Here is a 72,089-nt window from a genome sequence, read left to right on the forward strand (position 1 = left end):
ACTTCCATGTAAAACATTGAGGCCACTTTGCCAGCATCTCTGCTTTGCCAAAACTGGGCCATCAATAAAAAAAAAAAAAATTACAATGGCACTTTTATACTTTATTGGGGGAAGAGAGTATGTGATAAGACAGGTTTATGTTAAATTAAAAAAAAGTTCAATATTAAAATAAACCATAGATATTAGAATATCTATGATGAGAAATACAAACATAATTACCAAGTATTATAAACCGTATACTTCAGTGGATCCCAGTAATATAAATTAATTTATATATTAGTGGTAACTTCATGTGATAGCCAAATTTGTAGTACAATATTTTAAAATGACCCATTGATTTAATTCATTCTATAGACTTTGAAATAAAGTCACTTGTTAATTTTTAAGCAAAGTAGACATTTTCTTGTTCCTGTTATCAACATTGATGACTCAAAAAAAATATTTTAGTTGCTTGTCTTATGTATATTAGGCTGGCCTGGAAATACGTATACTGACTAGGAACTCCCTATACAGACTAGGAAGACCTTGGACTTCTAAATCTTCCTTGCCTCCAACCTCTGAGTGGGATTACAGTTAAACTCAGCCATGTGTGGTTTGGTGAGGTGCAGAGGATAGAATCCAGGGCTTTGGACAGGCTAGGCAAATATAATTCTAACTGAGCCACATCACACAAAAGATAAACTTTTTTTTTTTTAATTTTACTTTTTGAGATAGGGTCTTGCTAAGGCCCAGGCTAACCTGGAATTAACTATGTAGTCTCAGGATGGCCTCAAACTCAGTGATTCTCCTACCTCTGCCTCCAGAGTGCACCACCACACCTGGCTAGATATGCTTTTAAAAAATATTTGATTATTTTTATTTATCTATTTATTTGACAGAGAAAGAGAGAGGGGGGGTGGGAGAGAGAGAGAACGGGTGCATCAGGGCCTCCCTCCAGTCACTACAAACAAACTCCAGCATCTGACTAACGTGGGTCCTGGGGAATCAAACCTGGGTCCTTTGGCATTGCAGGAAAATGCCTTAACTGCTAAACCATCCCTCCAGCCCCAAATACAAAATTTGAATATTAACACTTCTGGGAAGGAACTAAGTAACATTTACCTGAAGCCTTAATCCAGACAATGACAAAAACTCATTTAAACTATGGTTATGATAAATTTTACCTCCATAAATGTAGTAAGTGAAAAGGCATATTGAAAGAATATGAAATGCCTTGATAAGACCTACATAGATCCATTGATAATAGTGTAAGTAACAGGAAAAATCTCAACATTTTATGTCAAAATGTATCTAAAACAAAAGTAATCTAGGGTAGAAGACTATTTCACCTGAAATTCTGTTTGGGGGTGGTTAGTTTCAATATGCAAATAAGGGCTAGAGAGATGGCTCAGAGCTTAAGGCACTTGCCTGTGAAGCTTCAGGACACATGTTTGACTTCAGATCCCACTTAAGCCAGACACACAATGTGATGCAAGCACACAAGGTCACGAGTATCTGGAGTTCTATTACAGCTGCTGGAGGCCCTGAAGCACCAGCTCTCTCTCTCTCTTTCTCTCTTGCTCTTTCTCTCTCTCTGTCTGTCTCACTCTTGCTCTTTCACATAAAAAAGAACAGTCTGGGGCTGGAGGCTAAGGCGCTCGCCTGCAAAGCCAAAGGATCCAGGTTCAAGTACCCAGAACCCTCTGTTAGCCAGTTGCACAAGGAGGTGCACAAGGAGCTCCCTCCTCTGGAGTTCATTTGCAATGTCTGAAGGCCCTGGTGCACCTATTCTCTCTCTGTGTCCCTCTTTCTCTGTCAAATAAAAAAATTAAAATAAAATATTTTTTTTAAAGGCCAGTCTTTTGGGTTTGCCTCAAGAATTAAAAAAGTGTGAATGATTGCCACCTGTTGCCATGCACAGCTGAAATCCTTTAATCATGCAGGAGCACGAGATAGGAGGATCCGCATGACTCTGAGGCCAGCCTGAGCTACAGTGATTTTCTGATCAGCCTAGGCTAGTGTGAGTCTCTATCTCAAAAAATATGTAAATAAATGATGTATACAAAGGGGTATGAGAACAGATGGATATGGAAATATCATATTAGCACCAATTTGCTGTCTCCATAGACATTTCTTTACCCCTCTGGAAAATTTGTAAGTGTAAGTTTCCCAAGTTTGTGTCTTTCTAAATGGAAACCTTTAACATGCCTTTCTATCTTGAAACTTTCTGAAAAGTTGAAAATTCTACTCTCTGACCTCATGAGTAAGAAGAGTATATGCATGATGTCATTACTATGTGACAATAAAAACAGAATGAGGAGAGTCTGAACAGAAGGCCCAGTCTTCATCTCTTCAGATCTTGATGTCATATTAAAGCATTTTAAACAAATTCAGATCTTGAAGTCATTTTAAGTCATATGATTAACATAAAAGAAGCAATCTGCCAACTCCAGTATTAAAAGAGAAAAAAAAAATAGACTGTAAATTTTACATGCATTGTTTATATCAATATTAGAAATTGGTTTATATTTCATTCATAGTAAATTCAAATGAGCTCACCTCCTTTTCTGAGCAGAGGAAGCTTACATGTCCTAACTCCACATGACCAGACTCCAGACACATTAAATAATCTTCAGAATTACTATGGCAATTGATGAGTTCCACTGTGTTCTTAAATCCTAAAATCCCAGGGTCTGTGAAGGAATTAGAACAGGGGAACTTAAGAGGGGAGAGATAGGGGAAAGGAGAAAAGGAAAGAGAATAAGATAAAATTAGTTGATAGAGTAAGTGCCTGGAAAGCATGTTTATAATTGCTAATTTTAATATAGCCAGATCAGATATGTCTTTGGTCTGAAAATATATTCATTTCCATCATGAAGAACTAGAGTATAGTTTTATCTAACAAGCGTTTGATATAGACATCTCCTACATACTGCTGAAGATATTTGCTCTGTAGTATTCAGGCAGATAATTTTAATTATGAGAAATTGATCGCTAAGTGAAAAGTAGTAATAATCCCTCTGGTATAACAAGATATAAATTGCACATATATGATATGATATGATACAAATATAATTAATCTCCAAGGAATGTGTCAGCCTTTAACAAAACTACTCTAATTCAAGAAATATATTTAAGCCCAAACCTGTTGCTTTCCAGAATTTGTGGTCCAGTATAGGATGGCCATCTAGGAGACAGTTATTAATGCCTATATTATAAAGGAAATATTAAAGTCATAATTGGTTATAATTGGGACAATGTCTAAATATGTTGCATAAAAATGTACTGTCTAGTTTCCGGTTTTTACTTAAAAATTGGGTTGGGAGCTGGGCATGCTGGCTCATGTCTTTAATCCCAGCACATGGGAGGCAGAGATAGGAGGATCGCTCTGACTTCGAGGCCACCCTGAGACAACATAGTGAATTCCAGGTCAGCCTGAGCTAGAGTGAGACCCTACCTCGACAAACCAAAAAATAAACAAATAAATAAATTGGGGAAATGAGCAGACCAAGTACCAGTGAAAAACCCTGTCTCAAGAGAAACAGAATAAACAAGAAAGGAAAACACATGAAGTTGGCTTCTTGCTGCTGCAAACACATGCACACATATGCAAGCATATGCAAAAACAGGTGCGCATGCACACGGACAAACCTTTGATTACGTAATCTGAGACTTTCAAAATATTTTTAAAAATAATTGTATAGATATTTTACTATGCCCAAAAACTCAGGAAGTGAATTTTTCAAATAAATGCATGTAATTTCACTTGATAATAAAGGGATACCTAGGTTTTCCCTTACCAGCAATTAAAAAGGATAAAATCATGCAGTGAACTTTCAGAGTGTCAATGATGACAAGACTCATGGATATATTGACACATGAGTAATGTTACTAATTTAAATGAATAAAAAAGAACGTCATCTGAATGGATATAATTGATATTTCATGATTTTTGGGGATATTTCACAAAACTTTGTAATTTTCATTGGCATGGGATAATTGCTTCTATAACAGTGATTCCTGTTGAGAAAAAAAGATCAATTTCAATATGTATATTTTAAGTTTCAAGGTAATATACTCATAAGATTGATAAGGATGGGCAGAAGAGGTGGCTTAGTGGTTAAGTTGCTTGCCTGCAAAGCCAAAAGATCTAGGTTCAATTTTCCAGGATCTACATACGCCAGATACACAAGGGAGTGTCTGAAGTTTGCTTGCAGTGGCTGGAGGCCCTGACTCATCCATTCTTTCTCTCACTGCTTCTTTCCTTCTCCCACCCTCAAATAAATAAATAAATAAAATATTTTTAAAATATTGATGCGGATATGGTTGCAGAGAATAAGTACTATTTAAATGTGAATCAAGGGACAAAAGAAATGCCATAAAATTGAATGAGCCATGTATTTTCACTTTATGTTGTCATAGATAGCTATAGTACACATTGAACCTTGTAAGACTTCTATTTCAATTTACAATCATGATGAATTATTTATTTATTTATCTTTATCATGAATGGAAATTGATGTGTTTGTGTTTAGTTCAATAGTGTAAGAGACATATAAGCAAAAATGGCATGATGCAAGCATGAACTCTATTCTACCAAAGAGTCTTTGAAACTGAATGAATGACAACTATGAATTTAATATGAATAGTTACTGAAAGTAGAGGAATGACAGCACAGACTGTCATTTGGACTCCCAATGCACGTGCACCCACAAGAGTAAACATACATTCACAGTAAAAAATTAGTAGTTGAAACATCTTCCTTGGAGCACCTCATAAAATTTGTCATATGCATAACATGAAATAGTAGCTCAAAATGTTTATTGCATTCTTATAACCACACAATCTCTACAAGATGTTGAAGAATGACACTTTATCCCATTGTAATGGAGGAGAGGATATGCATAAAACTTCATACCTAAATTAACTTCTGAATTATTTCTTGGTTTATATTTAAATGCTGCTCATCCTTTAAAATAGGTTAAAATAACATGAAAGTATAAAATATGACCAATTCCCATGTCCCCAAATGAATTTCAAGTAGCTCTCACTAACATTTTTATGTTATTTAACACCACCACCTGATGGGAGGTCTTAATCTTTATCCAACAACTACTAATTTAACTCAATTTAGTGGGTTATATTGGTCAGTTTTTATTTTTTTAATACATTTTTATTTACTTATTTGAGAGTGACACAGAGAGAGAGTGACTTAGAGAGAAAGAGCGAGAGAGAGAGAGAGAATGGGCACACCAGGGCCTCCAGCCACTGCAAACATACTCCAGATGTGTGTGCCCACTTGTGCATCTGGCTAACATGGGTCCTGGGAAATTGAGCTGAACTGGGGTCCTTAGGCTTCACAGGCAAGTGCTTAACCACCAAGCCATCTCTCCAGCCCTATTGGTCGGTTTTTAATACTTCATCCCTAAAAGTTTTAATAGGTGCTTGGCAAAATTACCTTGTACTATATCAATAGAGGAGGTCATCTATATATGTGTACATTGGCTCCACATAACCAAGTTATGAACTACATTATATCACACATTGTAGACAGAGACTCAAGTACAGATCAGAATTTCTTAGCTGGCATATTCAGGCCAAGCTGTATATCATTCTTTAGGTCTAAAACATATTATTCCATTGAAAAATGTTTTCTCATTTGGAAAATTCTGAAAGTTTAAAAAATGGATTCTTGGCCTAAACCTCATGCCAAAAACAAAGTCACTTTGCAATAACCCAATTAAATGTAGATTAATGCTTAGAATCACTACGGAAATACTTTTTGTTCATTAATTTTCTGACCATATTTTGAACATCTTTATTTCTCAGACTGTAAATCAAAGGATTGAGCTGAGGATCACCACAATGAAGGAGGCCACTTTGACTGTGTCAAGGAGGTCACTTTGACTGTGTGTCTAGAGTTCTTGGAGTTGGGCACACAGTACAGGAACAGCATGGTGCCGTGGAAGATGGTCATGGCGGTCAGGTGGGAGGCACAGGTGGAGAAGACTTTGTGGTGCCCATTCAAGGCAGTAGCAACGATGAACACATAAGACATGAGAATGAGAAGCAGTGGGCTTGCCATATTGAAAGTAACCATAGTAAAAAGAAACAACTGACTGAGATGAAAATCAGAGCGAGAGAAGGACGTCAGGGTCGACAACCCTCAGAAGTGGTTTATGGTGTTGAAACCCTGGCATTACAATTTGAAAGCAGAGCACGTGTCAAGGAATACCAGCATGGCATGGAGCTTCTGGGACATGACAATGGTGTAGAGCAGTGGGTTGCATACAGTCACAAAGCAGTGAGAGACCATCACAGCAAATAGCATGAATTCAGTCACTACAAATGTGCCAAAGAAAAAAGAACTGCACCATGCAGGCAGGAAATGAAATGCTTCTATCTTGCACAATTAGGTTCACCAGCATCTGGGGAGCAATGATGGAGTAGTAGCAAAAATCTGCAAAGGAGAGGTGGCTGAGGAAATTGTACATGTTGGTGTGCAGTTTGGGGTTAATCTTGATGACCACAATCATACGGAGCTTTCCTACCACACTGAAGGTGTAGACAGCCAGAAATACCAAGAAGAGGGAGAACCTGCAGTTCTGGATAATCAGAGAATCCCAGGAGGGTGGATGTGGCCTCAGAAGTTGTGTTTCTATCTATTAGAAACATTCCTTTAAGTGACATTGGGAAACGAATCTTGGAAATAAGATATGGAAAATGACTAGCACACAAAGCTTGCCGGATGCCCCTCGGTAGAATTTGATATGAAACAAAATAAATTCTGATAAGTGCCAAATATCATGGAAAGAATAATTAAAATTTTAGAAACGGGATTAATAGTAAATGTTACTTTCTCAAAAATGCACAATCCAACATCTTTTAAATTATTCATTCTTTTTAATTTGTGTATGTATATGTGTTTGTATATCTCTGTGTGTGTGGGAGAACACATGTGCCACAGCATATATGTGGGAGGTTAGAAGACAACCTAGGGGGACTAGTCCTCTCCTTCCACCTCATTTGAAACTGGGTCCTTCTTGCTGTTGGCCTCCGGGAAAGCCAGACTACCTGAGAGTCTCCTGACTACACCCCATTGTTGGAGGCACATTGGGATTACAGACACCTGCACAACTTTTCCTCCAGGTTTATGTGGGTGCTGATAATGTGGACTTTGCTCAGCAGGCTTGCAAAGAAACCGACTATGATGACAGAGCCATTTCCCAGCAGCCTATTTATGTTTTCAAATAAATTGAAAGTCACTCAATATTATATATTTATATCAGCATATTTGAAATGTTCAAATATAACTGAAATTCTTCAGTTCTTCAAAATATATAGAATTTGTTAAAAAAAAATCTTGTTTTATTGGTCTTAATCATTACAAATGGGGAATGGAACATCTGAAAGATCACCTTCAATGACAACTATCTCATGTGGCAATGATGTTTGCACATATTTGATATAACAAAGTAACAGTCTATAATTTCCAATTACAGTAATGACACAGTTATGACTATAGCAATTTAATCACTATTACCATATCAGATATTAAGCTCAAGAATAACTTTTATTTTTCATAAAATCATTTAAATAATTACCTGCATTTTTCTTTAGGTAAGCAAAGGGAAGCTTGAAGAAACAATAACTTGCCCAATGACAAACAATAGCATATGCTCAATAAACCCAGGTTTTTTGGCTACAAAATACTTATCTCTTTGGCAGGCTATGACTTATATTAAAGATAGAAATTCCAACATTTTGATTTATAATGATTACATTTTTACAGTTTAATTTTTAATTCTTTTGACTACCATTACAATAATATTTAGTGGCTGTATTTAAGATTATCTTTGTGTTATGAATTATGGAAAGTAGTCTAATGAAAGTGGCAAGAGACTCAAAGATTCCAGAATGTATGTGCAGTAAAGCATACAAAATGGAAGGTAAACAAGTCTCAGAAGTTAGTAGAATAAAACTCAAATCACTGATGGAGATACATGCTTTTATATGTGTCTTCTGGAAGTCATGAAGCATACTAGTGCAGTCTCTCTATTTTCTGTGAGGACAGCGGATGAGAACGCTCTGACATACTCGAAACATATTCAGGAGTATTGAATACTTAATCACCAATACGCTGTAGTGGTTTCTGTAACTGATGTTTTGGCAAGATTGTTCAACAAATTGTAGGACCTGGGTTAAATGTGATTTTCAGCTAATAGATTGTTTGTTGCACATACATGCAAATAAAGCAGAAACTATAGCCCTGTTAAAGTAAATACTCTCTTAATTTGGATCCCATAAAATTTGACATTCTTTAATTTTATTTTTTATTTCTACTAATCTTATCCAAAATTTGTAGGACAATTCAGAATTATGGCAAATGACATTATCAGTTGAACTGATATAGAGATTATTTATTTTGGCATTTTTTACTCAATTTATTCAAATATCTATCTATCCTTGAAACAGCTTCTAATTACAAGGAGATGACTATTCCTGAAAACTCACAGGGCCCTTCCTTTGCCTACATTCTGCACAAGATAAAAGAAGGTTTTTCCATAAGAAAACTGCAGAAAGAGTGCACTCCTGTTCTTTGAATATCCAAATTCAACATATTTCTAATGATTCAGAGTTGCCTCCAAGTTATTGTTTTCATAAAAAGCTTATAAAACTATGGAATTTCCTAGATGTCTTTTATGGTAAACACTAGTGATACTTTCTAAGACCTGCAAACTAAACTGTTGGTGGTAAAGGCAGCCCCTCCTGCCCCTGGAGAGCTTACTGGGGAGAGATGTAAGCACAGTTGTGTATACTGCCCTCCCCATGGTATCATGGTCTAGAGAAAATTGATTGCTGTGCTCTCCAGTGGCCTTTGAACAAGCAATTAAAATTAAATACTGTTTTCTGAGAAAAATTTGAGGGAAAGAACAGTAACATTAGAACTGTTTCTGTGAAAGTTAATGTAGGTGATTGTCATCTTGCTCTGCTACACAATTAACAACAGAGTTAGCAATATTTCTATTTCTATAGCTTCTTTTTTCTTTTTAAAAAATGACAGAAAAATTTTGAATTTTTCTCTATTTTCACAGGAGGCATATGTAGCTAGAACCAGTAGATTAAGATGACTAAGTTCCTCTAAAATATGTTGCCTGTGATTCAGACAATTATGTTGCTCAAGATTCATCACACATTTTACTGAGCTATCCTGACCCACCCTTAACACTCCACATCATTACAGAATTTAAGCTTTTCATTGACATTTCTATTGATTATATTCTAGTTTTATGTTCAAAAATTCAATTTTATTTATATATCTACAGGAGTACCACTAAAATTAACTCCATAAAATCAATTTTTATTTATAGGTTTGTTTATATATACATACCAGATCACTGGAGTGGTACACACACACATACACATACACACACACACACACACACACACACACACACACACACATTCTCATGGCTGAACAAAAAGGAAATTCAACCATCTGAATATATCACTTGTTCCACAAATAATACATTCAGTTAGTACAGACTAAATTAAAATAAATATGTGAATGCTTTGATGACCACATTATTCTTAGGTTGAAATTTGAGCAACTCATGTCACTTACAGGAGCATGTTCAAGTGACAAAACATGTCCCATAGAAACCTTGCTCTACTGCAGTTAGTCCCCCTCAATTTCATCCTTCATTAACCTATCATATATCACATATGTGCACAACTACATAGCTTCTCCTTAACCTATATCTCTTCCCATTTATATTATTTATATAAATTATATAATATATTATTATATTATTCATATATTAAAATATCACCAAGTTATATGAAAATTCCTTGAAGTACTTTCTGATTCCTCAAGATTGAGTTAGTTATTAAATGCTAGTAAAAACCTTATGAGTTCTTGTTTATTAAGTTATTGCTAAGGTCACAAAGTGATATGGTTATCTACATATAAATTTGCCTGACTTTTATCTCCAATATTAGTCATTCTCTCTGGTCATCTTCACTGTATTTAAAATATGTATCACATTTTTAAAATTTTATTTATTTATTTATTTGAGAGCGACAGACACAGAGAGAAAGACAGATAGAGGGAGAGAGAGAGAATGGGCGCGCCAGGGCTTCCAGCCTCTGCAAACGAACTCCAGACACGTGCGCCCCCTTGTGCATCTGGCTAACGTGGGACCTGGGGAACTGAGCCTCGAACCAGGGTCCTTAGGCTTCACAGGCAAGTGCTTAACCGCTAAGCCATCTCTCCAGCCTGGAATGTACAACTTTTGATTAACTTTCCTACTTGATCCCTTAGCAGGCAGATTCCTGTTACAAAGGAGTGTGTCACTGTGTGCTGATCCTGGGATCTTCAGTCCAGTTCTAGTAGATATGTTCAGAACAATTTGAGCTCTGGGCAGTTTGTGCTTGATGATGGTGTCTCTGTGCTTGGACATGTAAAAGGGAGCCAGCCTCTTCTACCATTGATGGTGTTCCCTGGACTATGTAGAGTCTGAAATAAACCCCTTCCTTCTATAAACTGTGTTTGATTGGATGTTAAACTTAGCAATAAGGAGCTGACTTCAACAACAAGTCTAATCTACTCAATTAGTTTAGTTTTTTTTTTTTTCTATATCATCAAAACAAAGGCTTTTGGTATAGGATAATAGAGTCATGAATCAGGAAGTACTATGTGAGCTATGAATATTCAGGATTAAAACATATAACAGCATGTTATATCAAGTGTTGTTCTTTTTCATGACAGAATGTTGGAGAAAAGCAGTGAGATTCAACACAATATCATATTTAAAATGTTGAGACACATTTTTATCAATTACCTCTTCACAATAATGGGATATATCTTAATGGTAAAGAACTCAATGAATCATAGTTCAATTAGTAATATTATTTCTTGCAAGAATGCAAACAGCAGTGAGAAGGTATCTTAGGAACATAAAAAGAAACTATTTTTTGTACTAGATTCAAAACTATAATCAGAGTACATAAACATCAATTAAAAATATGTTAAACATGTCAGTGAATATTTCATCCTCAGAAGACTGTAGATGTAGCATAAAGATAAATTAAAAAGATCAAGTCTAAGATGGAAATTCCACCACTGATAGTAATATTAATGATGTGTAAGCAGACACAATGCAAAGAGACAAAAATAAATTACATAAAGAAATCTATTCTAAGCTCCTTTGTGCATAGCATACAATTAATATGTCTTAGAGTCCTGGATGCAATTTGTGTCTCTGTTTTTCAATGGAGATGTTAGTTGAAACACCAAAAATAAACACTAATAGAAACAAGAAAACTATCAACTGATATGAATACCCACATATATTTTTGTACATCAATATCTATAATATTTGTTTCTTGTTCTGTGCATAAACTGCTTGACAAAGTGGTGCTATCCATTGTAAAATATCAGGAACTCAATCTTAATAAATCATGTACACCACAAATTATACTGGAAATGTATAATTATTTTGGTCACCTCTTAAACCTATAAAGGTTTACAATCATGTTAAAATGTTTGCTTAAACCATCAAATTATTCATAAATTATTAAACAATCACAAACTAAAGAATAGCAAGAAATTACATCACAAGTTTTGAAGACACTCAATCTTGATTTTATAAAGTGAAGACATAAAGATAAATGAACATAAGCGTCACCAGGGTTTATTCTCTCCACCTCATATATTCAGATCACTTTCTCATTCCTACAAATCTTCACTTTGGATCCCTGAATTTTGTGAAAAAATATATTCACTAGGATAGCATTTTATAGCCCAACAATTTCCTGAAAGCTTCCTTCACATCCTTATTCCTCAGACTGTAGATCAGGGGGTCAGCAGCATGGGAATTAAGACAGTGTAGAACACAGTAGTCACTCAAACTGGGCTGACAATAAATGAAAAGGATGGTTCCATGGGACACAGCCATGGTTGTCAAATGGGAAGAACAGGTAGAAAGAGCTTTGTGCCTTCCCTCTGCAGAGTGCATTTTCAGGATGGTAAAGATAAGAATGTAGGATGTGAGGATGATCACAGTAGTGAGAATCTCATTGAAACTGACCACAATGAACATAAACATCTCATTGGTGCTGACACCTGAGCAAGCAAGGCTTCAGAGAGGAGGTAGGTCACAGAGGAAGTGATTTATCACATTACTTTAGGATGGGATCTCATGGCCAAGCACAGGTGAACCAGAGAGCACACAGAAGCACAGAGGTAATAGTCAGAACTCAGCACCATACAGGTTTGGGGGACACAATAGCCATGTAGAGCCGTGGGTGACAGATGGCCGCAAAGCAGTCCTAAGCCATCACAGCCGAGAGAAATACCTGAGTGATCGCATAAGTACAAAGTAAATAAAGCTGCACCATGCATCCCAGGAAAGAAATAGTGCTTTCCTCACTTAAGATATTCATTAGGATTTTGGGACACAATTATTAAGAGTAACAGAAATCTACAAAGGATACGTGTCTGAGGAAGTAGTACCTGGGAGTGTGAAGTTGAGAGCTGACCTGAATCAGCACAGTCATGCCCTGGTTGGCCACAACCATGACTCCTTAGATGAGAAAAAAACACCAAAAAGAGAAAGACTGTCAGCTCAGGGTCTCCTCATAACCCAAGAAGAATGAACTCTGACAGAGTACTACAATTTTCCTCACCCATGGTCTCTACAAGTCAGTTCTTAGGAAAATAATGATACACTCTGTTACTTCTGGGAAGATAACAAAGGAGAAAACAAAAAGTTTGTGTTAACTAGGAAAATATCACATTAATGTCAAAAACATGTATATGGAGTAGAGGCAAAGCACTATTAGGAAATGTCCAAAATGTTAAGTGATTGTTAGAATCATGTAAGTATGTTCCTCAGTAAATCTCACTGTTGCCTGATCATATAAGCAATACCAGTAACATTAGATTGTTCCCAGAGTTTAGTATTCTAAATATGATTTTCTTTATTTGTTTTTAATTGGTACACAAAGATTTAGATATCATTCATTCTGACTCTTTTGCTTGTTTATTTTTGGTTGTTCAAGGTAAGGTCTCATTCTATCTCAGGCTGACCTCGAATTCACTATGTAGTCTCAGGGTGGCCTTGAACTCACTGTGATCCTCCTACCTCTGCCTCCCAAGTGCTGGGATTAAAGTCGTGCACCACCATGTTCAGCTCATTATGGCATCTTTAAATACAATTTGTTTTTTGTTCATTCCCATCTCTCTTCCTGTTCCAAATACCTCAATGCCCTGGAGCATTTCCCTTCCCATCCCAGGTCTTTCCCCATCTGTTTACATGTCACATGCATCCTCTTGTCTTCCTTCAGACCTCTTCCAGCTATTTGCTCTTGGTACTGTTCTACCTTTAAAGTTTTCTCCCCATTTTCCTCTTACATATGCACATATTTATAAACATAGCAACTAAGACCCACATACTAGAGAGAATATGCTGCTTTGGTCTGAGTATGGATCACTTCACTGAATAGGGATCTTTCCAGGTCCATTCATTTTAGCTTCTGAAGAACCATCTGGATGATCTATAAGGTAGATGGAGGTGAAAAGAAACTCAAGGCTTCACTGCACTGCTCCATGGAAATGTCTTCTCACTTGTTGAACACACTAAGAAGACCTTCTGCTGCTGCTCCATCTCCACAGTTCAACTTGTAGGGAACACACAAATTTTACTTGAAATCAGAGGCTTATGAAGAACTAAAAAATTTGGGGTAAGTCAAAATTTAAAAAAGTAGATTTATAAACTATGGTGAGATTCAAATAATATTTTAACAAATGAAATTCATTTACTTCATTGTGATTCATAAATATGAAACACATGATATTTCTTGAAAATCTGTAGTAATAACCTTCAAATTATAAATACTGAGAAAAATAAAAACTTAATATAAATTAAAGATTTATTCTTGTAATATATTTTTATTAATTTATGTCTGAAATCATGTAAAAAGTATGGTAAAAGCTGTTCGATTAATATAGCAAGTGATACTATAATTATCAAACAAGTTCAGGGTCTTCTTATAAGTCAAAAACATTTACAATCTGACCCGTAGGTTTTCATAATTTGGGTTAATGGAAGACCTATGAGCTGGTTTTATAATAACAGTATTGCTTGCTATATTAATAATATAAAAATCCCATATGAAATAGAAATGCTAAAAATTGTCATTGAGGGCTGGAGAGATGGCTTAGAGGTTAAGTGCTTGCCTGTGAAGCCTAAGGACCCCGGTTCAAGGCTCAGTTCCCCAGGTCCCACGTTAGCCAGCTGCACAAGGGGGCGCACGTGTCTGGAGTTCGTTTGCAGAGGCTGAAAGCCCTGGTGTGCCCATTCTCTCTCTCTCCCTCTATCTGTCTTTCTCTCTGTGTCTGTCGCTCTCAAATAAATAAATTAAAAAAAATTTAAAAAATGGTCATTGAATGTAGAGAGTTACCATGATTATATTTGAAATTATATAAGTATTATATAGGCTAAAATTTAATATAAAAGAGGTAAGTGAAACTTTAAACAATTTTTCTTAAAGAATTGTTGAGCCCTGGGGTATAACGTTTGCTGCTGTCTGGCTAAATGTATATACTATGCTTATCAAAATGCCCAGTAAGCACTTCTATTAATGTCCATACCCATATATTAATGATACTCTTACTTTTGCTAAAGAACCTTCTCTTTTTATATGGCAGTGACCTTGGGATGACTCAGAAGGCATCATTGTGCTGGGAAGAAGTGATAAGAGTGCTCAGCACTGCAATATGTCTATCACACATTCCAAGGCTCAGGGTCCATTACAGAAGAGATGGTGGAAAGAATGTAAGAGCCCAAGTAAGGGTAGGACTCCTTACAACATGCTCCCCACAGACACAAAATGGCCTAGGTGTCCATGAAGTCACAGTGCCTGACACTACCTACACAAGATCATCATAATAGGAGGTAAAAGATCATGACATCAAAATAAATAAGAGACTGATTGAGAAGGGGAGGGGATATGATAGAGAGTGGAGATTCAAAAGGGAAAGTGGGGGAAGGGAAGGAGGGCATTACCATGGGATATTGTTTACAATCATGGAAGTGGTTAATAAAACAAATGTTAAAAAAAGAATTGTTTGTGGAAAGTTGCTGATTGTATACTTCATAGAAATAGAAAGTAGCAAGCCAGGAAACACTGTTTGATCTTTGCCCTTCATTTTAGAACACAGGGGACTTGGCATGATTTTATTATGTTGCAAAAAAAATTGAGCAATGAAGAACAAAAAATCTTAGACACAGTGTTTTCTCTATGTTGAACTAATTTATTCATGTTGAACTAATTTTAAAGACAGGAAAATTATGATTATGGACTTACCACTTGCTCTCATCAACTGACAAAAAAATTAAAAAGAAAACATAAGACATTAAAGTATGAAGATATTTGCACAGATGAAAAAGAAAAAATCCTCTTTGAACATGTGGATCCCAATATTCTATCCTGGTAATAAGAAGGTAGTTCATGGTAACTCCAAATCCAAATGAATAGGAAATATGAATCTCTTCTCCTAAGCAAAGATATTTATGTGTACTGATTGTATAATCGTCTGCAAACACATTAATCCACTCTTCAAAATAGGGTGGCAAAGAAAAACAGAAATCTTCAATCATAGATTCTACATATCATAAAGTAAAGTGGTCAAACAATGAAAAAAAGAGAAAAAGAGACAATACAATTTTGATTATTTGAAAATTTTCAGTTATGTGAATGTTTCAAATTAGAATTTGATTTATTTCTAATTAAATATCAATAAAACCAACAAAGGAAAAAAAACATTTTCATTGTATTTGCACAGTATAAGTTTGCTCAGGACTATCCACTATTCCTAATTAGAAGAAAGATGAGTTCAAAATTGTTCAAAATGACTTTTGTGCATGCATTTCCATTTTAAAGTAACTAGCGACTGGTCTTGTTGAACAAACCTGAGGCACAAACATTTCCTCCCTGGAACTGAACTGTAGATGCTTAGATCACAGGTACAGGATTTATACTGAAATGCAAGCCCCTGGGAAGTGGATCCCTTAAGTAAAGCAATTACTTATATTCATGGTATAAGAAAATTAATAAAAAGATGAACTTAAGTCTCATGTCCTGGATGATTGAAAATAATCTCTGTGGAATGTCATCAGAATATTTGTTTTGAGGACTGGAGATATGCCTTAATGGTAAAGTGGAACTGGCTGGCAAAGCCAAAGAAAGCACCCAGGTTCAATTCCCCATTACCTGTGTAAAGCCAGATGCACATCATGGCACATGTGTCTGGACTTCATTTACAGTAGCTAGGAGGGCCTGGGATTCTCTCTCTCTCTCTCTGTGTCAGCCTTTTCTCTCTCTCTCAAATAAACAAGTAAGATATTTTATTTAAAAAAATTGTTTTGAAACCACCTAGAGCTGGTGTTAAACTTCATAGCAGGGTAATTATACTCACAATAATGTTAAGTATATGTGAAAATACAATGAGTCAGAAAGAAAGGTGGAAAATTACAGGGATATGGGAAGGGAAAGGAGCCTCTTGCTCAGTAATCTGGCTGAAGATTCTTGCAAACTGATTCCAGAATTCAGGTACAGATAACATTTCTGTGAAGACTGCTGACATAGTCACAGACAACTTTTGTTTACAGTGCAGAGAAAATATACATTTATTTCTGTACATGCCTTGTGACTAACGGTTTTACCTTATCAGCTATAACCCAGTCTGATGAACACCAGGGACAACTTTATGATCTTAGCAACCCTTTGAGAGGGAGAGCTGGAAATGACACAAATTATATATGGATATGGTAAGGATACTGAGGTTGAGACTCTTTTGAAAAGCCTACATCCATATTGAGTGTGTGCTATCCTTTTGCTGAGCATCTTCAGGAGTTTTGGGATGGAGTCTCTAGGTCTCTTACAAATACAATCATGTCATCAGTGAATAGAGATAACTTAACTTCTTCCTTTCCAAATTGTATCCCTTTTATTTCCTTCTGTCTTATTGCTTGACCTAGAACTTCCAGTAGTATATTGAAGAGCAGAGGTGAGAGTGGACAACCCTGTCTTATTCCTGATCTTAATGGGAATTCCACCAGTCTCTACCCATTCAGTATTATTTGGGCCTTAGGAGCTTTGTATATTGCCTTTATTATGTTAAGATATGAGCAAACCATGCCAATTTTCTCTCCATTGTTTTGATCATGAGGTGATATTGTATCCTTTCTTTGTATAAATTCTGTGCTTAGGTCTATGTTAATATGTTAACCCCCAACTCTATTTCATTTTTCTTGAAATTCTTTTCTATGGTGAAACCAAGAATCTTGGCTCCATCTTAGAAGTCCTTGAGAAGAATTCTTCAGGCTGCTACTGGCTGCAGTACGGAGCTGCACCTCCTGCTTAAGCCCCACCTCCACTGATAAGACAAGGACAATCTCAATGTGTTCGTCATGTAGAGAGGAGAGGGGAGGATACAAGGGGACACTAGAGGATGAAGGGTGGTTAGTGTGGAGAATAATTAAAACAAACTGGAAAATGTGTTTGAGAATGGCATGACACTACCTAAAATTCCTTATGACAAATAAAAAAATAAAAAAATGTAATTTTTTTCAAATCCTCAAAGTTATGATTGTTTTATGATCAATATATGAATGGATTTTGTTTGATCATTAAACAATAATACATATAATCAGACATCAGTCTGTGCCCCCAATATATATGTAATTAAAATGAAATAAAATTATTTTTTTTTAAATTCTCTAATTTGGGAAAATACCATTTAAAACCAAACATAATTTATTCCAGATTACATAAACAATTATGTACCATCACCACACAGTGTAAATATGCAATCATCAAGCACATTGCCATTCTAAATTGGCATTGTGGTAGAAAATAAGTTAAAAGTTGAAATGATTTACTGAGTTACTGTAGCAGTTAATTGCTGAGGAGTCAAAATTTATATTTGTCAGCAGATGGAAAAATCCCAAAGAAGAAATTGTCAGGAAAGGGCCCAAAGGAATGATAAGAAGGAGAGACAGTTAAGGCTAAAACAAAGTAAAATCAGAGCTCATTGTTAAGGTAGCCTGACTACAGAAATGTTTGATATGCAAATTACTACATCTTTTCTGTTCACTTACCCCTCTCTTTGCCTATGAAAACTAGAAAATGGAAATATCTTATTTTGGGATCAAAGCTTCTTTGGAGGGCTATATCAAGCTCTTTGGCCCCCAGGTAATAAACTCCTCTACTTTCTTTCATACTGGCATTGGAGTGATCTTTCCAGAGAATTTTGGCAACATCTATGGAGGCCCCAGCTAGATTTTCCTTCCCAATGACCCTGGTTGGTCAGGAAGGATTGCTGCTACTCCCAGCTTACCAAAAGTCCCTGGAACTGGCATATGCATGCCCCTGACATGATTGCAGTATCCCCTTCTAGGTGGTCCAAGGATACTGTGAAGCCCTGGACCAGAGTTCCTGAGTGGAAGGAGAGGAGGCTGGGTCAGAAATTGGAAATTGGGATTATGACCAGTCAGGTCTGGAGGAGCTGGTGAGGACTGATCCCTGCAAGAGGAGGAAGTCCTGGGTCTTGATATTACTGCAAGGTGACAGCCCTCTTTCCATCAGGTGTCAGGTTGACCAATGGTATTCAGTCTCGAGCTCAATTAGGGTTTTAAATGAGATGAAATACAAAAAGCTGTTTAAACACTGTTGTAGCCAGTTTCACATTGCTGGTAGAAACCACCCAACCAAGAGCAGCTTTGGGGAAAAAAAAAAAAAAAAAAAGGTTTATTTTGGAAAGCAAACACAGTTTAGGCTAAAACAAAGTAAAATAGAGTTCACTTATTGATGCGCAAATTGCCAATCTTGTTATGGAAACTATAAAATCGAAATGAAATCCCAGCTTGGGCCAAAGCTTCTTTGGACAGATACCTCAAGCTTTCTGGCCCCTGGGTAATAAGCTCCTCTACTTTCAGTCATACTGGAATTAAGGTAATCTTTCCAAAACATTTCTACACCAGCATGAGTATTGCTCCTGAACTTTCCTTTTTGCCACATCATTATGAAATCTCTCAGCTTCCAGCAGGGTCCTCTGCCTACTGGCCAAATAACTCTAATAATCACATACATTTATTGTCTACTTATTATCTTTGAGTCTATCTAAACCTTATAGAATTACGAGCTTATGGTACTCACAATCAATAAAGAGACAGCTTTATTTTTATACACGACTTCCAAAGGAAAAAACAGTGGATTTGCTACATGAATCCCCCTCATTCCCCCGCCACCCTGGGATGATGTGGACACACATCTATATATTCACCCACAAAGGGCACGAATGATAGATGAAAGTGCAATTGCACTAAAGTAGTTTTGAGAAACCAGTGAGTTTATTAGGACTACTTACAGAGTGTGGCGGGGCATCAGGGGTGTTGTTTCCAGGATGGGCAACTCAAAAGCAGCTGCATCACAGAAAGCCTGCACAGGTGACAGTTATGACTTATCCAAGTTGAATGTTTGGACCTCACTGCAGGACATGAATTCAGATTGGTGGGAGAGTCTCTTCCCAAACAGTTGTTTACACTTTATATACCTTTTGGGAGGGGTCTTGCAATCATTTAGGTTTAAAAATTGCTACAAAACATTGGTCAGAGTCCTTCACTCCATGATTGTTTTCTGCTTCTATAACCTTGGGAAAGGGTCCTATGACCATTTTAATGTTTCAACTATGGAAGTCTTGGCCTCCTAAGTCTCCTGAGCCTCCACTTTCCTTCTGGAGGAAATGTTTCAATTCTGAGAAAGTGTCATACAACAGGAGCACATTCAGTTTGAACTTTTGGGGAAGGTTAAAATAAGTGGACAAACAACTTTGCTTCCTGGTTCTCCTTCTCCCTCACTATATGAAAAAGGACAGATACAAAACACTTCTTGTCTACATAACAAACAAGAGAATTCTAGATTGTGAGCTATGACCCTGGGCTGAGAAACATGTCAAAGGAAAAGATACTTGGGACACTACTATATATTTCAGAAATGTCCATTTGAATATTATTTTATAAACATACATTAATTATGTATATATATCTGTATGCATATATATATACATATATATATGAATGTTTGAATAAGTGTAGATATGCATAGATATATCACATAAAACTCAATAAATATCAGAATTAAAATGTTAACTATAAAAAGCATACACATTTCAGATGAACCCAATATACAGTAACATTGTTACCATATTTATTAAGTATTCAAAAAATCAAAGAATGCATAGCACACATTCAAAATCATGGCTCACACATAAAATTAAAGGACATTGCCAAACTACATTATTTTTACAATATTTTTCTTATAATTCAATTACTTAATGAGTATGAATGTCTTGTAAATCATTATAAGAAACATAAACACCATGTTGAAATAAGAGCAAATTGCTAATAGAGAAACCATACCGAACATAACTGAAAATACCATTGAAAATTAGACATGCCTATTTTATAACTTCTTTTTTTCCATTCTTATTCTTCCCCAAACTTTATGGTTGACATAGAAGTAAAATTATTATTTTAATAAGTCATCATTAAGATGTAACCTTAAAATGGAATTGTATTACACAAAAATGTTTCTGTACATCTGTGTTTGCACACTGAAGAAACATAAAGACAAATCAAACATTTAAAAATCACTTACAACAGGTTTTTTCCTTATTTCCCTTTTCATGCCAACCAAATAGATCATCACTAATTGCTTCAACCTGTCCTTACTTTGGAATTCTGAGCCCTGGCAATAAGCTACTCTCTAGGCATATACTTTAGAGCTCAAAATTTTGCTGAGGGCGTCTTTCACATCCTTGTTCCTCAGGCTATAGATTAGGGGGTTTAGCATAGGAATTACCACTGTGTAAAACACTGTGGCCACTTTGCCAGTATCTCCACTGCTGTCTGAGGTGGATGGACAATAAATGGAAAGGATTGTTCCGTGGAAGACAATGATGGCTGTGAGGTGGGAGGCACAGGTGGAGAAGGCTTTGTGCCTGCCCTCTGCAGAGCTCATCCTCAGGATGGTGAAAAGAATAAACAGGTAAGAGGTGAAGATGATCATGATGGTAATGGTCTCATTAAACGTGGCCACAATAAACAGGAACACTTTATTAATAGTGACATCTGAGCAAGCAAGACTTAAGAGAGGAGGCAGGTCACAGAAGAAGTGGTTAATCACATCTGACTTGTAGGATGAGATCTCAAGGGCCAAGCACAAGTGAATCAGAGAGCACACAGAGGCACAGAGGTAACAGAGAGACACGAGCACCACCCGGAGCTGTGGGGACATGATGACCATGTAGAGCAGTGGGTTACAGATGGCCACAAAGCGGTCATAGGCCATCACAGCCAGCAGGAAGACTTCAGCTACCACACATGAGCAAAACAAATAGAATTGGACCATGCATGTCAAAAAGGATATGGCTTTGTTCTTATTGAAGATGTCAGCCAGCATCTTAGGCACAATGACTGAAGAGTAACAAAAATCCACAAAGGACAAGTGGCTGAGAAAAAAGTACATGGGAGTGTGTAGTTGAGAGCTGAGCTTAATCAGCACAGTCATGCCCAGGTTGGCCACAACCGTGACTATGTAAATGAGGAGAAACACCACAGAAAGAAAGACACTCAACTCTGGGACATCAGAGAAACCAAGGAGAATGAATTCTGTCACTGTGGTGCAGTTTTCCACATCCATTTTCCCAAATCAAATGAAGTTTGAGAAAATAACCTAAAATTATTCTACATTTTATGGTCAGAAATGTAGTTTGGGCTTTTGCCTGAAAAAAAAAAAAGAGGTATAAGCAAGATATTGCAATGAAATAGGGAAAAAGTTACAAAAAAATTAAGAACATAATGCATTGGTAACAGAAATCAACATTTTAGTTATGAGACCACATAAATATTTAACATTTCTAATCTATATCTATATCATATGTATATATATATATATATATATTATATATATCATATGTATATATATATATATATAATATATATATACATATGTATATATATATATACACATATAATATATATATAATATAATATATATATTAAAGCTACTTAAAAAAAAACTTTCAGAAAACTTTCTGCAAGGCTGAAATTAATCTCCTTTTGTCTGCTTCAGTGTTAGCTCCCATGACCATGTCCCTGCATGAACATTCCCAAGGTCTCCAATCTTCAGGTAAGCTTTACCAGGTTGCATGGATATAATTTGTGTGAAAGGAAGAAAAATGGAAGACAGAGGAAACAAGCACTGTACTTGCTCACAATGTTCCCCCTTCATACTAGTAACTGTAAAAAGATATATGGTCCTAAAAATTAAATTGTCCCCATTTTCTACTGGGATTATCTCTTACCATACAGGTAGTAACTTTTCTTAAAAGACTACTCAAAGCATGGTATTCCTTTTTGCATACTCTAGTAAAGAGAGGAAAACAATTTGAATTTTAAAACCTCCTTTACATATCCATGTTTTCCTATACATAACTATAATAAATTTCTCCCATCAGAAAATTCTTATTTTTATTTCCCAGAAATATTATGCATATTCACTTCCCCCAAAACTGAGTGAAATCAAACCAACCAACATGCAGAAAAGACTTCCTATTTCTTCTTCTTCTGAAAATGTTACAGTCTTTATGTTTTAGGATGTATCCCTGGGGCTCATGAATCTTAGACTTCAAAATACAAACATCATTCTCTATGGAATATTAATTAGCATGATATAAAGAAATTCCTCTCTTTTGTGATTCAATCATTAGCAGTATGGGATATAAGCTGGAGACATTTAAACAACATGCTTCATTTTATTTTGGAAAAGATAATTTAATTCAAATTCCATGAAGAGTTGTAGTAGAAATCAAATGGCATCTATGCATTGTTCAGTGAAAAATGTGAATAAAATGTGCTTGTCTTGTGTTCAGTAGCCCAATAGTGTGAAGCAATAGCAATAGCTTACATTTCCTGAATCATCGCTGTGTAACAAGTACTATAATGATTACATTTCTTAACATATCTCACCTTAAAAATAAATGAGATCTACATTCTCACCTCAAGTTTAAATGAAGTGGCTAAGGCACAGAGAGGCACAAATTGACCAAAATGGCATATACAGTTCTGGGTAGAAAGAAGTCATGTGATTTTTTTTTTGGGGGGGGGTGGTGTAAAACCACGTTACAATGAGAACACAGCTGCACAGTGGCTGTGGGCAGGAGCTCCCTGTGCAATGCAGGAAGCCATGAAACTGAAACACTTAAATCTATGTCCATGTCTGCTCTATTCTTAACTGAACAAATGTTGACTTCTTAGAACAGTGCTCAATTCAGTTTATGCATCCCTGGGTACATTAAATATTTTGAGAATTTTATGAATGTAACTAAACACAAATGATATTTCTAACTTCTTAGCAGTCTATGTCATTTACTAAAATTGATCTAAAAAGTTACTGAATTTCAAGAACTGTTCAGCATTATCTTGTGACTACCACTGCCAAATACCTTTTCTCTTGTCTTCATATAAAAGGGTTTTATTCTATCCATTGCATCTCCCCATGTAAATTATCCTCATGAGAAAACAAAAGCAAATGTTTGTGACTACAGCATTAGGAAAGTTTGAAATGTTATCCATGGACCTGATGGATTTGAAGTAGATACTTCAAATATGTAGTATGTGTTATACTTAGTCTCTGGTTGTCAATTATATCACCTTAGAAACAAACTTCTTGGCATGTCTGATAGGGATTTTGCAGATAAGTTTAATGGATATTGGAATGCATCATACTATTGGTATCTGGACTGTATAAAAAGGAGAAATAGCATCCATCAATCTCCACATACTCTCTGCTGATGTGATATTGGCTGTCTGTTTCTGCCATGATTTACACACCATGATCATACTTTTACTCAAAACTGTGAGCCAAAATAAACTCTTTCCTCTGCTAAACTGCTAATGATCATTTTCTCCCACAAATAAGAAAGTATGCCTGCTTGTTTCTCTCTGGTCATGTAAATGCACTTCTATCGAAAATAATATGTTACACATATTTTTGTTCACAGAATAGTACATTGAAGCTAGATACAATGTAGACTAATGAAAACATATGTTTAATACTTATTCATTTGCTTTGGTATGTGTACCTCAGAAGAATTATCAGACAGTAAATCCCTCTGGAAGAGTCCATGATATCATGGCTGAAAGAGTGTTGATTGAAAACAAGAATGACAGTTGAGGAAAATTCACAGTAGCTATCACCAGGAGTTCTTTGGATTTTCTCATAGCTTAGAAGTCAAAAGATGGGAGATGGTCAGCCAAATTGATGGATTAAAAAAAGAAGAAGAAGAAACAACTTCTCTGGACTGAGGTAAGGAGCTTTTAGGGTACATGCCCAGTAAGGTAATAACTGGATCTGTTGGTAACTCTATAATCAGCTTTTTCTACACCTCAGTCCAGAGAGATTTGCTCAACCATGTTTACAGCTGCTCAATTCATAATAGCTAAGAGATGGAACCAATCCAGATGTCCATCATTAGACAAGTGGATAACTAAGATGTGGTATATCTACACAATGGAATTCTATACAGCAGTAAGGAAAAATGACACAATGGAATTTGAAGAAAAATATTCTAACCTTGAACAGATAATTCTCAGTGAACTCACCCAATCACAGAAAGATAGCCATCCATAGGCTCACTCATGTACAGATCCTAACCTGAATCTATCCAAGATACCAACATACCTAGCAAGCATCTCAAGGACCAGACAAAAGGGTGGGTGGGGAAGGAGGAAAGGGTGTTGGGGACATAAAACTGGATCCAAACAGCAATGGTACCATAGAACTCTGCATCCTAAAAGACAGACCAAATGGTGGAACCTTAATCAGGCCCTTAGAGGGAACACTTGAATCATAAGGCCCTGGAGAAAGCATGATGAAAACTGACCTTAATCTTCTCCTTTTTTGTTTCTCTCTCTCCTTCTCTCTCTCTATCTTCTCTCTCATCTCTCTATCTCTTTTACAAAACTTATCTTTTTCTTCTCTCTGTTCTTGGGTGCTGACCTGTAACTCCCAGTACCAGCAGGTGGCTATCATCCACAATGAGCTTTTGATCAGAGAGACCTACAAGGTTTCCCAAAAGAAGACAGGTTTCTGTCAGAGCACTTGATGACCCACCAAAGGTTAGTGGTAAGACCCCACTGCTAAAGACACCATATGCTGTTAGCACATAACATGGAGTGGCATGGCTGGAAGCGGGAAAGAGTCAGTCCCCAGACAGTTAGTGTGTCTAGTGCCAGAAGGTGCTACATGAGTGGCTGGGGGACAATGACCATTATCTGTCCAAGCAACTCATGGTCTAACCAACTTAGCAGTAAACAACCTGATATGATGCTCACACAAGTGCAATAGTGGTGCACAGCCACGGTGGGAAACAAACTGCTCATGATTTGGCCAACTGATCTGCTCAGTGGAATGGAATCCATAGCTGGATCTGGAAAACAAGTCAGAACTATATTCAAAAATGAGCCCACTCTCCATTATCAAGCTGTCACCCATCGTGGGCTAAAAGAGGGCCTGAACCTATTAAACTCGCTCTAAAAATAATGGTTATGCCACTTATCTTGTGCTAATTTTACTCTCTGTCAGAGAATCTGCTTCGTTTTTCAGATACACACAGATCCTAAGGAAGGAACTGTCCCATCATACCTCAAAAGGGCCCCAGCTGAAACTAAGAATAATTGGAAAAACAAGTAAGAGTGCTGTTTTCTTGGTGAACCTTGTACCAGCACAAGGGTGAAGGAGATAAACACAGAGAACAATCAACTCCTACCAAACCAGATATCCAGAAATACAGAGGCTCCCAAGATCTCATCACTGAAGCAGACCTAAAATGAACCCAACATGGCTCAGGGGTATTTTGCTGAAGACGGGGTGGAAAGAATATCAGAGTCACACGTTGGGTCATGAAACACAGAGACATTTCTTCCTACCCATAACTGATAGCTAACCCCATAATGCACGACTCATATACCCCAACAAGGAGGATTCCTGTGGAGGGGAACGGACAGGGAGGAGGCTAACAATGGTACCAACTTGAATGTATTCACTGAGTACAAAACTAATAAAAAATACTCAAAAAAACCTTGTTTATAATTTCTATGTTGCTATTATGTATGCACTGAATATCATTTCCTTTTATCTTTTTTTGTGTTTTTGTTTGTCTAGTTTTAACAAATTCAGATTTATAGGATAATGATGAAGATGGTTCAGTTGCTTTCTACTCACTTGGCCCTGATTCTCTTATTAGCAATATCATATGCAAGCATATTTTCCATGATCAGTGAACTATAATTGATACATTATTAACTTAAAACTATAGTTTATTCAGATTTCCATCATATTTACTAATCTGCCTACTATTCTCAAATACAGCACAAGTTTCTAAATCAATTTAGTTGCATGTCCCTTTGGCCTTCAATTGACTACTGCAGTCTCTTAGGACATTCTCCACAACAAAGTCCCTCCTATCAATCATGCACACATTGCTTGTCATCTGCATGCAAATTATTGGAAGTCATTATAACATATTCATGTACAATTGTTCATACCGAGCCTCTTCCAATACTCCTGTGTCTCTTATTCCCCTCCCACTACTTCTTTACTCTATAATAATGATTCTTCTTTTACATTTGTTTTATATATTTTCTTTTGTTCTCTTTTCCCCCATCACTTGCTCTCTTCTAATTCTGTCACATATATACATATATATACATATATATATGCATATATATATGACATAGATAGATATAATTCTATGAACTTCATATGAGAGATAGCACATGATATTTCCTTTTCTGACTAATTTATTTTACTTAGCATAATAATTTCTAATTCTATCCAATTCTGTAAGTTCAAGGGCATCCTGAGACTACAGAATGAATTCTAGTTCAGCCTGGCCTCCACAAAGACCCTACTTCAAAAAATCAAAACAAAAGTCATAACTTCATTATTCATTATGTCTGAATAAAGTTCCACATAGTGTATATATGCCCATCTTCTTTACCCACTCTTCATGGGCATCTAGGTTGGTTCCAGTTCTTAGTCATTCTGAATTTAGTAACAATAAACAGGGATGCACAGAGATAGCTGGATCATGTTATTTAGTATGTATCTTTGTAAAGGAAGGGTTGTAAATAATATCAGAGCCAGAGCGCTGGGATGAGTGCAGTGGAACACTGTCTTCAGGAACACATAGTCATGGCTCTCATGAACTCACAGCACCTGTGGTTTCTTGCACAAGACTGGACCTAGCAATATTCCATCATAGAAGAAGAGCATCATTAAATCTTTCCCTCCAAGCTGGGTGTGGTGGCACATACCTTTAATGCCAGCACTAGGGAAGTGCTGGGCTCCTTCCCGGTCAGGTAGTGCCAGGGGAAGGACCAGGCCTGTTGGTTCCTCCCTAGGGGTTGAGGGGATGATGAGCATCGGACGACCCAGACCTCTCCTGGTCACCGGAGAAAAACCACACTGAGTCGGGAGTCTTTTCCATGCAGAAACAACTCACTTTATTACTCTGAGCAGTTGCCTATATCATGTTGGGGACGAAGGCGGGGATTTTAGGGTGGAGGAAGAGGTAAGGGCCAATAGTAAACTTTAACTATTGAAATGGTAATTACAATTGCCATGCAGAGATAGCAGGCCAGAAGCCATTAGGCATCTTGCTGAGTCCTAACTGGCCAGAAATAGGTCGCCAAACTTTAGCTAGGCTCAGGAAGTTCCACTAGGCCTCACGCCTGGGCCTTTTAGGGCCCAACAGGGAGGCAGAGAAAGGAGGATTGCCATGAGTTCAAGGCCACCCTGAGACTGCATAGTGAATTCTAGGAGAGCCTGAGCTAGAGTGAGACCCTACCTTGGAAAAATAAATAAATAAAAATTTTCCCTCCTTAAAAGATATTGGAATTCAATGCTTATTGTGGGATGGGGCAGCATTTTCATTAATGATGTAGCTACCAGTAAGCTTCCCATGTTCCAAAAATTTATCATTATCCATAGTCATGCAAACAACCATAAATTAACATTGATAAGGAAGAAATGATAAAAGAAAGAAATAAAATACTTAAGAACAAGAAAGGTTTGTTAAGAGTGAAAGTGGGATTAAGAAAGAGCAAATGGGGTTAAATATGATTATTAAATACTGCATATACATGAATAAAATTTAAAAAATAAGTTTAAAAAATTAAAAAGGAAGGCTGGAGAGATAGCTCAGTGGTTAAGGCACTTACCTGAGAAGCCTAAGGACCAAAATTCAATTCCCTAGTACCCACATACAGGCAGATGCACAAAGTGGTACATGAGTCTGAAGTTTGTTCTTAGAGGCCCTGGTATGCCTATTCTCTCTTGTGCTCTCTATCTCTCTCCTTGCAAATAAATAAATAAACAAAAGTTTAAATAATTAAAAGGAGTTATAGGAATGATAAGATTATAGCATGCTATTTTGATGGTTCAGTTTTCTTTTGCTAGTAGAGTTTATAGATTGTAAGCAGAACAATATAACACTTTCAAGAGCATAGAGATACAGGACTATCCACACATTCATGTCTATACTATGTTCCTCACACTGCTATCCAGATTTTTACTTTTTCAAAAGCACATGTAATGCCATATTTCCTTTTTAATTATGTTTTCTACTAGTAGTGGACAACTTGAAGTTGTAAAACTATGAGAAATTAGGTAATTACAATATCAGTGCCAAAGAGGTATGCTGATTAGTAGCATTAAGAAGAAGCAGAAATAACAAGATTGAGTAATGATCTAGTAGAAAATTCATATTTCTAAGACTACAGCTAAACCAGACCTCTAATACCAACCATTACAGAAAGATTGAACTTGCTGTTTCTTGCTCTACACCTAAATTTCAAAACTTGTATGTTATTTCCTGTTTAATAAACAAACCTTGGACTGAAGAGATGACACAGGACACAGTGGGTAAGTTATATTCCTTTGTAAGCATGAGTAGCCTGAGACAACCAAAGTTTGACTCTCCCAAAAGCAAGTAAACAGCTAGGTGTGAATATCCATCTCTGTAATCCCAGTACTCTAGGGAACAGAGACTGAAGATGCTGAAACTTGCATAAAACAGAAAAGTTGAGAATCAGTGATAGACCCTATCTCAAGCAAACAAGCAGATGAGTGATGGAGAGGGGACACCCAGGGAGATTTGCCTCTGGCTTTCATATACTCTTGCAAAGGGTGTGGAATCTGTGCACATGTGCATGCAACTCAAACCATATGTAACACAACACACACACACACAAACACACACAGCACTCATGCAAAAAAAGATGTTTAATCTTTAAACAAACCTGCTATTGAGAAAGTTAGGATATCTCCTGACTAGGAGAGACAGAATCCTATAGGTATATTCTCAGCCTTGAAGATATAAACCCTAGGGACAATCTGGCCCCATTCAGTTGACACTACAAAATAGGCAATTGAGATTAATCACTTTATTTGGTGCCATGCTTGTCTAAGTTATAGGTAGTCTAATTGATACCTAAAAATTGTTCATTTTATGGTATGAATGCGTAGCACTTCAATACTTCAATAGAGTGTGAAGTGTTTAGATGAAGGCAATTGGCCGACCTATGGCCACATAAATTTATCTTTTTTTGTATTGGAGACATTGAAAATGCTAATCAATAGGTATTATAAAGTGCCTATCAATTGTTGCCAAATCTAGTTATTGCACTCTGCTATTTACAATTTATTTATCCTACATTATTGCACTCATATCTATTAATCATCTTCTCACCAAACCTGGTTCTCTAAACCCTTCTCAGGATCTAGAAATAAGACTTGTCCTCTACCACTTCAAGTTTAAAGTTTAGCATCAACAAAACAGTAATAGCTTTGAGTAATTTTTTCCTAGTGCTTTGATTATTTCATGTGATATAATGTTTTCCATTTCCATTCATTTTATAGTAAAGAATAGAATTTGATATCTTTTATGACTGGATAATATCAACTTTGAAGATATACCATGTTTCTTTATCTGAATATTCATGCATCATTATGCCCTTAAATTGGCTTCACGCTTTGAGGACTGTGAAGAGTCCAACATTAAGTTCCTGTGAAGAGGACAGTATGCCTATCGCAATCTGGCAGTAGTAAGAGCAGCATACCTATTTAATCTTCCAGTTACTCTGTGATGTTTCCTGAGAGGAAGCAGGTGTGATAGAGATGACTCCTCCAGGGCTAGACATTCAACTTTCACTTCTTATAATTTGGATGAGTCTTGGATTTTCCCTGGTTCACTTTCATCTGTAAAAAGCATGTTTACAAAAAGAGTGAGATGTGCAGTGATCAAAGAAGATAAACATAGACATTCAGGAGGACTTTGAAGGGCACAACACCTCCATTTAGCCAAATAAGTGTCCCTCTGGGGTGGATGACTTTCCAAATCATGGGTTTATGCTTGGTTCTCAGTAATGGTTCAGAATTCCCTCACAATGAGGGCTCATATCTAACAGGGAGCTCTTGATACTCCCATATGAATGTGTCACTATTACACCTATGGTTATATCTTACCTGGCTGGATGATTTTGTAACCTGCAGTATCCTGCAGGATGTACTGTTTATTCCCAGTGTTAATTTTTCCCCCTAGCAGCTTACATAGTTAACTAGCACTATGACAGCTAGGCAGTGGGGAAGTAGTTTCTCCCTCAGTTACATCTTGATTTATCAACTTCCTGTGACCCCATACTGTGGTGACTTCAGCATGAGGGTCTTACAAGCAGGACACAGCTAAGAACAGGTCAAAGGGACCCCAGCCTCCAATCCCACCTGTAGTAGTAAGGACCATCCCAGAGCAACTGGGATACTTACACACTATACAACCTGCACATCCCTGAATAATAAGCCTTAAACAGCCTATTCTAGACAAACACAAAAGAAACAATCACTGAAGACACAACAAGGGTAAAATCCAGTTGCCTCAGCCATACTGTGATGGTCAGGCCACAGCACAACAAAAAACAGCAAATAGAAGGAAACACAACAAGGATGCCTAGCCTCACAGTGGAAGTCTCCAATCAAAGCATAGAATAGATAATAGGAATAGAACCTCAAAATGAAGAAGCAAGATATGGGACCATGACCTGACCAAGCATTGACAGAACTGGCAGAAAATCAACAACAACAACAACAAAAATCATGTGAATGAAACCCATATAGCTGTCATCAGTAGGATGGACCTAATAGACAAAATCAAGAGTGACATCAAAAGAGAGTTAAGTGAACTGAAGGTGAGCCAAAACATAAACTATCTCAATAACCAGCTGGTTAAGCTTCATGAAGACAAATGTGAGAATGAATTCCAAGAAGCATTAAGAAAATCAAAAAATGACATGAAATTGGAGCTTGACAAAGGGATGAATACTGTACAGAATAAAGTAACAGAAGATACAAACCAAAGTGAACTAGTGAAAATCCTCCAGAAACCTCAAGAATACAGAACCTCAGAGCTGGAAGATATGACAGAAGAAACAGTTTGGAAGTCTAAAACTTTCAATAAATTCAAAAAATCTTGTGAACAGAACATGAGGGAACTGTGGTATAACCTAAATATTCAGATCATGGGTATACCAGAATGAGAGAAAATCCAGGCCAAAGGCATAGACAACATGTTCAAAAAGATATAGAAAAATTTCCCAATCTTACAAAAGAGAGGCCCATCTAGGTACAAGAAGCCAAAACAACTCTAAACAAACTGGACCAAAGAAAAAACCCGACAAGGCACATCATAGTTAAAACTGGAAGCAAAGAAAATAAAGAGAGAATGCTGAAAGCATCAAGAGAGAAACGTCTCATTACATTTATAGGCAATTCCGTCAGAATTAAATCAGATTTGTCAATAACAACCCTAAAAACCCTGGAATGGAGCACTTCAAAACCTAAAAAATCTGTGCCTTCAATCCAAACTACTATACCCAGCAAAAGGATCCCTCATAATAAATGTTGAAAGGAAAAATTTCCATGATAAAAGCCAGCTCTATGGTTATATGAATACAAAGCCAGACCAACAAAGAATACTTCAGGGAATTCTCCACACAAGAGTCAAAAAACCAATCTCAAGAGCCTCAAAGAAAAGACCACAATAACCAAAACTAGAGAAGACTCAAAAAATTACAAAGAACAAGAAAATGCCAAACCCCATAAAGAAACCCAACATGACAGGGATTAAATCAAACCTCACAGTTATAACTTTAAATATTAATGGTCATAACTCTTCCATCAAAAGACACAAGTTAGCAGGATAAATCAGAAAAATGTATCTTTTGATTTTCCGTCTTTAAGAAGCCCACCTCCCCACTAAAGACAGACCCCACCTCAGGGTGAAAGAATAGAAAATGATATTCCAAGAAAATGGAAAGAAGAAACAAGTGGGTGTGGCTATATTAATATCTGATAAAATAGACTTAAAATAAAGAACAATCAAAAAGGACAAAGAAGGTTCCTTACCCATCAAGGAAATGATCCAATATGAGCACATCAAAATCTTATATTTAAATGCACTAAGCACAGGTGCACTAGAGTTTATAAAACAAAACCTACTTCATGACAAAACAGAAATAAACACCAACATCATCATAGTTGGGTGCTTAAATATTTCACTATCATCAGTAGACAGATAATCTAAGCAGAAAATCAACAGGGAAGTAATAGAGCATCACAACACCATAGATCAACTAGACCTAATGACTATCTACCAAACATTCTACCTGAATTTTTTTGTTTCATTATTTTTTAATTTTTATTTATTTACTTGAGAGCACCAGACAGGGAGAGAGAAAGAGAAAGAGAGAGAGAGACATAGAATGGACATGCTAGGGCATCCAGCCACTGCAAACGAACTCCAGATACGTGTGCCCCCTTGTGCATCTGCCTAACATGGGTCCTGGGGAATCGAGCCTCGAACTGGGGTCCTTAGGCTTCACAGACAAGCACTTAACCACAAAGCCATCTCTCTAGCCCTTTATCTGAATTTTATAGAATACACTTTCTTCTCAGCATCCTGTGGAATCTTCTCCAAAATAGATTATTGGGCCATAAAGCATGTCTCCATAGATTCAGGCAAATTGATGCAACGTTTTACATCATATCAATTCACAATTCACACTAAAAAAACACATCATGAGTTCCACCAGCTCCTGGATACTGAACAACACACTTTTAAACAATGAATGAGTAGTGGAAGAAAAAAAATATTGTAAAATTTCTAGAGTCAAATGATAATGAGAATACAACTTACCAAAACTTATGGGACCCAATGAAAGCAATCCTAAGGGGGAAATTCATAGCACTAAATGCCTTCATTACAAACACAGAGAAATATCAAATTAATAATATAAATATCCACCAACAGGCATTGTAAAATACAAGAAAAATCCAACCCTAAGAGCTCCAGATGGAAAGAAATAATCAGAATTAGAGCAGAAACTAAGTTGGAAACTAAGACAAAAATTAAGAAAATTGATGAAACAAAGAATTTGTTCTTTGAAAAATTTGAATGATTGGTAAATCTTTTGCAAATTCGATCAAATAAAAAAAGAGAAGTCTCAAATTAACGAATTTAGAAATGAAAATTGAGAGGTTATAACAGACATCAAAGAAATTGGACAAATCATCAGGACTTACTTCCAAAACTACTACTCTACAATAATGGATAATCTGGCAGAAATGGATGAATTCCTAGACACTTACCACAAACAAAAACTAAACATAGAGCAGATTAATCTTCTAAACAAACCTGTCAAATACATTGAGAATGAAACTATAATCAAATCCTCCCCAAAAAGAGAAGTCCAGGACCTGATGGCTTCTCAGCCAAATTCTATCAAACTTCATTGAAGAAATGAATCCATTTCGTCTCAAACTGTTTCATATAATCAGAAAATGAGGAATGCTCCCCAACTCCTTCTATGAAGATAGCATCATGGTAATACCAAAACCAGACAGATACAACAAGAATAGAAAAGAAACTATACATCTATATCGCTGATAAACTTAGATGCAAAGATCTTGAAAAAATCTTGGTAAACTGAATTCAACAACACATAGAAAGCATTATTCACCTTGGTCAATCAGGATTCATTCCAGGGATGCAAAGATGGTTCAACATAAAGCATGCTTATGTCTTCCTCATTTTATTTCTTCAGTGTTTTAATTATAAAGGTCATTAAGTAAGTTGATTAGAGATTTTAAGTTTTATCTTTTTGTCACTATTCATTGCACTGTAAATGAGTCTTTCCTCTCATTTTTTTCTCAACATGTTTTTATTTGGTAACATGAAGACTATTGCATTTTGTGTATTAATTTTTTTTAAAGTCATTTTTTTCCATTTTTTATTTATTTATTTGAGAGCAACAGACACAGAGCGAGACAGATAGAGGGGGAGAGAGAGAGACAATGGGCGTGCCAGGGCTTCCAGCCACTGCAAGCAAACTCCAGATGCATGCGCCCCCTTGTGCAACTGGCTAATGTTGGACCTGGGGAACCGAACCTTGAACCAGGGTCCTTAGGCTTCACAGGCAAGTGCTTAACTGCTAAGCCATCTCTCCAGCCCTTGTGTATTAATTTTATACCCTATCACTTTTGTGAACAGGTTTATTATCCATAGGAGTATTTTGTGGTGACTTTAATACCCCACTATTAGGAATAGTCAAATCATCTGAACAGAAAATAAAGAGAAGCAATGTATCTAAATGTCACCATAGATGACATGACACCACAGTCAAAATTAATGGAACAGTCCATTGCAAACTCTACAGATGATACATTCTTCTCAACTGTTCATGGAATCTTATCGAAATCAGGTCATATACTACCAGTGGTTGGCAGTGTAAGGTGGTTAGAGTAGTGAAGAGAAGGATAACTATGAGGGCCAATCAGTAAATCCTGTGTTATGATCACAGATTGTCTTGTGCACTGTATATCCCCACACATACTTTTAATACATGCTGTATTAAAAGCCATAAAATGTTTTGCTATAAAGTGGAAAAGAGGACATAAATATGAAGCAAGCATTATATGCTGTACCATCAATATGTACAACATTTGTGTTTACATTTATCATTGAAAACTGAAATTATTTAATAGGGAAAAAGAAAACATACAGATTTCATTATTTAAAGTGAATATCTTATACTTTTGTTATTCAAGGTATGTTGATAATATTGTTATAAATTTCTAAAAAGTAACCTCTGTAAGACATGTAATTTTGTGGGTTTTTTTTTTTTTTTTTTTTTTTTTGGTTTTTCGAGGTAGGGTCTCACTCTGGTCCAGGCTGACCTGGAATTAACTCTGTCATCTCAGGGTGGCCTTGAACTCATGGCAATCCTCCTACCTCTGCCTCCTGAGTGCTGGGATTAAAGGCGTGCGCCACCATGCCCGGCTAAGACATGTAATTTTGTTTAGAACTTATAACAAATTTTTATTTTTATAAATTTCAATTTTTATTAATAAAACTAAATCTAGGGAAAATAAGTGACACACAAAAGGTTGAGTTAAAGATTCAACATGTGAATGTTTCTCTGTAGGATAAACTAGTAAGCTTTAATCAAGGTCTTCTACTTAGTATTATTTAACAGTTACAGCAATCAAACAATAGATTAATTATAAAAATATAACCATTACATATTGGAATATCATCATTGTTGATTTTGGGTTATCAGTTACAAAATTATCTTGAAATATTTTAAAAGAATATGTTCAAAGAAGTATTTTCATCAAACTCAGATAGATTTTTGTCTTAAGTCTTCTCTCCTACTTACAGTTGCTGACATAACACTCTGATAGAGTCAGAAGCACGAGGCATCCTTCCACCCTGTTTTGGATATAAGCACTGTTGACTCTGGATGCTAACATAACACATGACAACCAAACAGAACCTGGAAGTATGTTTTACAGTTTAAATATTTGATACAATTTTTGTCCAGCAAAAATCAGTATCCAAAGAGTCCAGAAAAAAGGAACACATTTGTTCCTGGAAACTGAAGATTAGTTTATCTGTATGGCTTATATGTGAAACTCAAGATGCTCAAATGATATCAGGAGAAATAATTGATATGGGGGTTTATGTTGTATGTCTCAGGAGTTTGTGTTTGCTTGTATTTCATTAATATGCATAGTTGTGATAGCAGCATTAGGATGCAGCTAATGTATTGGTCTGTTAACACAAATTTGCATAATCAAGATTTCTATATGTCTTTTGTTATGAATGAAAGAGAATTTATAATAATCTGTATGAAAACTTTACTAACTTCACACATGAATTAGCACATTGAAACTCATGGCAATAGAATATAACCATGCTTGAAGAAATTTAACAGTTCATTTTCCAAATATTTGGAAAATATAATTGATAATCACAAAACATAGTCTAAACATGCTAGATTCTAAATATTTAAGACAGATTTATAAATTTTATATATTTATATTTGATGTTATACAAAATTCCCAGTGTAAAAATGATAATGTAGATCCACATGTAAACATGTTTCCATATTAATTACTTTCTGTTGAATAGCTGTTAGCACTGTTTTATTTCAAATAATCCAATTAAATTCCCTGATAAAATTGTACAGATCCTCTAAAATTTCTAAAGTTGGTAAGGCTTAAATTGGACTAAAAGTTTTCCTGGACAGTTGTAGTTTAAAAATGCTAACATTGATATCTTTTATTGAATTACCTTAATCCAATATTTAACTTAAGTGTTCTGAGAATATTTAATTACATTTACAACTTAGAATTGGTTTGATGTATATTAAACTTAACTCATACTAAACTGCTTTTTGGAGGGGTACTGAGAGAATATTTGACTTTGTTTTCGAAGCAGAGTATCTGTGGAATCTTATGATGATTATTGGAAGCTTATTAACTTCCTAACTGACTCCTTCACATCTTTGTTCCTGAGGCTATAGATCAGGGGGTTCAACATGGGGATGATGACTGTGTAGAAGACAGAGGCCACCTTGACCAGAAGCCAGGAACTTTTGGTGGTAGGAAAACAGTAGAGGAAAATAATGGTGCTGTGGAAAATCGTGATGGCTGTGAGGTGGGAGGCACATGTGGAGAAGACTTTGTAGCGTCCTCCAGTTGCAGGCATCTTCATGACAGTGATGATGATGAAAACATAGGAGGTGAGGATGATGAAGAGGCTGCTTATCTCATTGAATGTGGCAAAGACTAAAATGATCCTATTGCTCATGTAGGGGTCAGAACATGATACTGCAACAATGGCAGAGTGCTCACAGATAAAGTTGTTTATGAACTTTGTCCCACAAAAGTATAAGCTCAACAGAAAGTATATGAATACAAAGGAACAGATGATACCCCAAGAGTATGATGCGGCTACCAGTGAACAGCAGAGCTTCTGAGACATTACAACCGTGTAGAGGAGAGGGTTGCACACGGCCACAAACCGGTCATAGGCCATCACTGCCAACATGAAGGTTTCTGTCACCACAAATATGCATGCGAAGAAGAACTGCATGACGCAGCCTGTAAAGGAGATGGTTCTGTCTTCCACTATCAGGTTCTCTAACAGTTTGGGCGTTACCACGGTGGAGTAACAGAAATCCACAAAGGACAAATGACTAAGGAAAAAGTACATGGGGGTGTGGAGCTTGGGACTGATTCTAATGATGGCAATCATGCCTAGGTTCCCCAGCACAGTGACAGTGTAGACAGCCAGGAACACGAGGAACAGGGGAACCTGGAGATCCCGGTATTCTGAGAAGCCCAGGAGAATGAAGGTGACATCAGCAGTCAGGTTTTCTTGGTTCCTGTGGATGAAATTGAAATTTTGATTGGGAAAGGTGAGAACGAATATTTGCAGTAGAAAAGGGAAAAGAATAAATAAAAAATAAGTGGCTCCACGGGTACTCTAGCATGTTGCCAAAACTCATAATTTTAATGTTTACACTTAACACATATTTAATGATGAATAATATTTCCTGTTTTGAATAAATAAAAAGAAAATTATCTGAAGAAGAGAAATATAGAATCCATCTAGCTCTATTTTTAAATCCAAACACTCATTACTAACATCAACAGCTGTTTTTCTGAGGAGGCCACTCTAGCCTCTCCGAGGAATCAAATCAAAGTGAAGATCTTTCGGTGGAAGTAAGTGGACATCTTAGATCTCTGTGACTTCCTCAGTGCTTCCCCATCAACATTAACTCAGAGCAGTGGAAAAATCTGGGGACTGCAAGAATTAGTACTCTATGTCAGAATAATCACATGTTTCAGGGCACCTGGACTGCAAACTGAGACAAGGAAAATGTCAGTCTTCTTGCAGGAAATTCAGGTTGACATTTTGGTCACTTCTTTCCTTTTCCTTCTCAGCATTCTTTGTACCACATCTGTCTCTTCATTCCACAGCACATTTGGACCTGCACTCCAAGGATGTACAGCGTGTTTTCATTCATATTGAAGTCACTTTGAAATTGCAAGTTCTATCTATCTATCTATCTATCTATCTATCTATCTATCTATCTACCTACCTACCTACCTACCTATCTATCCATTCATCCATTCAGAGAGAGAGAGAGAGAGAATATATATATATATATATATATATATATATATATATATATACACACACACACACATACACACACACACACACACGTAATCTGCAAGTGCACATGCAGTGTGGGGTGAGATTGATGTTATCCTCAGTAATTTTTCTCTTTATTATTTATTAATATGTGATAATCATTTGAATCCAGATTTTGCCACTTCAACAGGTCTACCTGGGGTTATATGGGTGATTGTGGTCTGAACTTACATCCTCACAATTCCATGGCAAGTACCTTATCCACTGGACTGTCTCAACAACTTTTAAAAGGATAGTTTATTGGGAATACTATATTACTGATTATATGATCAAAAAATATGTATGGAACTATTGCCTTTGCCATCAGCGATTAATTATAATGCACCAGAAATGGCTAACTTTATTTTTTAATGTGATAAATTTGAGAAGATATTTGTCAGAAGCATTAGATGAGAGTATATCATAAGCTGATATGAAAAAAAAATCTTCTCTGGTGTTTTGAATCAAGTTTAAAGCTTTTCCAGAGCTATTTGTCTGGTCAGAAACCTGTCTTAAAGAAGGATGCCCAATAGTCCTGGATGCCATTAGTAATTTTCTCTATGGTAAAAAGAGTATATTATCAATATAACTATTGAAATGTGATGGTGGAAACAAATAGCTTTTTGATGTGCTTAAAGAATATGAAAGTAGTATCATACCTTCATATTCTTTAAGTGGAAAATATTACTTATTATTTCTCCTCTGTGCATAAGCAAATGGTAAACCCCAAAACTCTCAGTTAGAAAAAAAAATGCATTTTGTATTTATTTTCTTTATCTGAAACAGAATCTTATGCAGTGCAGACTGCTTGTATACACTCTGTAGCTGAGGATGACCTTAAAATATTGACTCTCTTTCATGCTGTCAAGTGCAGAAAACACAGGCCTGTGCCATTGCCCTGATTTGCTTTCTCTTTGTTACGTACAGAATTGTTACTCTACCTTACCTCTGAGGAGGTAGTAATAAATTTAAATATGAATTTTATTATGCACCATTTGTTGCAATTTCATTGATTGGCATATAGCATATGCTACATTAGAAAACTAAGATGGGGAAAGTGTCTGTTGGTAAACTAATTAAATCATAAGTATGAGAACACAATTTGGTTTTCCAGAACTCTTGTAAACATAGATGCAGTGTCCCTTGCATATATTCCCAGGACTGGAGAAGTGAAGGGAGAATGGTCCATGGGGCTTGTTGGCTCAAAGTCTAACCAAATCCAGGTTTAATAATACAACCTGTCTCAAAAAGTTCATTTAGACAACTGAGGAAGATATTCAATGTTGACTTCTGGCCTTCACATACGCATTCTCTTCTCTCTCTCTCTCTCTCTCTCTCTCTCTCTCTCTCTCTCTCTCTCTCCCCCTCTCTTTCTTTCTCTCTCTCTCTCTCTCTCTCTCTCTCTCTCTCTCTCTCTCTCTGTCTCTTAAACACACACAAATAAATAAATTCAAAAAATGAATAATTCATTTTAACAAATGAAGAAAAATGTAGCCAGAGAGTCATAGGTTAGAGTACCATGGTGCTTTGATTTAAGGTGCTAGGCTCCACACATTATCTTTTCCCCTGGAAAAGGTCTTAACATTTTTTCCATTAGAATGATATAACAGAAATGAATTAACTCACATCAACACTGTGGCCATAGAGTGAAGCATTTACTTGAAAGCCCTATCTGAGATTGGCAAACTGCAAAGATTTTCTTCTTTATCTCTGGACTGGACAGAAATAGTCCCAAGGACAGTGTCCTGTACAGAATATTTCAAGGAGTGTTTCATGTGATGTTCAGCTAAGATAATATTAAAAAACAAAAAAAAAAGCAGAAAACTCCTGACCAAATATTTCATCAAGAGGTGAAATACTTGTACTTAATATATCATGCATATATGTAATAATGGCCTTGGGGACTTGAAATCTAGAAACTATCATAGGGAAGCAGCAATCTGAGCCATTAGAGTTAACACTGTCCCATGTGATGACTTAATTTGATGTTATGATTCTAAATCCATGGGGCATTTGTCTACTAACAATTTTTTGTGATTATAAATATTAGTAAATATTGAATTTTTGGATGTCAGAAAGTCTGGTCTCATCTCTTTATTAAAAGAGAAAATAACCCCCTTCTGAGAAGCATAATTTAGCAAAGCACAGTGATTACTCCCTTTTCCTGAAAACCTGGTGATATTTAGACACCTGGTGTTGGGTCCACATCCACTAAACTCCTTGAAAGTCCCCAATCTGGGTCTGTATGTGGGTTTTTCCACTTCTTGAAACTCTCTCCTATTATCTAAGATCTCTAAAAGATCAGAGGGATCTTTCAAGATCTCTTGTAAACTGTCACCATATTAAAAACCTTCTAAACAGCATCCTCTGGTCTGTGGATGTTATTCTTGCAATTAATAAGACAACAACTGGGAAGCCACTATTCAGTAGATTTGCATTCCATGAGTGTCAAGTACCATGGCTCCTGAGTTACTGCCCACCAAGTGCTGAGATAGGTTCTGTTGCTCACAAAAACACTCTCAGTTCCCGTATGTAGCTGATACGCCTTCACTCTCATTCCCAAGACAAGTAAAAGGAGGAGGAGCTGCAGGCTGTGAAGCAGAAAGGCAAGGCTGTGGCTCACAGAGCCTCAAGCAAAGACCTAAAATAAAATGACATTTTTAGGTCCCATGATAGTGTCAGACTACCAAAGCCTCTATTGAAGTGAATAAAATAAAATTTGAAATGTAAAAATGTCAGGTCCTTAAATTATATGATGAGCACTAAAAAGAACCTAAAGGATAGCAGTGGCTATCTTAATAGATATAATGATTTAATATTTTTAAATGATATTATTATTTATTTACTTGCAAAAGGCAGAGGGAGGGAGAGGAGTGAGAGAGGAAATATGGGCATCAGGGTCTCTAGTCACTGCAAACAAAAGATTTGTGTGCCACTTTGTTCATCTGGCTTTATGCTGATATTGGGGATTTTGAACTGGAGTTGTTAGGCTTTGTAGGCCTTAAGTGCTGAGCTATCTACCTTGCCTAAAATTCATTAAATTTTCAATGATTATGAAGAGTAAGACAAATGGTATATTTTTTTTCAGAGACTGATTTTCATCATGAATACCCTAGAAATCTATTACAAAATACTAAGATGAAATGTAAATACAACCTGAGACCATGTCTTCATAATACAAACATAAGTTACTAATTATAAATCAAATATAGATTTAAAGGTTTATTTTATAGAAATTTTGTGTGAAGTATGTTAGCTATGAGAGCTAGAATACAGGCATGGTAAGGAAACTAGACTGAACACATGGCCATACATTAATTGAAAACTAAAATCTCTAACTACGTATATGAAAAATAGGTTTAGTTAGTATATTAATAAGCATATGTTAAGTAACTAATATTCTGAAAGCAATATGTCAATGAGAATGAAGTTCAGATCTGATTAGCTTCCTGACGGTCTCCTTCACATCTTTGTTCCTCAGGCTGTAGATGAGGGGTGCAGCTTGGGGATCATGACTGAATAAAGAGCAGTAGCCACTCTGACAAAGAGGTGGGAGCTGTTGGAGTTGGGGACACCGTACAGAAGGAGAATGATTCCATGGAAGATGGAGATGGCAGCCAGGTGGGAAGTACAGGTAGAAAAGGCTTTCTGGAGTCCACCCTTGGAAGACATAGGAGGCCAGAGTGATCAGGACATTGCAAGCCTCACTGAGTAGAGAGAGATGACCAAACATTCCATCTGGCTGAAGGAGGAGTCAGAGCAGGAAACAGAGAGGATGGCAGAACACTCACAGCCAAAGTGATTGATGATGTGTGGCCCACAATAGAGTAATTATGAATGTTATAAATTCTGTGGAACATAGTCCACTCCACAGGTTACTTCCAGTGACCAGAAGAGCATCACCATGCAACCTATGAATTAATGAGATTGTTCTGTTCTCCACAAAAAGGATCTCCAACAGCTTGGGAGTAACAAACACAATAGGGTACAAAGTAGTGAGCTTTATTTTGAAAATTGTTATATGTGAATCATGTAAACCTGCCTAGAAAAGTAAAAAGCTCATTATAACTGGAGACTTTCAGGGAAGCCCTGCGATTCCAGCTACTGGGGAGGCCGAGGCCAGCGTGTGGGCGAAGACTGGGAGGGAACTCCATGACAAAGTCCTTATCCGGCAGGTTCCACGGCAGTGCCTAGTTATAAGTAATTGTGAGCAGATACGCAAAATGAAAGGAAGCTGAGGAAAAAGTATATGGGTTTTGAAGTTTGGAATTGATCTTTATATTTCATTTCTTTATTTATTTGAGACAGAGAAAGGGAAAGAAAGACAAAAGGAGATAGAGAGAATGGGTGTTCCAGGGTCTCTAGCCACTGCTAATGAACTTCCTGACATCTGGCATTATGTGGGAACTGGGGAATTGAAACAGTGCCTTAGGCTTTGCAGGCAAGTGTCTTAACCACTGAACCATCTCTCCAGCCCTGAAATTCATCTTTATAACTACAATTAATCCCATGTTGCCTACCAGAGTATCTGCATAGATGGCCAGGAACACAAGGAAAAGTGGTGGCTAGAATTAAAGGTATTCTGAGAAGCTCATTGGGATAAAAGTTGTCACAGCTCTGATTCATCATGCCACAGACCTAATGCTGCACTTACAACAAGAAATAATCACCAGCAGAAGAAAAGACATAGATTGAGCAACAGAGCTGGACAGGGTGGAACAGTGAAAAAGACAAACCTTGCATAGTGAAGACAGCAATCACCGTTCCTCAGTCCTTAGTGCTCTGCCTCTCCTCAAATGCCTACGTTATCTCTCAGGACTTAGACTTGTTCTCCATCACCATAGTTTTGTAACCTGCATGAAAACATACTACTTGTAAATATTATAACTACGTGTAAATGACTGATAAGGATATGTGATAAGCAGAGTATTTTGTAGTAAAATATAATAATCTGACCACAAAGAAGCTATTCACAAAGTCAGACAAACGTTAAGCTTTTTGATCAGGTCAGTGGAGACATTCAGAGCATTCTACATTTAATATGCAGGGAAAAATTATAAGTATTTGGGGGAAGAAAAATATTTCATCAGAATTCACAATTACTTATAACTAGGCACTGCCGCGGAACCTGCCGGATAAGGACTTTGTCATGGAGTTCCCTCCCAGTCTTCACCCACACTCTAGCCTCAGCCTCCCCAGTAGCTGGAATCGCAGGGCTTCCCTGAAAGTCTCCAGTTATAATGAGCCTTTTACTTTTCTAGGCAGGTTTACATGATTCACATATAACAATTTTCAAAATAAAGCTCACTACTTTGTACCCTAGCTAAAATCAAGAAAAAAAATAATGCTGACCAGAAAAACTTATTTCTATATGATTAAAAAGACATAAATTAAGTTGTAAGCCTATAATTGTAACCAGTGTACGCCAAGAGTGAAACAAAACACTCTGCCACAAAATATGAGTACAGCAAATTTCCCCAAACTACACCAACAAAAACAAACCTTTATTTTTATATCTTTCTAGAGTTGCACATAGGTAGGGTGGAACACCAGACATAAAACCCCATTTGTTCATTATGAATATTCATTGCCTGATTTAAAATGTGTGCTAATATATCATCTAGTAGAAGTGTAGTCTAGTAGAAGAATAAAAGTGCATTAAATCAGATAAACATGTAGAAATTATGAATACATTATGATGATAAGAATCAAACAAACCAAAAGCCCATATATGACAAAATAGTAAGTGATTTATTAAATGTCATGACTTTTATATTTTACTTTTAAAGTATTTTTTATTTTTATTTATTTATTTATTTGACAGAGAAGGTGGGAGAATGGATGGGCATGTCAGAGCCTCCATCCACTGTAAATGAACTCCAGACATGTGCACCCCTTTGTGCATCTGGCTAACTTGGATCCTGGGGAATCAAACCTGGGTCCATTAGCTTTGCAGGCAAACGCTTTAAAATCTAAGCCATCCCTCCAGCCCCACTTTTATATTTTCTATAATGAATAAAGTATAGTAGAGATTATGGACTAAGTTTTGCAGATAAATTGTATTTTCAGAGAAAGACATAAATGTTCAAATTTGCCATATAATTAAATGATTGGAAACAACTGTTTTCTTCCTGCTAAATATTTATTTATTTGGAAGAAAGAGACAATGGGTGCCTCAAGGCCTCTATCCACTGTAAACAAACTCCAGACACATGTGTCACCTTGTGCATCTGGCTTAATTGGGCACTGGGGAACTGAACCTACATTAAATACTTTTTACATAGTTTCATATTATTTATTTAATATTCCTTAATAAAAGTTACCTACAATATAACAAATGGTTGACTTTGGAAAAAGTAAAACTTTACATATTTTTAAAATTTCTACTGATAATTTCTGGTAAATGCAATATGAAAAGCATACTAACTGGAAGATTTCTAACTTCATTATAATAAATTTGTTGAAATATTCAAACAATTATTTTCATATTGTAGATAAAATCTATGCTTTGTAATTATATCATGCTTCAGTAATGTACTAATGTGTGTTTATACTGAACATTATATGATAGGACTTAATATGATGTCTGTTATGTTGTATAAGAAAGAATGTACACTGCTATTATAGACATGATTAAATTCTTTTGTAAATAAATAAACTCATTTTGTTATGGATATTACTGGGGTGAGATTTTAGTTATAGAGACTAAACTTTTTTTAATTAATTAGTTTTGTACTCAGCAAATATAGTCAATTTGGTACCATTACTAGGCTCATCCATTACTTACCCCATCCCCTTGGCCCCTCCTTGTTGAAGTATATGGGTCATGCATTCTGGATTAAGCCCACAGTTATGGGTAGGATAAATGTCTGCATATCATGACCCAACATGTGGCTCTGACATTCTTTCCACCCCCTCTTCCACAAAATTTCCTTGAGCCATGTTGGGTTCATTTTTGGTCTGCTTCAGTGATGAGGTGTTGGGGGCCTCTGAGGCTCTGGCTCTCTGATTTGGTAGGAGTTGATTTTTCTCTGTGTTGATCTCCTTCACCCTGGTGCTGGTATCCAGTTCACCTAGAAAACAGCACCCTTGCTTGTTTCGCCAATTTTTCTTAGTTTCAGCAGGGGCCCCTTTGAGGTATGATGTGATAGCTCTCTCCTTAGGATCTACATCTATCTGAAAAAGAGAAGCAGATATTCCAATGGAAAGTAAGTTAGCACCAGACAAATGAGATAACCCTTACTTTGTTATAGAGAATTTAATAGGTGTAGACCCTCTTATACCCCATGATTGGTGGTAGCTTGATAATGGAGAGTGGACTTATGTTTGGGTATGGTTCTGATTTGTTTCCCAGCTCCAGCTATGGGTCCAGTACCACTGAGGGGATCAGTTAGGTGAATCAAGAGCAGTTGGTTCCCCATCATGGTTGTGTGCCACTATTGTACTTTTGTGAGCATCACAACAGGTTATTTGCTGATAAGTAGGTTAGACCATAGTTTCTTGGACAGATATTGGTAATTTTCCCCTAGTCACCCATGTAGCACCTTCTATCACTAGATGTTCTGACTGTCTGGGGACTAACTCTCTTCCAGCTTCCAGCCATGCCATTCCATTTCACATGTCAACTGCATAAGGTATCTTCAGCAGTAGGGTGTTACCACTAACCTTTGGTGGGTCATCAAGTACTCTGATAGAAATCTTTTAGGAAACCTTCTAGGTCTCTCTGATCAAAAGCTCATTGTGGGTGATAGCCAAATGCATGTACTGGGAGTTACAGGTTAGTGCACACTGAGAAAATGAAGAAAACGATAACTAATATAAAAGAGTTAGAGAGAAAAAAGAGAAAGAGAAGCTGTAGAAGATTAAGGTTAGTCTTCATCATACCCTCTCCAGCATCTTCTGGCTCAGGTGTTCCCTCTAAGGGCTTGGTGAAAGTTCAGCCTTGCTGGATATGTAAGGCATCTTGGGTATATTCAGGCTAGGTGCTGTAAATGAGTGAGACTATGTGGCAATTTTTTTTTTTTTTTTTCTGTGATTGGATAAGTTCACTGAGAAAGATCTGTTCCAGGTTCAACCATTTTTCCTCAAATTTCATTGTGTCATTTTTTTCTTACTGCTGTATAGAATTCCATTGTGTAGATATACCACATCTTAGTTATCCATTCTTCTAGTGATGGACATATGGGTTGATTCCAGCTCTTAGCTATTATGAATTGAGCCACTACAAACATGGTTGAGCAAATCTCTCTGGCCTGTGGTTTGAAGGTTTTAGGGTAGATGCCCAGTAAGGGAATATCTGTGTCTGTTGGTATCTCTATAGTCAGCTTTTTCAGGAGTTTCCTCATTGCCTTCCAAAGTGGTTGTACCATCTTATATTCCCACCAACAGTGAATGAATGTTCCTACTTCTCCATATCCTCACCAGCATTTATTTTCATTTGATTTTTTGATGTTTGCTATCCTTATTGGGGTAAGGTGGAATCTCATAGTTGTTTTAAGTTGCATTTCCCTGATGATTAGGGGTGATGAACATTTTCTTAAGTGTGTGTTTGCCATTTGTATTTCTTCCTCTGTTGAACTGCCTGTTCAGATCTTTGCCCCATTTTGTGAGTGGGGTGTTTAACATTTTACTGTTTAGATTTTTGAGTTCTTTGTAGAGTCTAGAGTTAGGCCTCTGTCAGTTGGATAACCAGCAAATATTTTCTCCCATTCTGTGGGTAATCTATTGGCTTTGCTTATTGTATGCTTGCCTGTAAAGAAACTCTTCAACTTCATGTGATCCCATTGGTTGACTGACTGTTTAAGATTGTGAGCTACAGAGATTTTGTTCAGGAAGTCTTTTTCCATTCCTATATCATGGAAAATACTTCCTATATTTTCCTCCAGTACTAGTCGAGTTTCTGGTCTTATATTGAGGTCTTTGATCCATTTGGACTTCAGTGTAGTGCATGGAAAAATGTGTGGATCAGGTTTTAGTTTCCTGCATGTGGTTATCCAGTTTGTCCAGCACCATTTGTTGAAGATGCTGTCTTTTTTCTAGCCTATATTGTTAGGGCCTTTGTCAAATATCAAGTAGCTTTAGTTTCTTGATCCAAAGTCCAGGTCCTCAAGTCTATTTCATTGGTCTATACTCCTGTTTTTATGCCAGTACCATCCTGTTTTTTTTTTTTAATATTTTTTGTTCATTTGTTTATTTGAAAGTGACAGAGAGAGAGGGAGAGAAAGAGACAGATAGAGAGGGAATGGGCACCCCAGGGCTTCCAGCCACTGCAAACGAACTCCAGATGTGTGCACCCCCTTGTGCATCTGGCTAACGTGGGTCCTGGGGAAACGAGCCTCGAACCGGGGTCCTTAGGCTTCACAGGCAAGCGCTTAACTGCTAAGTCTTTTCTCCAGCCCACCATGCTGTTTTTATTACTATGGCTTTGTAATATAGCTTTAGATCAGGTATGATGATGCCTCCAGAGGTATTTCTTTTGCTGAGGATATGTTTGGTTATACGAGGTCTTTTGCCTTTCCATATGAAATTTAAGATCATTTTTTCTATCTCTCTGAAGAACACTGTTGGTATTTTAATTGGAATTGCATTAAATCTGTTTATTGCCTTTGGTAGGATTGCCATCTTCACAATAGTAATTCTGCCTATCCATGAGCATGGGAGGTCTTTCCATTTTCTCGAGTCCTCCTAATTTTTTTTTTTTTTTGAGCGTTTTTATGTTTTCATTGTATAGCTCTTTCACCTCCTTGGTTAACATTATTCCAAGGTATTTATTTATTTTTTTTTGTTGCTATTGAAAATGGAATCATGTCCCTTATTTCTTTGTCTGTATCTTTCTCATTTGCATATAGAAAGGCTACTGATTTTTGTGCATTGGTTTTGTATCCTGCTACTTTGCTATAGAAGTTAATCACCTTCACGAGTTTTGGGATGGAGTCCCTTGGGTCTCTTACATACATAATCATGTCATCAGCGAATAGAGCTAACTTAACTTATTCCTTTCCAAATTGTGTCCCTTTTATTTCCTTCTCCTGTCTTATTGCTTGAGCTAGGACTTCCAGTACTATATTGAGCAGCAGAAGTGAGAGTGGACAACCCTGTCTTGTTCCTGATCTTAATGGGAATTCCTCTAGTCTCTCTCCATTCAGTATTTTTGGCCTTAAGAGCTTTGTATATTGCCTTTATTATGTTAAGATATGAACCAACCATGCCAATTCTCTCCAATGTTTTTATCATGAAGTGATGTTGTATCTTGTCAAAGGCCTTTTCTGCATCTATTGAAATTATCATGGAGACTACACATATTTTATATAAAATATTTTGCCAGTATTTCCCAAGAAATGCTACTAGTTTTAGGTTTTTAATGTTTTATTTTTATTCGTTTATGACAGGAGAGTGAGAGAGAGAGAGAAGAGAGAGAATGGATGTACCAGAGCCTCTACCCACTGCAAATGAACTCCTGATGCATGTGCCACCAAGTGCATCTGGCTTAAGTGAGTATTGGGGAATTGAACCGTGGTTCTTAGACTTTGCAGGCAAGCACCTTAAATTATGAGTGATCTCTTTAGCTTAATTTCAAATTTTAACACATCTTCATAAAATTGTTGTTTTAAGACATTGTCGGGTGTCATTTATTTATTCACATTTTGGCAGCAAGTCCCAATTCTTTGTAAAATAAAATTGAGTGAGTCTTCCTAAATTGTTTAGGGTTAGTTAGTCTATGGTCAAATTCTTTTTTTAAATAATATCTGCATTTGTTTGATTTTATTATACTTGTTTGATTCAGTTGACATTTTTTTTATTTTATATACATAAGCCACTTGTCAGATATGTGAAATTGTCTTATTGTAGTGCATGCCTTGTTTTTATTTTACTTTTAAAATCTGTTTTGATGAAGAAGAGGTAATATAATATTTGTCATAAAGCTTATAATCTATTTGTCTAGCAGAAGTTTGACATAACTTAGTTGCTGGTAAACTCTGTGTGGAAGAATTAGCTTGTTTAACAGCCCAGTTGGTAGGGATGGTAATTGGGAATTCATTGCACATAAATCTCCCCTTATCTTGAAGCACAGGAAGAGAAGAGATCTGAGCAAACATACCTTTAACTCTTTCAAAAGGATCTAAGTACGTTATGCCTCTTAAATTCTTCATTTTGGCTCTAATTAAACTTTGATTTTCTCTCTTAGAGACAGAAATGCTTTTCTGTTTATGGAAATTACTATGCACATACTAAAAGGAATATAAGAGGCTTGTTGAAGTTCTTTCTTTACTGAGAACATGGAAACTTCCCCATGGATCTCTTTCCTTTACAGAGTGACTGGTTTCCTTGGTCTTAATGGATTTCAGGTTTCTGTTTTTAAAGTGGTATATCCTTAATATATGTGACTTCTCTAATACCCAAACTGCTCTTTTAAAAATAAGGCACTACTACACTATTATCAAATCACTTGAATTAAAAATAGTTTCATAGAGAGGGAACACTCATCACTATTAAATCTTTCAGTTCTTTCTGACAATTCAATAATTGCTTTAACATCACTGAGATAAATAATAATCTTTTGTCCTCTTCTTCATAATAAAACACCATATTAAAGATAGCCATGTGGTTCCTTCTACTTTTTTCCTCCAGACAAAACAACCCTATCCTTCCTAAATAATAAAACATTTCCAAGATAAATAACATTAAATGTTTTGACCTTCGTATGGTGTAATATTGAAACACTCACTAGGGCAGTTGGATCAGCTCAGAATCTTCCATGTAAGTGGAATAGAACTCTTGGAAGAGTGAATTTATTTTAGCAGCTGCCTTCCACAGTCTTTACCTCCTTTTTGTTAAAGTTTAGAACATTCAGTTCATCTCACTGCCCTGTGTTCATGATGATTTGTGGCCACATATGTGATTTTGATGAATGGCAAGTTATTGCATCTGTTGAAATGCTGGAGCTCCCAGTGGTGAGCAGAGATACCCTCTAGGAGTATAGTTCTCCATGGCTTCAGAGTTTCAAGGAGCATTGCTCTGTAGCATCTGGTTGAAGTCTAACAAGAAATCATAGACAGAGAAGGGCATTGAGGCACTGACACAGATGTGAAAGCAGTGGCAATGATCTTGTGTAAGGTAGACCACTCAATCTGAGGGAATACTCTGAAGTTTGGAGTTCCTAAGCATCTGTGTTAAGCATTGTGGAAAGACCTAGAAAGACACAACAAACTTCCTGAGGATTTAACCAGGAAATCCAATTTATCCTCAGAGTTCTTCCAGAAGCTGAACTATCTATCAGTAACAATCTACATCTGTTAAAAGAGAAGGGAGAGTTGGACTGGATAATCAGGCTCAGTAGCGATAAGATGCTATAAACTTTCCTGCCATTTCCAAAACTCATTAAGGTTGTTTGGGGATTTTGATATGTGCAGTTATCCCACACAGGGTTTCTTATGGTGATGAATATGAAGTCTATGAATGCACCTGGGTTGACTGCTTCCATGTGGATCAAGGTAATGGCAGAGAAGGGTTCACACATATTTCACAATCACAGTAAGAATACATAGGTAAAAGTGATTATGAAGCATTTAAAACATGTTTAATGTCTTGGAAAACACTGCAATGTATATATATATATCTCTTCAAACACCATGTCACAACATTAGCTGTGGTGTCAGTACTACCAGAATACCTTTATGGAGTAGCTTCCGGCTCCAGTGGAAGTTAAGTTCATGTTGCCATACTTAATAAAGTTCCTAGTGAATTGTATAGTCTTTGGGGGACCCAGTGTCGATAGAATGAAGTCTTGCTCTTCAGCCTGGCACATTCCAAACTTCACAAATTCACCCAGCCCATTACACTTCATCCTATTCATCCCACAGACACTAACTAGCCTTATATGCCATGCATCATAAGATATTCATGATCAGAAATGAGTGAGTCTACAGTGGGCAAAGAGTGTGAATTCCAGCAATGGCATCCCATATACATGCCTGGTACTGTAAACTAAGTCAAAAGCCTGTAGCTTGTAAGATAGTGGCCCCAGAGGGAAGCTACCACTGTTCTTTGCCTATGTATTGACCCAGCAAATTGCTTTCTAACTGTTGTGCCTGTTCTAATTAATTAATGCTGTTCTCACTTGTGGTTAGGAAGAATCTCTTGGCACATGGTAATGAAATCTGAGACCCAATTCCCACCAAAGTGACAAGAATTAAAATGCCAGTCCTTAAGTATGGGTGAGTTATTTACCATGTTCAAGGAGACTGAGAGTGCATTTCAGGGGGAGTGGAGGAAATAATAGTATTGCCATTCTCACTACTTACCAGGGAAGCACCACTATGTAGATAGTGGTAGATACTGAGGAAACTCAAAAGTCAATAAAGTTGAGAGTATAGAAGCTCAATACTAAATCATGCATTTTTGTCATGTCCTCCAAAGCTCAAGGAAAGGGAAGAGGGGACATGCAATATAAACAGGGTGAAAAGGAGTATTTTGGAGGCACTTTCATGTACACATGATGTTACTGGTGTCTTCATGTCCTCAGATGTGTTGTGATTATCCCCAAGACCTCCCCAGTCTTGAGCCGATCAATATTTTGTCACAGGCAACAGAAAAGGGAAAAAAAGATGAGATGTCAATACAGAAAAATAACTAATTGGAGAGAGGAAGGAACTCTATAGAATAAAAGTGGGACAGTGAAGATAAAAGAGGGTAATAGGACGGGCATGCTATCAAATTATATTATTTTCATATGTTAACAGTCTCTTTAAAAATATTTTAAAAGCAAATAAAGAAATTAATATTCCTACCCATGAACATGAGAAGTAACATTTTTCTTCTTCCCTCCGCAATTTCTCCCATCAATATTCTGCATTTTTTAATTCATTGACAAGATTCAAAGTCACTTCTTCAATTAAATGTATGGTTAGGAATTGTTTTTCTTATTAGTGTTGTTGTTATTGTTACTGTGAAATAGAAATTTTTCTTTAATTTTTTTAAAATTAATTATATCAGAAACATTTTTAGTTTGTGTTGATTCTGCATCCTGCAACCTTAATCATAAATTTACCAGAGTAAATTAATTCTGTATATGTGATACCATTAAGTTTTTCTATAAATAAAAAGATTTGTCTCTAATCAGCTTATTTCAAACCTACCCTTTCTATTTGTCTTTTACCTCATTGTTATATATAAAACTTCAAATCTTTTATCAAATAGGACTGGGGCAATGGACATTCTTGTCTTCTTCATGATCTTAGAGAAAATGGTCCTTACATATCTAATGATTTCAAGATTTTTTAATCATGAAATATTAAGTTGTATAAAATGCTTGTGATACATCTGTTGAAGGAATATTTCATTGTTGATGTGGTGTATCACACTTGCTGATTTCTAAATTCTAAACAATGCTTTATTCCCTGACACCCAGTCACATTATATTATGTGCTGTTTGTTAATATTTGTTTATATTTTATTCCAAAAAATTTGTATCTATATACTTTAGGAATACCGGCCCATAATATTCTATGTTTATTACTTATTTTGTTATTTGCATATCTAGTTTTGGTGTCAAGGTCTACTTGGCCTTGCAGTATAGGTTGGTAACTTTCATATTTCATAACTTTCATAACTTTGGGAGTTTTAAGAAAAACTTGTTATCAGTTCTCCTCTACATGTTTGGTAAAATTAAACATCAAGGATCAGGTCCTGAACATTTCTTCATTGTGACCTTCTAAAAATATTTTTATTTTGTATTTGAATGATAGAGGCAGACAGAGAATGATGCAAACAGAAAGAATGTGTGTGTCACAGCTTCCTGAAACTGAAACCTAACTCCGGAAACATGTACCACTTTGTGATTCTGGCTATATGTGGGCACTGGGGAGTTGAACCTGGGTCATCAGGATTTAATTCAAGCACCTTTAACCACTTAAGCATTATCTCCAGCCCATATTTGCAGATTATTTTTTTTCTAATTGATTAAATCCTGTTAGAAGTTACTGGATTCCTAGGCCCTCTAGCACTGAGTCCATATCCAGGAATGTATACATTTCTTACAGGCTTCTTAGGCTTTTATTGACATGTATGTATTAATGAATTCAGTAAAAATCACCATAGCACAAGTTATGATGTCTCCTTTAACATTTCTTTATATATTTATTCAAATCTTCAATATTTTGTCACACTAACACTTTCTTAAACACTTGTGAAATTTATTAAGTACATTACTCAAGTCTTTATCAATATGCATGTTTTTGTCCTTTTTTTGTTTGTATTCTGGTGTTTTATACTCATTATAGGTTTTTTGGTTTGTAATATTTTTAGTAGCATCATTAAAAAATTTCAAAACTAGTTCTTTGATGTAGGAGCTTATTATTACAAATGTCCCTATCATCTCCACACTTTCTGTGTCCCACAGGTTATAGCAAATTATATTATTTTGGTGTTTCCTGAAAGTGTTTAATTTTCTTCTTAACTGACTATTAGACATTCATGAGAATGTTGTTAATTTGCATATACTCATAAAATGTCTGAGTAGCCTTTATTGATTTCCAGTCTTATCTCACTGTTGTCATAGAAGATCCATGGAATGATTTTCTTGTTACCTGGGGGACTATGATTTCTTTTTTATTTTGGTGGTTACTGTCTTGTCTCTCATAAGAAATGTTCTCTGTGCTAAGGAGATGATGTACCGATGCTCTTTAAACATCTATTGGGCTGTTTTTTCTGTAATACCCTTAAACTCAGAAAAGAACATTCATATACTCTTGGAGTTAATGAAAGTGAATACCATCATTATAGAAATCATATAGAGGATCCTCAAAGATTTTTTGTTTTATCATATAATCCAGGGAATCCCACTTCTGAGCATACACAAAATGGAGCTGGAAGCATTCTGTGGCAAAGGTATCTGAAATTACATCAACTTCGGGACCACATATATTTGTTAAAGCATTAAATAAACTTGTGCATATAGATAGAAATTTTAAAATCATGTTAGATACATATAACTAATTGTTGATTATGCATAGTGTTATTTGTGGCAATGGATAGACTTAAGAACACTAAAATAAATGAAGTTTCCCAGAACAGGAAATAAAATACTTCATGGTCTTCCCATATTTGGAGGATCATAGGTTAAAAACTGTCAGTTTGATTACCTACCAGAGGTTGTGAATGGTGTGGGAAATACTTTTGAGGAAAGGATGTTTGATAGACACAAATGTGGAGTTAAATCAGAGAAATAGCTTTAATGATTCCTTGCAGAGGAAGTCAACTGTTTTATAAAAGTTAGTAACTGGTTTATAATAGCTAGTGGGTTGGTTTTTAATGTTCTTAACTTTAAGGAAGAATAAATATGCGTTGATAGATTTCCTTGCCCTCATTACTACGCAGTGTATGCATACATGGAAAGTAAACAGATTATCTCATAAATGTATAATTTTGAAGTCTCACTATATCAAGATCCACAGTATTATATCAGATGTAAGTGATTAATTTTAATTCCAAATACATGACTTCAAGAGATTGTAACCGTCTCTTGGGTTTTTGTCCCCAAGGCTATCTGTATAAATACTGGAACATGTGTAGCACACCCAACACAGGTAGATTCAACCTCTCCCATCAGCAGGTTTGTTTCAAGATTCCATAAAATGCATTGATTTCCTTCAGAAAAATGGCTTGGGAAGAAGATAATTTCATCTTTCAGATATATATTGTTATTGTGCAAAATTGAATATTTATATATATTTGCTCATACTTCATGTGAAAAAATACTACATGCCTTTGCACGTGTTTTATCTTTATGCTGCATTCTGTTATATTTCCATGGTTCTCACGCTGTAATTGCAATGTCTCATAATTTTAAAACCCTCGTTTCCTTCCTAAAGTAAGATATTGAAAAATGAGATATGCTAGTATCTGTACAGAGGAAAATTTATAACATGATGTGTGAGAAATAAAATCATCACTTGAAATATGAGTATGTGGACACTACAAAATTGTGTGAATTTCTCTGTATCTATATGTCATTTGACATCAAGATAGCTGTGGCTTAAAGCTTGCCACATGTACAATTAAGAAAATAAACTATAATGTCCTTTAGGGTTTTTGAGAGATTGTGAGAGAGAGAGAGAACATATTTTGGTGCATATACACATGCGTGCATATGCGTATGGAGGCTAGTGGACAACCTTAGTTATTGTTTCTTAGGATCATCCACTCTGGTTTTTTTTTAATATTTTATTTATTATTTATTTGAGAGCGACAGACACAGAGAGAAAGACAGATAGAGTGAGAGAGAGAGAATGGGCACGCCAGGGCTTCCAGCCTCTCCAAACGAACTCCAGACGCGTGCGCCCCGTTGTGCATCTGGCTAACGTGGGACCTGGGGAACCGAGCCTTGAACCGGGGTCCTTAGGCTTCACAGGCAAGCGCTTAACTGCTAAGCCATCTCTCCAGCTCCATCCACTCTGTTTTGAGATACCAAGCAGGTTTTGCTTTCTGGACAGTGAGCTCTGAGGGTCTGACTATGTCCATTATCCCAGAAAAGGGATTAAAACCTTAGACCACCACTCCCACCTTGTTTTTCTGTTTTTACACATTGGTACTGGGATTGAACTAAGATCCTCCTACTTTTAAGGCAAGAAATTTACTGAATAAACTCGATGTTCAAACCCATAAGCTATAAGATCATTACAATGCATTTTTTTTTATTCCTTGGACAAAATTATGAAAACTAAATACCATATTATCTGAAAAAAATCTTTTTGAAATAACATATAGAGAGCCAGGTACAAAAAAATTGGAAAGTCAAATATGAAATAGAATGCAATTAATTATTGTGCTCAATGAATCAATGAGTGAATGCATACTATACAAAATTTGCATGTTATCAGCAATTACAGAGGTATGAAAATAAGTCATTATATTGGGTTAATATTTTAAGAATGTATATTGAAAATGAGAACAACTGTATTGTTTTTAGAATTAATTTAAGAAAACAGAGAACAATCTCTCCCTATAATTGCAAGCAACAAAATAAAGTAACTTATGTAAATTTTGAGTCAATAATAGTATTGTTGTTGTGACAGTTTAAAAGTGGTTGTGTTATTTTTAAATTTATATCCTGGAACTTATCTGTCATATACAGATGGCAGATCTTGAAGGGCATAATTGTTTTACCCTCCACCAAATATTTCTTAACAGTGGAATATAAAGGCAGTGAAGCAAGTTTCTAAGAACCTCACTCTCATCATTTTATTTCAGGACAAACTTTCTCACTGTGAGAGGAAATCATGCTCCTATCAAATAGCAATCACAGCATGGCCACATTCATTCTCTTGGGCTTCTCAGATTACCCAGCCCTGCAAGTTCCTCTCTTCGTGATTTTTCTAACCATCTATGCTGTCACTGTGGTAGGGAATATTGGCATGATCCTCATAATTAAAATTAACCCCAAATTGCACACCCCCATGTACTTTTTCCTCAGCCACCTCTCCCTTGTGGATTTCTGCTACTCCTCTATCTTTGTTCCCAGAGTACTTGTGAACTTAGTTGCAAAAGACAGAGCCATTTCATTTTTGGGATGTATATTACAATATTGTTTCTTTGCTGTCTTTGTGGTAACAGAATCTATGCTACTAGTGGTGATGGCCTATGACCGCTTTGTGGCCATCTGCAGCCCCCTGCTCTACACAGTCGCCATGTCCCAGAAGCTCTGTATTACACTGGTGGTGGGATCCTATGCTTGGGGGCTAACATGTTCCTTGACCATGACATGTTCTGTTGTGCAATTATCTTTTCATGGGTTCAACACAATCGATCACTTCTTCTGTGAGTTCGCCTCCCTGCTTTCCCTCTCTTGCTCTGATACTCACATCCAAAAAATACTTCTGTTCACTCTTTCTACCATTAATGCTGTCAGCACACTCCTCATCATTCTTTTGTCTTATGTGTTCATCCTTATTACCATCTTGAAGATGCATTCAGCAAGTGGGCGTCACAAGGCCTTCTCCACCTGTGCTTCCCACCTGACCACCATCACCGTCTTCTATGGTACCATCATGTTCCTGTACTGTGTGCCCAACTCCAAAAACTCTAGGCACACAGTCAAAGTGGCCTCCGTGTTCTACACAATGGTGATCCCCATGCTCAATCCCCTGATCTACCAGTCTAAGAAATAATGAAGTGAAGAACACAGTCAGAAAGATAATGAGTATCAAATTATATTTTTTCTCTTTATCTTCTTAAGGATTCTGACCCAGTCAGGTAACTAGAGGTTATCTAGAGATTTGGATTGTAAAAAATACCATTACAACTAAGATTTTCTTTTTTATTTTAAGGAAATAGCCTTGACTCAGCATTTTACCTTTTGTAAACAAATCAGCAATCTTCTGATCTATTGTATTCCATCCCCCAAACTGATATAGCATAGTATGTTGTATAATATAATTGTGAATATTAAAAGATAAATATAATTTGGAATGCTTTCTATTAGCCAGTAACATTCTAACCAGCCATCTTTGTTACATTAGACCTGATATAGATGAGAATTATAAAGAATATATCTGTGTCTTTAAATAGAATTATTCTTTTTTTGCTTAATCAAATTAGCCAGGGGTTTGTCAATCTTGTTTATTTTTTCAAAAAAAACAGCTCTTTGTTTTGTCAGTTGTTTTAATTGTTTCCTTGGTTTCCAATTCATTAATTTCTGCTCTGATTTTAATTATTTCCTTCCTTCTGGAGCTCTTTGGGTTGGATTTTTCTTGTTTTTCCAGTGCCTTTAGGTGGATGGTTTGGTTATTGATTTGGCATCTTTCTGTCTTTTTTATGAAGGCATTGATTGCTATGAATTTTCCCCTGAGGACTGCCTTCATTGTGTCCCATACGGTTTGGTATGATGTATTCTCATTGTCATTCAATTCCAGGAATTTTGCAATTTCCTTTTTTATTTCATCCACTATCCATTTATTGTTTAAGAGTGCTGTTCAGTTTCCAGGTGTCATTGGGATTTTTGGTGGATCTTTTGTTGTTGATTTCTAGCAATATAGCATTGTGATCTGATATCATGCAGGGAATTATGTCAATTTTCCTAAATATAGTCTTTGTGACCCAGTATATGGTCTATTTTTGCAGAATAGAAAGCTAATAAAAAAAAATAGATCTGTCCAAGCCAGGCGTGGTGGCGCACACCTTTAATCCCAGCAGAGGTAGGAGGGTCGCCAAGAGTTCGAGGCCACCCTGAGATTACATAGTGAATTCCAGGTCACCCTGGGCCAGAGTGAGATCCTACCTCGAGAAAACAAAAAACAACAGCAACAAAAAGAATTTTTGCCTTTGAGAATTCAAAATTTTGCATGGAGAGTATGTGAAGTAGGTAGCTGACTACTGTATAAAACTGAGAGTAGAAAGTACTATTATAAACTTGAGAGAAATCAAATTTTAAATTAATGTTTGGAACTTTGATTTTTTATTTAAAAATTACTTGAATTTGACAATCAAAAAGAAAAAGGATCAACCTTTGGATACAGATTATATTACAGAAACATTTCTCCAACAGAAAAAAGGATAATAAATTGAAGAGGCAAAAATACATTTCTGTACCAGTGTCACAACAAATGTGTGGTTGTGCTGGAGTGGAATTTCTTTTGGTATATGCCTGTGTGTACATATTTTGCAATACTTGCAGATTAGTCTGACTGACTAAAAATTCTAAATAAATTGTTCACATTCTAAATGTGTTTTTAAGCAAACTAACATGTAAAAGGGAGTAGATCCATGATAGACTCTATTAGTAGTTAAAAAAAATGTTACATTAATCTCAGAAGTCATGTAAAATCTATGTGCCATGTATTGGCCTCCCTAAATCTCACCTCATCTGACAAATATCAATGTTTTGTGTGGGAGGGAGTTATTTGGTTAGGTGTTGTTTTTATGTTTCTTATTGAAATTGGACATAAAGGCAGACAATTACTTACAATAACTTTCTTTCATGTTAAAAAAGTGGCATTGTCTTAAATGTTGAAAATTGATTTCTCACATAAACTTCAATCACACATAAACTTCTAAGCTACATAATAATTCTGTAGATGACAAGAAAATAGCAGTTCAGTTTCTATACTCCTGATCAAACCTAAACAGCAAACGTCAATAATTTGAGTGTCTGGGAAGATATTTCATTTGCTGAAGTGCTTATCTCAAAAGAATGAGTACAGGAATTCAGTACCCAGAATGGGCACAAATACAAAGCATAGTGGTAATCCTAGCTCTAGGGGAGGAAAGGATAGGTGAACATCTGCAGTTGTTGGCCAAACAATCTAGCCTAATTAGTGAGCTACAGGCCAATAAGAAACACTGTCTCCAAAAGAGGTGGATGAGGGACTTGAGGATGGTACCTGAGGATGTCCTCTGGCCTCCACATATGCATACAAAGATGCACATGTGCATCCTTGCACACATACACACTAACACACATACAGATATGTACATATGTACATTACACATGTATACACACAAAATTAAACAAAATACGTTTAATTAACTAATAATACAGATTTGGCTGAACGGGCTGACTGGCAAGCCTTGGAAGCTCCTCCTTTCTTCAGCTCCCCAGTACTAGGATTACAGTTTAAAACCTTTGTCCTAGCATTGGGCAGGAGTGCACCTTACCAACTGAGTTATCTTACCAGCCCCAATTTGAACTTTTTTTTTCTTTCAGTAATCATAATGTTCTTCTAATGTTAAGATCTTGTGTTAGTTTTGCCTGTAAGCCAATTTTAAAATGTCATAATCTTTACATCACTAATAGTAGAAGATCACTGTAAATATTGACACAATGATTCACCAATTTAACTTTTCCCGTGTATTTTTAGATGGGATACATTTGTTGGATTGTTCCATTACAAATAAGTCATTTGTAGGGAAGAAGATTCCTGAATGCTGGAAGGATATAGCTTATATCATTATTTCTAATAAATAATTTTTTCAATTTAATTTTATTAATTGTATTAAGGTTAATTTCAGTTTTTAAATATATTACTGTGTAAATTCTATGTAAATACACTATAAAGGAAAGACTGACAAGAATATGTCTGTACATGCTCAGTTCAGATGCCATCCTCCCACCCTCTCCCTTCTCAGGACTCTCTCACCACAGCAATCACACCTTTCCCTTTCATACCTCAGGTCTTTTATTACCTGTCCACCTCCTCCAGCAAAGTTTCTTTTTTCCCATTTTCATGTAATATCTTCATTCTCTTGTAATATCTCTATTCTTACCTCTCATGTTAATTGAATATTTAGTCTATCTAAGAGGTTTTCCCCCATTCAGTTTATTTGACTTTTTGCAGAACAAGCTGTATATCTTTAACTATTCCATGGAGATATCGCTAGTAATTATTTCTTTATATCTTCTATGATCCTTGCAATTTCTGTCATGCTACCTATTATAGATTCTTCTTCTTTCTTCTGGTTCTTTCCAATACGGCCACTGCTGTGGGTTTGAGAACTCTCTGCTTCCCATGTGGGAATACATGCTGTTAACTTCCATTTCTGCATCCACAAAGTTAGCACTTGCTGTTTCCAACTGTCGTGCAGGTCAAGCAAGGACTTCGTCTCCCTGATTTGTTATTTGATCTCTTTATTATTTAACAGAAAGCTGTTCAAGAACCTTGCTTGATATTCTCATTACTTTTCATTACTGATTTGTAGTTTTCTGACTTATTGTGCAAAAATGTACTCTATATCTTTTGGCTTTATATAATCAAAGAAAAGCCATAAAGTACATATATTTGTGTGTGTGTGTGTGTGTGTGTGTGTGTGTGTGTAACTTCTTTCATTATTCAGCCAAAGAAAACATAAAATCGTCTCAACTACAACAACATAGATAAATCAAGAGTATATTATACTATGTGTAGTAACCTAGCAAAGTAAAACAAATAACACAATCCCCCTTACATGTGGACTCTGAAACACTGACCTCAAAGAAGTTGGGAGTTGGAAAGTACATGTCACAAGCGCAGAAGTAGTGGGAGGGAGGATGGGTTCTGCATCGCGAGAAGCACTAAGTTGTGCCACATGATTACACATCTCCAGATAACGAAGTGCAAGTCATGTTCCAAGCAGCCAGAAGAAATGATTTTTAAAGACTTTTATTAAGAATAAAAGTTTTAGGAGACAGACTATCAGGCTTTATGTTACAAGGCCTACTAGGATAGGAAAAAAAAAAAATCTCATGATACATGTTTACTATATGTATTTTCTCTGTTTTCTAAGGTTCAATTAATATAAGCTTACTTGAAAACTAAACAAATATATGGCATTTAATGAGAAAAATCAAGTTGATTTCTTTTCTGGGATACCGCCATAAGCTTTGACATATGACAGAGCAGGAAGAAACCTTCCATTTATCCTGTATTCATGGATCTTGATAGGAATATCTGTAGCTACAGGTAACTGGCATGTATCCTTGAGAAAGGTCATGAGCTCACCAACAGACACCTTCTCAAATTGTCTAATGATTTCAGTAGTATGCAGCATATGTACATTAACAAATTATTATCTGAGCACAATTCTTTATACTTATTATGCATGATTTCCAGTTTTTAAGTAAGTGACCCATTTTCTTCTTCCTGAGTTCAAAGGATATTCCTTTGAAAGGTATTTCCTGATCTCAAGTCTAAAAATGAACAAAAAATGCTGTTCATTAACCATAAAGCAATGTTTCCTTGCCAGGAATAAATTCATCACATTGGATTATTTGTCACCATCTGCGGTTATTTGTGTTTGTATAACATGAAGGAAACTAACCCTACAACACAGCTGAGAATTTATACCCCACACAAAACATTCCCCAAATTCTCACCAAATATCACTAATTACATAGTTAAGAACAGCATTTAACTGACATTTCTTAGTGCTTTGTACAAAGCTGACATAATCCCTCCTCTTTCTGATTCGGCATCATCTCACATGTCTGTGTCACTCCAGAAAGAGTCATGAAAGCCTTTTATCTCCTCTGGCAGAATGAGTTGATAGTGGGAGAATCTCCATGTATACTTCACGTGGTGGCATGGATGTGGTTAGTTCTGGGTGGACAAAGAAAAAATGGGTATTCATCCTTAATTGCTCACACTTTTCCTTCTTCCATAGCAGTTTGGCAAACTATACAGTCCTGTAGATGAAATTGGTTCTATTTCTCAGCAATGGGATTCTGCTGCATTTGCAGTCCTAAAAACAATATCTATACATATGGATATTATTATTCCAAGACAAGCATATGCTGCATAAAAACCCCAATTTCCAAAATAAGTGAATAAATAAGTAAAGAAATATGTATACTAGGAAAAGAACAAGTATGTAAAAATTAATTCTACTATGGGTGTAATTATAAACCTAGTTGAATAAGAGCTGTCTGTTATACATGAAGGAAGAAGGAAAATGTGATGTTACAATTGAGCCATAACAAAGAAAGGAATTTTGAAATTCTGCAACTGGCAGGAAATTATATTACGTGTAATAAGTCATGCATAAAAGCAATGCATCAGGGCCTCAACATATTTGAAGTCCAGAAATCTATCAGCTAAGAAACTAACTAGTAGTTTCAGAATGGGATGAGGAATCAATGTGGTAGAAAGAAGAACTTCTAATGTTCTCTAGAAGAGCAGGATATTTGTGGCTGATGAAAATCAGCAAATATTCCATACTCACCAGTGGAAAAGATTTTGAATGTTCCATAAATAGTTAATAAATACCTGTGGTAAAATTTATCCACATCAGATCATTAAATATTGTCCCCATTTGTTGAAATGTCACAATGTTGCCTAAAAGTATACCATAGCTTACTTTAAAATGACATTGCATCAGGAAACATGATTAATTTTAATTGCTTCTTTTGGCACCTCAAGAGAACAGAACACTAGAAAGTCTCTGGTGTTCTTGTCTCCATGGTAGTAACTATAGCTGTAAGTTGCATATGTAAGATCATAATTCTGTCCATGGGTTTGTTTTAAAGATCAAGAGAAAGGTTTATCTCAATTTCAATAATGGAGGAAGGTAGTCTGTTTTATGAGTAAATTGTGCATATTTTCATGTTGGTCTGTGCTAAAGTTATAAAAATATGTAAGCAGGTCATGGTGTCACATGGCTATATTTCTAGCATTTGGTAGATTGAGACAACAATATTGTCACAAGTTTGAGTTCAGCTTGGTTACACACAGAGAGTAGCTTGGTTATAGATAAAGAGTATCAGACCAAACATGATTGCATAGCAAGATCCACTCTTAAAAACTGATAAATAATATGTTATTATGTCCACCTACTATCTATAGGTTCAGAGTCTTGTGTTTAAGAGATAAATATGTGACTATGAATCTGAGGAACTGAGCCTTAGGATAGATGAATACTTTTGTCTAAATCTGTATGCCATTGGAAAACTCAAGATTTCTCTGGTTTATATACTTAACCTCTATAATAGAGAATTAAACTATAATAGATGTATAATTGTTTCTAATTTTATTATTCTTGTGTAAATGTAGGAAAGTAAGCAATTAGAAATACCTCTATTGAAGAGTATTTGCTCTTAAAAAATAATTAAGTTTAAGTTTGAGAATAGGTTTACTGGGAAAGGCAAAGGAAAGTCTAAAACATAGTGAACAGTATCAGCAAAGAATTTTGACTTTATAATTTTTAAATAATGAGTGAGCATATGATATACACATGGATTATTACTCATATGTCTGTTATAAAAATTACATTAGGGCTGGAGAGATGGCTTAGCAGTTAAGCTCTTGCCTGTGAAGTCTAAGGACCCCAGTTTGAGGCTCAGTTTCCCAGGACCCACGTTAGCCAGGTGCACAAGAAGGAGCATGCATCTGGAGTTTGTTTGCAGTGGCTGGAAGCCCTAGCTCACCCATTCTCTCTCTCTCTATCTTCCTCTTTCTCTCCCTCTTGGTCATTCTCAAATAAATAAATAAATAAAAATGAACAAAAGAATTTTAAATTACATTAGATAAATTATATTTAGTTTTATGTTAAAATTAGACCAAAGGGAATGTTTGAATACTTAATTTAAGGTACAAAAAAGTGTGGAAATTTCAATTTCTTAATTTGTAACTACTAGAATTATACTAGAGAATTTGAAATTTAAATCAATAGTAGTAGCTGGGCATGGTGGTGCATGTCTTTAAATCCCAGCTCTCGCACTCTGAAAGCAGAGGTAGGAAGATCACTATGAATTTGATGCGGCCCTGAGACTACATAGTGAATTCCAGGTCAGCCTAAGCAAGAGTGAGACCCTACTCTGTAAAAAAAATTAATTAATTAATAGTTGTATTAATCTAATGGGGATAGGATATTAAAAAGGATACACATGGCTCAGGGAAATTTTGCAGAAGAGGGGCGGAAAGAATGCCAGAGTCACATGTTGGGTCATGATATGCAGAGACAACATTTATCGTACCAATAACTGTGGGCTAACACCACAATGCATGACCCATTTACATCAACAAGGAGGCGCCATTGGGAGGGGGTAGGTCATGGATGAACCTAAACAATGGTACCAAACTACCTGACTTATTGCTTAAGCTAGGACTTCCAGTACTGTATTGAAGACCAGAGGTGAGAGTGGACAACCCTGTTATTGCAGTCCGGTTCGCATTGCTGGTAGAAATCACCCAACCAAGAGCAGCTTCTGGGAAAGAGGTTTATTTGGCTTACAGGCTCTAGGGGAAGCTCCACGATGGCAGGGGAAAACAATGGCATGAGCAGAGGCTGGACATCACCCCCTGGCCAACAGAAGATGGACCACAGCAACAGGAGGGTGTGCCAAACACTGGGATGGGGAAACTGGCTATAAAGCCCATAAGCCCACCCCCAAAAATACACTCCCTCCAGGAGGCATTAATTCCCAAATATCCATCAGCTGGGAACCTAACATTCAGAACACCTAGGTTTATGGGGGACACCTGAATCAAACCACCACACCTGTCTTGTTCTTGATCTTAATGGGAATTCCTCCAGTCTCTCTCCATTAAGTATTATTTGGGCCTTCGGAGCTTTGTATATTGCTTTAATTATATTAAGATATGTACCAAATATATCAATTCTCTCCAATGTTTTGATCATGAAGTGATGTTGTATCTTGTCAAAGGCCTTTTCTGCATCTACTGAAATGATCATGTGGTTTTTCTGTTTAATCTTGTTTATGTGGTGTATATTTATTGACAGATTTCCTATGTTGAACCACCTTTGTGTTCCTGGGATGAATCCCACTTGGTCAAGGTGGATGATGCTTTTGATGTGTTATTGGATTCGGTTTGAGAGGATTTTGTTCAGGATCTTTGCATCTAAGTTCATTAGGGAAATAGGCCGGTAGCTTTCTGTTCTTGTGGCATCTCTACCTGGTTTTGGAATTAGGGTGATACTAGCTTTATAAAAGGAGTTTGGTAGCTTTTCCTAGTCTTCAATTGTGTGGCACAGTTTAAGGAAGATTGGTTTGAGTTATTCCATGAAGGTTTGAGAGAATTCAGTTCAGAAGCCATCTGGTCCTGGACTCTTCTTTTTGGGGAGGTTTTTTGTTACTTTCAATCTCCATGAGGGTGATGGGTTCATTGAGTTGATTAATCTACTCTGAGTTTAGCGTTGATAGATGGTATGCATCCCGGAATTTATCCATCTCCTCCACATTATCCAGTTTTGTGGAGTAGAGGTTTTTGAAATAAGTCCTGATGATTCTCCCAATTTCACTTATGTCTGTTCTGATCTCTCCTTTTTCATTTTGAATTTTGTTAATTTGAAGCCTCCCCTTTCTTTCCATGATCAAATTGGCCAGGGTTTTGTCAATCTTGTTTATTTTTTCAAAAAACCAGCTCTTTGTTTTGTCAATTGTCTTAATTGTTTCCTTGGTTTCCAATTCATTAATTTCTGCTCTGATTTTTATTATTTCCTTCCTTCTGGAGCTCTTTGGGTTGGATTTTTCTTGTTTTTCCAGTGCCTTTAGGTTGATGGTTAGGTTATTGATTTGGGATCTTTCTGTCTTTTTTATGAAGGCATTGAGTGCTATGAATTTTCCCCTGAGGACCGCCTTCATCGTGTCCAATATGTTTTGGTATGATGTGTTCTCATTGTTTTCTTCAATTATTTTGTTAAATAAGTTCTCCATGCCTTTGGTCTGAAATTCTTCTCCTTCTGGTATTCCAGTGATTCTGATATTAGGATATTTAAGTGTATCCCACAATTCCCTCATGTTCTGTTCACAGAAACTTTCAAACTTACTGAAATCTTTGAACTCTCGAACTGTTTCTTCCATCTTGTCTTCCAGATCAGAGTTTCTATCCTCCACTTCGTTGATTCTATTCCTGAGAGCCTCTAGAAAGTTTTCGACTTGTTCAATTAAGTTTGCATTTTCTACTACTTTTCTATGTATCATTTCCATTGCTCTGTCAAGCTCCCTTTTCACATCATTTTCTGATTTTCTTGATGATTTTTGGAATTCATCCTTGCATTTCATTATGTTTTCATTTAGTATGGCCAACTGATTTTTAAGGTCCTTTTTTTTTCACTCTCCCCCAATATCTTACCAATTTATTCTAGCTTAGTGATGGTATTATCCACACGATTATCGATCCTTTTTGCTTTCCTGCAAGTTCTACCAGTAGGTTGGTCAGGGTTGCATTGTTCATAGGTTCAGTATGATGTTCTGATCCTTATGACTCTTCTATGTTTTGGTTAGATGTATTTTTCATTGTAGGACTGGGTGATCTAACTGGATTTTCTTGCATTTGATTTTTCATGTTATTTCTTTTGTGCTGTGGTCTGCCCATGACAGTGTATGGGCAGGTAGGTGGGTGGATCAGCCTGGGCTCTAGTGCAATGGGAATGTGAGGCAGCCTGGGGCAGTTGCCAAGCAGACTGGGCTTTGGCTCCCACTTGCCAAAGCCACCTGTCTACTGCCTTACAGGGGAGCCAAAGTTGCCTGAGTTCTCAAGCGGTAAGCCGAAAGCTGCCTACATTTGAGCTTGGAGGGGTCCTGAGGTACCAAGCCCTGAAGCAGCCCAAACTCTGACTGGGAACACTGGGACCAGGGAACAGTCTGCACTTTCCCACTACAGGAGAATGGGGAATGGCCAGTGATGGCACTGACAGGGTGCCAGAGAGGGCACTGCGATGGAGTGCGGAGGGGGGGGGGTGGGACTGGGCTCCGGGACAGGGCGCAGGACGGTGTTGGGGCACCCAGCTATTTGGTGGGATGGGTGTTCTACCCTCCTGCAAAGAGATCTGCAATTCCCTATTCTCCCCCTCTGAGCCCTCCCACTGATAAGAACACCCAGGAAAACCTTAATGCCTTGTCTATCTTTTCCAGGGATTTGCAGCACAGGTAGGCGGTGGCCATCTTGGCCGGAAGTCCCTTTTCTTCAGTTTTCTAAGGTAGGGTCTCACTCTAGCTCAGGCTGACCTGGAATTCACTCTGTGGTCTCAGGGTGGCCTTGAATTCATGGCAATCCTCCTATCTCTGCCTACCAATTGCTGGGATTAAGGGCATGTGCCACCACCTGGCTGAGGATAGTCTTTATCATACCTTCTCCAGGCTCCTGTGAACCAGTTATTCTCTCTATGCACCTGATGAGGGTTCAAATTTTTAGTATGTCTTGCCGGACATTTTATGGTGCCATTTCCATTTGGGTCCAGTTTTTTGTCCCCCCTTACCCTTCCGTCCCACCCCTCCATTCCTATTGTCCAGTCCTCAAGATCGTTATTAGGTATGTCAGCATCATGGGCAGATCCAGGTTAGGAGCCTCAGGTGAGGGATACCATGTGACAATTATCTTTGTGTGGTTGGGTGAGTTTTCTGAGAATGATCTGTTCCAAATTTGACCATTTTTCTTCAAATTTCTTTGTGACAATTTTCCTTACTGTTGTGCAGAATACCATCATGTGGATATACCACATTTTAGTTATCTATTCTTCTAATGATAGACATCTGGGTTAATTCCAGGTCTTAGCTATTATTAATTGAGCAGCTATAAACATGGTTCAGCAAATATTTCTGAGCTGAGGGTTGGAGCTTTTAGGATAAATGCTTAGTGAGGGAATAACTGGGTGTGTTGGTACCTCTATAGTCAACCCTTTTAGGAGTCTCCATATTTCTTTCCATAGTGGATGTTAACAGCTTGCATTCCAACCATCAGTGAATGAGGGTTCCTATTTCTCCACAACCTCGCCAGCATTTGTTGTCATTAGATTTTTTTAATGTTTGCTATCCTTACATAGTTGTTTTAATTTGCATTTCCCTGATGATTAGGGATATTGAACATTTTCTTAAGTGTGTGTTTGCTAATTGTATTTCTTCCTCTGAGAACTCCCTGTGCAGTTCTCTGCCCCATTTTGTGAGTGAGCTATTTGATTTTTTATTGTTTAGGTTTTTGAGTTCTTTGTAGATTCTAGAAATTAGGACTCTGTCCGATGTGTATTTGGCAGATTTACCCCATTCTGTGGGAAATCTATTGGTACTGCTTATTGTTTGCTTGTCTGTGTAAAAACTTTTCCGCTTCCTGAGATCCTAATGGTTCAGTGACTGATTTCCTGAGCCACTCGGGTTGCTTTCAGGAAGTCTTTCCCACTCCTATATCATGGAAAGTTCCTCCTGTTTTTTCTTCCAGTAGAAACAGAGTTTCTGATCTTACATTGAGGTCTTTGATCCATTTGGACTTGATGTTTGTGCATGGTGAAATGTGTGCATCTACTTTTATTTTTCAGCATATGGTTATCCAGTTCGCTCAGTGCCATTTGTTGATGATGCAATCTTTTTTCCAGTATACATTGTTAGGGCCTTTGTCAAATGTCAAGTAGCTGTAGTTACTTGACCCAAAGTCAGCGTCCTCACTGTTGTTCCGTTGCTCTGTGTTCCAGTTTTTATGCCAGTACTATGTTGTTTTTATTACTATGGCTATGGTATTGGTGATACCTCCAGAGGTGTTTACTTTGCTGAGGATATTCTTGGATATCTGAGGCCTGTTGCCATTCCATATGAATTATGAGATCATTTTTTCTATGTCTGTGAAGAAAGATGTTGGGACTTATATTGGTATTTCATGAAATCTATAGTTGATTTTGGTAAGATTTCCATTTTCACAATGTTAACTCTGCTTATCCAGGAGTGTGGGAGATCTTTCCATTTTCTCAACTCCTCCTCAATTTCTTTCTTGTGTGTTTTTATGTTTTCTCTGTAAAATGTCTTTCACCTCCTTGGTTAATGTTATTCTGAGTTATTTTATTTGTTTATTAATTGATTGATGCTATTAAAAATGGGACAATGTAGCTTATTTCTTTCTCTGTATCTTTGTCTTTAGAATATAGAAAGGTTACTGATATTTGTGCATTAATTTTTGTGTACTACTACTTTACTGAAGGAGTTAATCACTTTTAAGAGTTTTGAGATGGAGGTTCTCTGGTCACTTATTTATAGAATCATGCCATCTGAAAATAAGACTAACTTAACTTTTTCCTTTCCAATTTATATCCCTTTTATTTCTTTCTCCTGACTTAATGCTTGAGCTAGGACTTCCAGTACTATATTGAAGAGCTGAGGTGAGACTGGACAACCCTGTCTTGTTCCTGATCTTAATGGGAATTCCTCTAGTCTCTCTCCATTAACTATTATTTGGGCTTTAGGAGATTTATATATATATAGCCTTTATTATGTTGAGATATAGACCATCCATGCCTGTTCTCTCCAATGTTTTCATTATGAAGTGATGTACTTTGTCAAAGGCCTTTTCTCCATCTATTGAAATGACTGTGTGGTTTTTGTGTTTAAGCTTATTTATGTGGTTTATTACATTGACAGACTTCCATATGTTGAACCATCCCTGTGTTCCTGGAGTGAATCCCACTTGATACAGTGGATAATGCTTTTGATGTGCTGTTGAATTTTGTTGGTGAGGATTTTGTTCAGCATCTTTGTATCTAAGTTCATCAGGGAAATAGGCCTATAGTTTTCTTGTGGCATCTCTGCCTGGTTTTGGTATTAGGGTGATACTAGCTTCATAAAAGGAGTTGGGGTGCTTTTCCTGTTCTCTGATTGTGTGGCACATTTGAGAAAAATTGGTTTCAGTTTTTCCATGAAGATATGATAGAATTCAGCTGAGAAGCCATCTGATTCTGTATTCTTCTTTTTAGGAAGTTTTTTTTTTTTTATTACACTTTTAATTTCAGGGTTTGTGATAGGTTTGCTTCGTAGATTAGTCTGTTCCGAGTTTAGCATTGGTAGGTGGTATGTGCCCAGGAATTCATCCATTTCTTCCATATTATCCAATTTGATGGAGTACAGGTTTTTGAAGCAAGTCCAGATGATTCTCCCAATTTCACTTATGTATTGTGATCCCTCCTTTTTCAGTTCTCATTTTGTTTAATTTGAACTTTTTTTTTTTCACTTGATCAAATTGTCCAGGGATTTATCAATCTTATTTAGTTTTTCAAAAATCATCTCTTTGTTTCACCAATTTTCTTAATTGTTTTCTTAGTTTCCAATTCACTATATTCTCCTCTGCTCTTAATTATTATTATTTCTGTTTCTGTTTGGAGCTTTTTGTGTTGGATACTTCTTGTTTTTCCAATGCCTTTAGGTGGGTGGTTAGGTTATTGATTTGGGATCTCTCTGTCTTTGTTATGAAGGTATTTAGTGCTATGACTTTTCCCCTGAGGACTGCCTTCATTGTGTCCCACAAGATGTGATATGTTGTGTTCTCATTGCCATTCATTTCTATAAATTTTGCAATTTCATTTTTTATTTCATCCACTACTCACTTACTGTCTAAGAGTGGGTTGTTCAGTTTCCAGGAGTTGGTTGGATTCCTGGCACATCTTTTCTTGTTAATTTCTAACAGTGCTGTGTGATCTGATATCAAGCTGGAAATAATGTCAATTCTTCTAAATATATGGGTGCAGGCTTTATGACCCAGTATATGATCTATTTTAGAGAAGGTTCGATGGGCTGCTGAGAAGAATGTGTAATCTGTGGATTTTGGGTAGAATGTTCTGTAAATGTGTATTAGGTCTAATAGATTTATGGTGTTGTTGAGCTCTCTTACTTCCCTGTTAGTTTTATCTTTGGATGATCTATCTATTGCTGATAGTGGACTATTGAACTATCCAACTCTGATGGTGTTGGTGTTTATTTCTATTTTATTGCCAAGTAGGTTTTGTTTTATGAATTGTGGTACACCTGTATTTGATGTATAATGATTAATGATTATGATATCATCTTGTTGGTTCATTCCCTTGACAAGTATAAAGTGGCCTTCTTTGTCTTTTTTGATTACTTTTGGTTTGAAGTCTATTTTATCTGATACAAATATAACTACACCTGCTTGCTTCTTATTTCCATTTGTTTGGAATATCATTTTCC

At 36.5% G+C, this 72,089-nt stretch overlaps 3 protein-coding genes and 3 pseudogenes across 3 annotated transcripts; 1 reads left to right on the top strand and 5 right to left on the bottom strand.

The window, feature by feature from the left end:
• Positions 1-5,730: 5,730 nt before the first annotated feature.
• On the bottom strand, positions 5,731-6,654 carry LOC101598422 (annotated as a pseudogene).
• Positions 6,655-11,765: 5,111 nt separating this feature from the next.
• Positions 11,766-12,673, bottom strand: LOC101598724 (annotated as a pseudogene).
• An 8,138-nt stretch (positions 12,674-20,811) lies between these two features.
• LOC101611918 (olfactory receptor 5L1-like) lies at positions 20,812-21,747 on the bottom strand. The gene has a single exon (XM_004667762.1). The coding sequence runs from the start codon at positions 21,745-21,747 to the stop codon at positions 20,812-20,814; it is 936 nt and encodes a 311-aa protein (XP_004667819.1).
• A 15,220-nt stretch (positions 21,748-36,967) lies between these two features.
• Positions 36,968-39,372, bottom strand: LOC101599018 (olfactory receptor 5D13-like). The gene is made up of 2 exons (XM_045141741.1): positions 39,367-39,372; positions 36,968-37,993 (listed from the first exon to the last, which is right to left on the bottom strand). The coding sequence occupies exons 1-2, from the start codon at positions 39,370-39,372 to the stop codon at positions 36,968-36,970; spliced, it is 1,032 nt and encodes a 343-aa protein (XP_044997676.1).
• Positions 39,373-42,122: 2,750 nt separating this feature from the next.
• LOC123457646 lies at positions 42,123-49,857 on the bottom strand (annotated as a pseudogene).
• A 7,125-nt stretch (positions 49,858-56,982) lies between these two features.
• Positions 56,983-57,870, top strand: LOC101599313 (olfactory receptor 5D18-like). Its single transcript, XM_004667653.2, has one exon. It carries the CDS (start codon positions 56,983-56,985, stop codon positions 57,868-57,870), a length of 888 nt encoding a protein of 295 aa, XP_004667710.2.
• Positions 57,871-72,089: the final 14,219 nt, after the last annotated feature.

This window comes from Jaculus jaculus, chromosome 1 (assembly GCF_020740685.1).
Source record: "Jaculus jaculus isolate mJacJac1 chromosome 1, mJacJac1.mat.Y.cur, whole genome shotgun sequence".
Lineage (NCBI taxonomy): Eukaryota > Metazoa > Chordata > Mammalia > Rodentia > Dipodidae > Jaculus > Jaculus jaculus.

What these genes read in the sequence shown, in the direction of transcription:
- LOC101611918 (XM_004667762.1), bottom strand. Translation starts at nt 21,747, where the DNA reads ATGGATGTGGAAAACTGCACCACAGTGACAGAATTCATTCTCCTTGGT.
- LOC101599313 (XM_004667653.2), top strand. Translation starts at nt 56,983, where the DNA reads ATGCTCCTATCAAATAGCAATCACAGCATGGCCACATTCATTCTCTTG.